Source organism: Rattus norvegicus, chromosome 20 (genome assembly GCF_036323735.1).
Source record: "Rattus norvegicus strain BN/NHsdMcwi chromosome 20, GRCr8, whole genome shotgun sequence".
Taxonomy (NCBI): Eukaryota; Metazoa; Chordata; class Mammalia; order Rodentia; family Muridae; genus Rattus; species Rattus norvegicus.
The window spans coordinates 2,332,038-2,393,541 of NC_086038.1; the positions used below are offsets into that span (position 1 = coordinate 2,332,038).

At 45.3% G+C, this 61,504-nt stretch overlaps 14 pseudogenes; 5 read left to right on the plus strand and 9 right to left on the minus strand.

The window, feature by feature from the left end:
• On the minus strand, positions 5,765–6,549 carry 2722a1a2 (class I gene fragment 2722; annotated as a pseudogene).
• Positions 13,279–13,547, minus strand: 2715a1 (class I gene fragment 2715; annotated as a pseudogene).
• Nerg-ps12 (EST221625 related pseudogene 12) lies at positions 17,339–17,857 on the minus strand (annotated as a pseudogene).
• Positions 20,669–20,977, minus strand: Rcrg1-ps19 (Riken clone 5830469G19 related pseudogene 19; annotated as a pseudogene).
• On the minus strand, positions 23,615–23,812 carry 2705a1 (class I gene fragment 2705; annotated as a pseudogene).
• On the minus strand, positions 25,785–26,024 carry 2702a1 (class I gene fragment 2702; annotated as a pseudogene).
• On the minus strand, positions 38,035–38,818 carry 2747a1a2 (2747a1a2 pseudogene; annotated as a pseudogene).
• 2661a1a2 (class I gene fragment 2661) lies at positions 38,473–38,820 on the plus strand (annotated as a pseudogene).
• Positions 41,774–42,010, plus strand: 2641a1 (class I gene fragment 2641; annotated as a pseudogene).
• Positions 46,193–46,483, minus strand: Rcrg1-ps21 (Riken clone 5830469G19 related pseudogene 21; annotated as a pseudogene).
• On the plus strand, positions 46,194–46,484 carry Rcrg1-ps14 (Riken clone 5830469G19 related pseudogene 14; annotated as a pseudogene).
• 2646a1a2 (class I gene fragment 2646) lies at positions 46,512–46,990 on the plus strand (annotated as a pseudogene).
• On the minus strand, positions 49,731–50,050 carry Rcrg1-ps20 (Riken clone 5830469G19 related pseudogene 20; annotated as a pseudogene).
• Rcrg1-ps15 (Riken clone 5830469G19 related pseudogene 15) lies at positions 49,733–50,052 on the plus strand (annotated as a pseudogene).

The following is a 61,504-nucleotide window of genomic DNA, read 5'->3' on the forward strand; positions in this document are numbered from 1 at the left end:
TTTCCTGAACAAAACACCAATGGCTTACGCTCTAAGATCAAGAATCGACAAATGGGATCTCATAAAACTGCAAAGCTTCTGTAAGGCAAAGGACACTGTGGTTAGGACAAAACGGCAACCAACAGATTGGGAAAAGATCTTTACCAATCCTACAACAGATAGAGGCCTTATATCGAAAATATACAAAGAACTCAAGAAGTTAGACCGCAGGGAAACAAATAACCCTATTAAAAATGGGGTTCAGAGCTAAACAAAGAATTCACAGCTGAGGAATGCCAAATGGCTGAGAAACACCTAAAGAAATGTTCAACATCTTTAGTCATAAGGGAAATGCAAATCAAAACAACCCTGAGATTTCACCTCACACCAGTGAGAATGGCTAAGATCAAAAACTCAGGTGACAGCAGATGCTGGCGAGGATGTGGAGAAAGAGGAACACTCCTCCATTGTTGGTGGGATTGCAGACTGGTAAAACCATTCTGGAAATCAGTCTGGAGGTTCCTCAGAAAATTGGACATTGAACTGCCTGAGGATCCAGCTATACCTCTCTTGGGCATATACCCAAAAGATGCCTCAACATATAAAAGAGACACGTGCTCCACTATGTTCATCGCAGCCTTATTTATAATAGCCAGAAACTGGAAAGAACCCAGATGCCCTTCAACAGAGGAATGGATACAGAAAATGTGGTACATCTACACAATGGAATATTACTCAGCTATCAAAAACAATGAGTTTATGAAATTTGTAGGCAAATGGTTGGAACTGGAAAATATCATCCTGAGTGAGCTAACCCAATCACAGAAAGACATACATGGTATGCACTCATTGATAAGTGGCTATTAGCCCAAATGCTTGAATTACCCTAGATCCCTAGAACAAACGAAACTCAAGACGGATGATCAAAATGTGAATGCTTCACTCCTTCTTTAAATGAGGAAAAAGAATACACTTGGCAGGGAAGGGAGAGGCAAAGATTAAAACAGAGACTGAAGGAACACCCATTCAGAGCCTGCCGCACATGTGGCCCATACATATACAGCCACCCAATTAGACAAGATGGATGAAGCAAAGAAGTGCAGACTGACAGGAGCCGGATGTAGATCGCTCCTGAGAGACATAGCCAGAATACAGCAAATACAGAGGCGAATGCCAGCAGCAAACCACTGAACTGAGAATAGGACCCCCGTTGAAGGAATCAGAGAAAGAACTGGAAGAGCTTGAAGGGGCTCAAGACCCCATATGTACAACAATGCCAAGCAACCAGAGCTTACAGGGACTAAGCCACTACCTAAAGACTATACATGGACTGACCCTGGACTCTGACCTCATAGGTAGCAATGAATATCCTAGTAAGAGCACCAGTGGAAGGGGAAGCCCTGGGTCCTGCTAAGACTGAACCCCCAGTGAACTAGACTGTTGGGGGGAGGGTGGCAGTGGGGGGAGGGCTGGAAGGGGAATACCCATAAGGAAGGGGACGGGGGAGGGGGATGTTTGCCCGGAAACCGGGAAAGGGAATAACACTCGAAATGTATATAAGAAATACTCAAGTTAATATAAAAAAAAAAGTTCTCTAAAAGCTCAAATATATATTCAAATTATACATTGAATAAGAAGCTTAAAACCGAGAATGTTTACATATGTTCTCATTAAGACTAGACATCCTGGAATGATGGCTCTGAGATTAAGACCATTGACTGCCCAATGCCAAAACTACCCATTCCCAAACCCTAGGGAAATAGAGCTGAGCACCCAGAAGTGGGGACAATCCTGAGACTACAGGACAGACTTCCACTTCTGCCTACATTTGCCAACATCCCTGGCCCAAGAGGAAACTGCTAAGTGCCTCTGGATACAGGAATATAGGAGCAGTAAGCTGCCAGTACCTGTGGTTCTAGTGTGCATCAAGAACTGAACTGAAGTGGTCAAACAGCTCCCTGCACTCCAATCCCAGGGGGGTTGGGGGTGGGGAGGGTGGGGAGCTCGACCCTTAGAAGTGCAGGCACTCCTGAAAAACCAGAGGAGACTACTCTCTGCCCATATTACTGATCCAAGAGGAAAACGCCTTGTGTCATCTGTGACCCCTGTGCACAGGGACCTAGGACCAGAGATGGGCATGAGTCTTAAGGTTGCTGCCCTCGCTGAGAGCTGAAAACCAGCTGCCAGGAGTGACTATATGGCTGAAAGAAAACAGGAAAACAGGTCTACAGGAGTGCTGACACACAGGCCTACAGGAGGGTCAAGCGCCACCATCAGAAACAGCAAGACAAGCTAACACCAGAGACAGCCTGATGGTGAGAGGCAAGTGCAGGAACCCAAGCAACAGAAACCAAGACTTCTTGGCATCCTCAGAGCCCAGTTCCCTCACCAAAGAAACACTGGATATCCAAACACACCAGAAAGGCAAGATGTGAAAATCATATTTTATCATGATGATGGAGGACTTTCCGAAGGACACAAATAATACACTTAAGGGATTACAGGACAACACAAGTAAACAAGTACAAGCCCTTAAAGAGGAAACACAAAAAACCCTTAAAGAATTGCAAGAAAACAACCAAACAGGAGAAGAAATTGAACAAAATCACGCAGGAGATAAAAATGGAAATAGAAACAATAAAGAAAGCCCAATGTGAGAGAACCCTGGAGATAGGAAACATGAGAAGTGGTCAGGAGTCATAGATTCGAGCATCATCAACAGGATACAAGAGATAGAAGAGAGAATCTCAGGAGCAAAAGATACCATAGAAAACATAGACACAATCATCAAAGATAATGCAAAATGGAAAGACTCCTAACCCAAAACATACAGGATAAACAGGACACAGTGAGAATATCAAACCTAAGAATAATAGGTATAGAAGAGTGAGAAGACTCCCAACTTAAAGAGCACATAACTATATTCAACCAAATTAAAGAAGAAAACTTCCCAAACCCATAGAACGTGATGCCCATAAACAGAGGAAAAGCCTACAGAACTCCAAACAATTTGGCCCAGAAGAGAAATTCCTCCCATAACAAAATAGTCACAATGCCACATGCACTAAACAAAGAAAGAATATTAAGAGCAGTAAGGGAAAAATGTCAAGTAACATATAAAGGCAGACCTATCAGAATTACACCAGATTTCTCACCAGAGACTATGACAGCCAAAAGTTCCTGGACACATGTCATACTGACCACAAGAGAACACAAATGCCAGCCCAGGCTACTGTATCCAGCAAAACTCTCAATTAACATAGATGGAGAAACCAAGATATTCTATGACAAAACTAAAGTTACCTATATCTTTCTACAAACTCAGCCCTACAAAGGATAATAGATGGAAAAGCCAAACACAAGGAGGGAAATTACACTTGCTTCACTCTTAAGCAAAAGAGAGGTTTAAAGGGATCAGTATAGGACAGGAAGAAGTCATATTAACTATTGTTCCAAACAGGAGGATCCTTTACTTATAGACCCAGGTGAATCACGGGAAAATCCTGGACCTAAGAAAATCCTATTGTTTAAGGCGGCAAAATCAATGTAAAAACACGTAGCCTTCCCTTACACAACAGTGTTTTCTCAGAGGAGGACATGAGGGAAAACATGCCATTGAAAATATCTCTGAAAGAATTAAGAGTTCAGGGATCTATCAAAGCAAGGAAAGGACAGAAGTCTACCTTGCTGACGTTAAGGTACTGTGACAGGAAATCAGTCAGGAGGATGTCTGAAGGTGGAGCTAAAGCCCTTGCTTCAAGACTGGCAGAGTTAGAGGACAACATGGCAGGTCAGGTTAAGATTCCCCGCTGGACCTTCACAGCTTGTTTCAAATGCTTTTAAGGGAGGGAGGTGTATTGGGCTTTATACTGTTAGGTTGTAAATTATATCTGATAAATTGGGCCAAAAAAAAATAACCTGGCAGAGTTAATGTTATGAAAATGGCCATTCTACTAAAGAACCCTGCAGACTTAATGAACTAATTTATGATTCTCATTCATTTGATAGATTTAGAAAATAATACAAAAGACTACACAGAGCCACGTAGTCTAAGGAATCAGACTGGAGGGGTTTCAGTCTCAGCCTCAGAGGGAAGGCAGAGTTGTAGTGATGGGAACAAGGTGGAATTGGCATAAAAACGACAGGAAAATCAAAGCCATGGGTAGAGATTTTGGACATGAACTATCAACGCTATGCATTCTCAATATTCCACAGAGCATACAAGATAAGATATGGGGGGAAATATCCCACACTAGATATAATTTCATGATAGTTGTTCTGAGGAAATGAATTTAGATTTTCACCTCTCACTTTGTTCAACATCAAAGTTGAAATCACTCAAGACCTTAGCTTAAAAATTGAAAAACTTCCCACAGAAAACCTAGGGGACACCATTTAGTAATGGAATGGGGAAGGACTTGAGCTAGAACAGCAGTACACAGGAGCTCATGAGGTCCTGTGTCAGCATGGTCATAAATTCTCCACACAGCAAAGGACAGGACCAGCAGAGGGAACAGAGGCCACAGCAGGAGAAACTCTGCACCAGCTGCACTGCACACAAGGGAATAAAGCCTCCACTTTACAAAGGACTGAAGAAATTGAACACCAAGGAAGTAACATTTCCAAAGAGCAAATGGACCAGGGAACCCCTTACCCCTAGACATCAGGCATACATCTAGTGCATATGCCAACGTGCAGCCAAAACACTCCTACATGTAAAATAATAAAATAAAAGTGGGAAATGAATCCACTGTTGCAGATACCACCCCACCCCAGTCAGAATGTCTGTCATCAACAATCTGACACCAAATGGTGGGGAGGATGTGGAGAGAGAGAACACTATTCACTGTTGGGGTGCTGCCATTTGGCCACAGTGGAAACCACTCTTTATCAGATTAGAAAGACAAAGGTGACATGACCTAGCCAATTTACTCCTGGGCATACACCCACAGAACCCACACTCTACCATAAACATATGACCACCCTCTTGTCATTGCTGCTTCATTTTCTAAAGCAAAGAATTGAGGCCAACCTAGGTGTGCCCCCACCACCGAGTGAATCATGAACCACTTTTTATAGAAATAAAACAGAACACGATTCTGCTCTAAACAATATAATCACAAACAAACTAGGAAAATGGATGAACTTAGCATAGAGAACATTATTGAAGTCATACAAACTCGGGAAGAAACTTATAAAGACTTTCCTCATGTGCGGTCTATAGCCAACAACGATGCTGTGTGTGTGTGTGTGAGTGTGTGTGTGTGTGTGTGTGTGTGTGTGTGTCTGTGTGTGTGATCAAGTGTGCATCTGTGTAGAGTAAAACATGACCAAAAGGCAACAAGAAAGGTCAGTATTGGGAGGGGGAAGAGACTGAGAGCCATAATCACCTTGAGTCATGGAACAGGAAAAGGGGCCAATTGTTTTCTAGTTCTACCTTTGGCATTGATTTTTCTTTCTCTTTTTTCTCAGTTTCTTTCTTTTTCCTTATCCTGGTGGGGCCGGGTTTATAATTGGTAATGAGTGTGTAAAATTCAAAGTGAGTCTGCAGCGGTTCAGAAGGGCTATTCTAACTGGATAGAAATTCACAGAGATGTACAGCCTCTGTTTTGGTTAATTTCAGTGTATGATTTTTAGGGGGAGGGGGCTCACTTCAAAAGAAACAGAAAAATAATGGAAAACAGGAGGAGTCAGCAGCAACACCACAGCTGAGGGCTTCTTGTTCCCCAGGACTGAGCCCCAGCCCAAGGGCAGAGATTGGAGAATCCCGGGTCCCCTTTACCTGTGCACAGCAGCTTCTCCTTCCAGTGCTCCCTGTAAGTGCTCATCCACCCCAGGAGCTAGCCCTCCAGGTAGGCCTTGTAAAGTTCTGCAGCACCAGCCTGCTCCCACTTGTGTCCGGTAATCAGTCCCGCCGTGTTCATCGCGGTCCATACTTTCAGGTTTTCCTTCAGGGCGATGTAAGCTATTACAGTCATAGGGGAGCTGCCATTACCCTCAGAGGAAGCTCTGGTCAGACCTCAAGTCACAGCCATTCAAGCTGTGGAGAGTGTGAGAGCCCTAGGGACTCCTGGGTTAGCCCAGACCTAGGAATCCCTTCACTTAAAGTGAAAGTGGGTCCCAGGTCTTGGGTCCCCTTGTGTCCCTCAGGTTTGGGACAAACCTCAGACAGGGCACATCGGTCCTATTACTCCAGTGCAAAGTGAAAGGGAGCGGCCACCGCCCTTGCTCTGGTTGTAGTACTGCAGGGCTGTCCACAAGTTCTCAGGGTAATTCTAGTCCGCAGCCTTGCCTCACTGCTTCTCTGGTTCCTCTGGTTGTAGTACTGCAGGGCTGTCCTCAAATTCATCAGGTAATTCTGGTCCACAGCCATTGCTCTCTGCTTCTCGGGATCACAATACTCTGACCCTGGCCGCTCCATCAACCACATCCCTGGCTCCATCCTGGGATTCTCCAGGTCGCTATCCAAGCGATTTAACTGTGTGCCATCCATGTACCCCACAGTAATGAATCAGGGCTCCCAGAGACTGGACAGGAACTCTGCTGTAGAGAAATAGGGCAGCAAGTATGAGCCTGGGGGTGGCGCACCGTGAGACCCCACCTCCACCTGGGACCACCTGTGGGTGCCCAGCCTGGAGGGGAGCAGGTCACAAGGCTTGGGTTGCAAGTGGGGAAGAGGCAGAGGGTCTGATGTGTGACACTGTGATCCCTGTTTCCTGGTGAGGACCCAGCCCCCCCCACAGAGGCCATTCCCCTCCCACCCTGCACTCACCTGCCTGGGTCTGCCTTGGGGCCAGGGAGGCAGCCAGCAGCAGGAGCAGCTACCCTGGCCCCTCTCCCCATCTGGGATCTGGGAAGCTGGAAACTAGTTGGAACCAGTGCCTTTAGAGAAGCTGGTTGGTTCCCCAGGCTGTTGTGACCTAATAAGGATGATACTTGTGGGACAATCACCAGTATCCAGGCAGAAGGACATGAAACAGGTTACAATCTGAAGTGAAAGTGGGAACCTGCAGAGTCCCCAGCCCTGGGTTTGCCCAACCCCTCCCTGGTGAATAACACTTTACTTCGAATATTTAAAATTGAAATAAAAAGCTAAGAAGCCTGCCCTATAACAGCTTAGGGGAGATAGAAAGGCCTGATAGGATATTTCCTCATCTTTGAGCATTGTAGCTTCAGCCCACAGTTCTCTGGCTTCACCAGGAAGATTGTTGGAGACCTGTACTTCTCAGGAATCTGCTGCACTGGAGCATAGCAGCCAAGCTCAGCCTCTGGAGACTCCAAGCTGACACTTCCCACAGTGTGTGACAGCAGGAGTGCTTGGTGACCCTGGTTCAGGACCTCTCCCAGGTCACAATTTAGTTTTCATGTTCCTGTGTGTTCTCAAGGCTTCACTAGAGCTGGAGTCACATGACATATGGCTTCCTCATATGGCAGCTGGAAAGGACTCAGGTTCCTGCTGTCTGTACCCAGGAGCCCTCTGTCCCTATTTACCTAGGTCACTTTTTAAACTGCTCTGACAAAGCATCTGAATTTCCCAGAGCCAACCTTCACTGAGGGGGGCGGGGGGGGGAGAGAGAGAGACAGAGAGACAGAGAGACAGAGAGACAGAGAGATAGAGGGAGAGAGAGATTGAGAGAGAATGAGAGGATATTACAGAATGTGTGCAATATGCCCATTAGCTAATCCCAGAACATGACCATTCCCCCAGCTCCTCTCTGTCAAGGAAAAGCAGTGAGCACCTAAGAGGATGGGATTAATCTTATTCCAGGAAAGGGCAGACCTGCAAATCTATGAATACTAAGTCTAAATAAAACGTTACTACAGCATGCTGTGAGTCAGACGGATTTTTAGAGATTTTTATTTATTTATTTATTATGTATACAATGTTCCAAGTGCATGTACACGAGTGCGCCAGGAGGGCACAAGATCTCATTATAGATGGTTGTGAGCCAACATGTGGTTGCTGGGAATTGAACTCATGACCTCTGGAAGAGCAGACAGTGCTCTTAAGCTCTGAGCCTTCTCTCCGGCTGAGATCTTCTTTTTGTAAAGCTTTAGTTCGATAAAGCAACTTTATACCTTCGATAGAAGGAAAGAAGATACAAGTTTCCCAGTTTGTCACTAAATAGACTTTACAATAATACATTTTCTTAAAAGTTCACCCTGTGTCTTAGTTATTGTACTCTTGCTGTTAAGAGACACTGGGACTATTGCAGAAGCAGCAACAACGACAATGACAATGACAACAACAACAGAAACCATTTTACTGGGGCTTGATGACAGTTTCAGAGGTTTAGTTTATTCTACTCGAGGTGGAAGCACTCAGGCAAGTAGAAGAGATCTGGCTCTGCCTTGGCAAGGCAACCAAGTGGAGAATGAGGGCGCTGGGCACCATGTTTCCCATCCTCAGGTTAGGGTGAGCCCAAAGCACTTGTATAAACTCCTAGATTTTGTAACTTGCAATCACAGGGAATTTTATGGCATTCTCTAGGCACCTGCTCTCAACAGGACGGTGAGGGCTTGGAAACCATCTGACAATGAAGAAGACAGCACGAAGTCAACCCACAGGTCTGTACTGCCCAACCCAAGCCCTGCCCTCAGACCTCAGACCTGTCCACTCTTGGATCTGTCCACTAGTGTAATACCAACCATTCAGGAGGGATGAGTCTATTGCTTCAATAGCAGCATGATTGTCTAGTGATCTAGAAATGCATTCCCCAGGCTCAAGCATTTGAACACTTGGCCCCTAGTTGGTAGTACTGGGAGTCAGGACTTTTAGATTTCAGCCTTCCTTAAGAAGTAAGCCACTGTGGGCAAGCTTTGAGGGTTCATAGCCTTGAGCCACTTCCAGTCTGCTCTGTCCTTAGTGTTCCTTGGTGACTGAAGATTTCAGCTCTCAACTTTGCACTCTGGATTCTGGAGGTTATGCCTCCCTCTCGCCTCTAGAGCCATAAGAAAATCTTTCATCCATTAGTCACTTTGGGTGAGGGAGGAAGAGGAAAAGGAGGGAGTGTGGGAAGGGAGGGAAAAAGGAAAGAAGAGCAAAGGGAGGGGGAAGGAAGGGAAAGAGGGAACGGAAGGGAGGGAGGAAGGAAGGAAGGAAGGAAAGAAGGAAAGAAGGAAGAAAGGAAAGAAGGAAGGAAGGAAGAAGGGAGGAAGGAAGGAAGAAAGGACAGAAGGAAGGAAGAATTTTGTAACTGTGAGGACAAGCTGGCTGCAATATCTGTCTACACATTGATCACCAGGGTCGATTGACTCTGCTGATCTGACTAGCTCTAAGGATGTCCCCTTCCTTCCTCACCTCTCCAGAATCGTGCATTTAACCCACGCTGCAGGCTCAGAGGAAAACTATGACTCTCCATGAATATAAGTAAGACAGTCGATGGTCCCCTGCTAGAACTTCCAAACAGGCTCTCAGGAAAGATTCTTGTGTCTACACTATGAGGTGAAGTCTGCCTATAATACACATTTCTGCTTAAATTGTTTTTGTAATGTCTAATTGTGTGTGAACACAAGACTAGGTGACCATAAAAGCTAAAGATCTTGGATTCCAAGGAGCTGGAATTAGCCATGATCCTGGGCTTCCAGCTCTGTATGCAAGAAAGAGAAATGTGTTCTTAACCACTGAGCCATCCCTCCTCTTCTCTCCATGATTTTCTGACTTTCAGTCTCCCCTTCCCAACCTCCTGACATTTCCCCATTTCAACTTCTCTATTTCGTTTTTACTGAAATTTGCAAAAGGTGTTAACTTTCTCTAAACGGATCTAGAAGATTCTCTTCTGTTTTTTGTTTTGTTTTGTTTCTCTTTCTCTTCCTGGATTCCAGAATAGAGTGTCCAGGAGGAATTGAGCTGTTCATCTGCCTCGGGCACTGCTTTGTTCTACAGTGAGGAGAATGGAGGAGGTGCTCGGGACACATGGGTCTGTGTTTGCTGGTCTTTTGTGCATTAGATATTTGTCAGTTAGCACAGAGGGGAGGAATTTCCAGTCTGTAGAAGGAGCCTGTCTGCCCAGTGTCTGCTGATGTATGTGAGGGGACCAACAAGTGGCTGCTTCTTAAAATATTTATCAGAGATAAACCTGCATCTGGAGTGAAATCCCAAGAGCAGGGGGCAAAAGAAATCTGAGGCACTTGTCTGGATTAATTAAACTTGATCCCCAATTGGTTCCTCCCTCAGGGCTGGTCCTCACAGCAAGCAGTCTCCAGGCTCCTTCACTGAGCCTACCTCAGAGACCAGAATCAGAGGTAGTTGGTGGACAGGGCTCTGGCCTGTGGAATGCCAGCCTAGAGGACCTCAACAAAGCCCAAGACCCTTGTCCTGTGGTGGAAGTGAGGGCTTAAGGGTCCAGTCCAGCAGGCACCCAGGCAGCCTGCCTTGGTGAGGGATGTGAGTGGTTCTTTGAGCCTGAGAGGCCACCAACCCAGCAAAGTGGAGGATAAGAGAAAGCCAGATGAGAACCCCGGATGGCCTTATGAAAGAGAAACAGGTGCCTTCCAGAACTGTCAGTTTAAGTATCCAGAACAAACTAAGTGGACAAGGTAGCAACAGGCTCAAGGAAGAAGGAGGCTATGCACTGGGAACCTCTGAGAGCCCCAGCTAAGTCTCTCACACTATGCAAGTTAGCAAGAGTGGGGAGGTTGGCCTGAGCAGTGAGTCAGCCACTCCTGTCCAAAAATCTCCACGTTCCCTGGGGAAGAATCCAGAAGAGGCTCCTCTTGGCAATGTAGCCCTTCATCTTTAATCCCAGCACTTGGGATACCGACAAGTAGATCTCAGTGACTTCTGGCCTAGCTTGGTCTGCACAGCAAGTGCCAGGAAAGTGAGGACTACATAATAGAGAGACCCTGCCTCAAAAGAACTTTTTTATCCTGATACTGATGACTCCTCAATTCAAACATTATACTTTGTAAATCTCAAACGTAATAGGTATAAGTAATGAAATTTTAATCTTATAAAGGTTACTATATTATTGTAAGCTGTAGTTAACACATAACATAATTTATCACCTTATAAGTGATCCAACGTTTTAATGTGCTCAGAGCTACATCTCTACTCACACTAAGTAAAAATGTGGTTGACTTACAGAGACAAAGTTGCAGAGAGACCAGTTACATCTCCCAGATGTGCTCTCTGTTTATGTTGTCAAAACTAAGCCTGAAGAAAGTAACAGAAAACAAACTTCAAGTTTGTTACACATAAAATAATGTTAAAAATTGGGTGTATAAAATACTGATTATGCAGGCTGGAAAGTTGGCTCAGTGGTTAAGAGCACTGACTACTCTTCACGAGGTCCTGAGTTCAATTCCCAGCAACCACATAGTGGATGACAACCATGTGTAGTGCCATCGTCTGGCATGTCTGAAGAGAGAAACAGAGTACTCACATACATTACGTGAATAGGTAAGCAAATAAACAAATGAATTTCAAAAAACATCTACTTATGGCAGACACTGGGGCCACATACTTTTAATCTGAGCAATTGAGAGGCTGAGGCAGGTAGGTTTCTAAGTTTGAGGCCAACCTGGTCTACAGAGCAAATTCCACAAGATCCAGAGCTACACAGAAAAACTCTGTCTCTAAAAACAGAACAAAAAGAAACAAGCAATCACACACACACACACACGAACACATACACGTACACACATACACACATGTACACACAAACACAAACACACACACGTACACATACACATACACACAAACACACACACAAACGCACAAACACACATACACACAAACACACACACACAAACACACACACACACACACACAAACTGGCTATGAGAAATTGAATGCTTGAGTAAACTGGGTTAGATTTGCAATACATTTGCATGACAGGATGTCCCTAGCTCAATTGGTTCACTTGGGTGGAGCACAGTCCCACCAGAGTAAGGTGTGTGCTACCCTCATTAAGGTTACATGGGGAAATAACACCCACCAGAAGCCTGCTGCTTCTGCCTCTGACTGTAGAGATCTAACCAGAAAAACCCTCCTTATCTACAGGGAACATGAGTTACTCCTCCTGCACAGCTGTCAGGGATGGCGATGGATTCCCTTGTACTGTGGAAGAAATCAGAGTCTGCACCCACATCCTAAATGTCTCCAACAACAGAGATGCAGAGAGCAATGATCTGCACTCAGTGCCTCCCAAACTGCCCTATGAGGATGCTGTGAACAGGGGAACCTTGTACAGAGCCGATCACCTGAGTGGGTCTGGGACTTGCATGTTAGTTCAGTTGGCCGCGCCATTGTCTGTGGCATTCAGTTCTTCCACTTAGCAAAAGCTAATTCCAAGTCCAGTACCTCAGCTGTCCTTGTTCCACATCAAAGCAAGCTTCCAGATGCTCTGCCCTCAAACTCACAGCTTTGGAAAGATATTCGGGATGCAATATTATAAAAAGTGACGCAGGGGGACTTTACTTCTCTCTTTCTCTAACTTAATGTATTTATTGATTATTTGGAAATTTCACATTATGCACCCCAATCGCATACTTCCCAGTCCTCCCAGTTGACGTCCCCCAACCTTTATGACCTCCCAGAAAACAAAAAAGAAAAAAAATGCCTAATCTAACTGTGTTGCCCAAATATGCTGCACTGGAGCCCGGTGAAACTCCCAGTGGCCATCCCCCTTAAAGATGGTTCCTTCCTCACCCCACAGCTGACAGAAGACATCCAATGGGTAGAAATATATGTCAGTATCCTTGTCACATTGTTTTTAAACTTTTTTTCAATGGCTTCCCGTCCACATTCTTTTTCCTTTTCTCTCTCTCTCTCTTTTTGAGGGGGTGATAAGGGAGAGGTTGTCACAGAAGCCTTCCATGTCTCTCATTCTCGGCTAAGAGCCTTGCAGTCATCCCTACCTTGGCCTTTATAGTCAGCAGCTGGCACTTTGCACTTCCAGGCAGGTTCTGGCATTCACCACAGGGTCGCCCTCAGCAGCAGGTATTCAGGACTTCCATGAGACCCTGAGGGCACTGGTTGTGAAGTCCACACTGATCTGCAGAAATCAACCTTGCCCTGAATCTGTAGATTTGCATGAGGGTGCCCCCCTGTTCCTCCCTTTGCTGGTTGCCGCCCTGGTTCCCTACACACAAATGCTCTGGTGAGTGCAGGGACAGGAGAGAATCAGACTCTGCAGGGAGTGGCACCTGGGAAGCCTAGTCCCTGCAATGCCCACCAGACCCTCTGCCAGTCTCCAAAGGAATGGCAGGCCCTGCCTCCTGCTCCCCTCCTGGTCGCCAGGGAACCTCTACTGAGTCCTGGGAGGAGGTTGTGATCTCTCAGCTTAAGGTCCCAGGTTCACACTTGCTGTGGTGTTTCCTTGCAGCCATGTGCCTACCAGCCTGTAGGAAAATAGGTTACTGGAAGTTGGCTACTTGGATGAGGAGCAGCTGCACTGCTTCCACATCACCTAGGGAATCTGTAAGTGCAGCCCTGACAACACTCAGTCCTCCATCCTTCCAGGAGCAGGAGGGGCCAGAGGACTGGGAGCTGAAGCTGTGGAGAGCAGAGAATGAGGATCTGACTTTCCAGTGAACCTGAAGACCCTGCTTGGCTACTACAACCAGTCCTTTATGAGTCAGGAGCACGAATTTTGGACTCCACACGGTTTCCAGCTCAACATGGACCAAAGCCTGTCAGTCCACCACTTGCTTTTGCTTTCTCCCCTGGACGCCCAGCTCTGTTCCTTCTCTTTCCTTCCAATTATGAGAGTTGACAGTTTAAAAGCTTCATTCCGTGGACCTGCCCTTCGCGAGGATTTCCAGGAACACTTCGGGCTCTGCAGACTCCTCTGCTCTCACCATGGGTCTCTCAGGTTCCACGGAGCTGCTCCACCGACTGCAGGCAGGAGATGGCTTCAGTCACAGCCATGTTTCAGGATCTGCTCCTGGATCTGGATCTGCAGCCATGGCTCCTCCCCCTGATCTACCAGCTCACAGATGGAGGAGATTTTGGGGTGGACCGAGTTGAGGCACTGGATGTGGGCGCGGATGACACCCCAAATAGTCAGCTCACACTCCCTGTCTGATCTTCCTCTATTTCTCTTTTAATTTGTCAAAGAGACGATGGTTCCTTTACAGACTTCTGTGTACTTCATCCTTATGTATGAGTCTGATGCAGACAAGTTGCTAGTAACAGTTTCCTTACCCCACTACAGCACTCTCGTACAGGATCTGACCAGTTGTACAACTGCATTTAATCTTCTAACGTTATATTTAATTTCATATTGATTTGTGTTAATCTTGATGTAAATTTTTCTTATTAACTTGTCTCTAATGTTTTCCACATGGATCTACAGTTAGTACCCCTGACTTATGTTCCTTATCTTTACCATCTCTTAGGTTCTCTTGTGGCCCCCTGGATGGGCCCCCTTCTGAGGTACAGGAACTTATTCCTCTTCTGCATACTCAGTCTTGTCTGCTTGAAAGAATTACAGTGATCCTCAGCCCCTGACTGGTGATCTCTGCAAGGGAGCCATATACATAAGATAATGAAAACTATGCTGAGGGCCATCAAGAGAGGCACTGCTATTGCACCTGAGAACCTGGGTTTGATCCCAGGGATCCACAGGAAGGAAGAAGTGGGCTTCTTGAAATTCCTTCTGAGGCTGTCACAAGCACTTGGTGGAATGTACACACGCACCCCCAGTATAAACTAGTGTTTTTACACACAAACACATAAACAACAACAAAACAGCACTAGCAAGCAAGCAGACAAAACCCAGCAGGTTTTACTCAAATGTGATTTTATGACTATTATGGGATTAAAGTGGTATGACCACATCCCTATCAGCCCACACCTACCAACCCACCCCACCCCATCCACTGTACTCACAGTACTCAGTAGTGTGGGCACAGGAAGGAATCTGGCTGTAGCTGAGTGAAAAGGGCAAAGGAGTCCTCAGAAGGATGGCTTGTGGCAAGATGCTATCCCCAGGAATGAGCCCACAGCCTCTCCACCCCAGGACAACCTGACAACAGTCTGCCCTGTCTGACCTTCAGTTACCTTCACTGTTGGTTGACAATTGGTGAGGAGAGCTTGGGACTGAGTACACAAAGATGTGCAGGCCCAAAGGGACTTCCCCAACTATACCCTACATGTGTTTCCTCCCCACAATAAGCAGTTTTCTTCAATTGGTAATTCTGTCTGTTTGTCCACTGGAGATTTCTCTGCTGCTCTTGGGTTACCCTTGAGATTTTTCCTCATCAGTTCTTCTCACTGGCAGAGAAAATATTCCTGATAAAGACTTTTTTAGATTCTGTCACTATTAGGTGAGCTTTAAACTCCAGAGTCAATATCCTGATTCTAAAACTATAATGACCTTTTTTTGCTTTGTAAATTCCGTAAAAGCTTTGTGAGGATGGACACACAGCACAGTGGCAGCAGGACAGGGGTTTGTGTAGTGAGTGGATGTGACATGCTGATTTAAGTGACCTCCTACCTATCTGGAACCAGAACAGAAAAAAGGATAAAAAGAGCGGTTAATGGATCCACTCTCCTCTATGTGGATCAACAGAGCCTCTCTCCAATGTATCTGTTAAGCACCTCCACAGCCCAGGACAAGACTCACATCAGAGACTGGGTTTTTGTCAAGAAGAGAAACTGTGTGTCCTTTTGGGGGCTCAGACAACACAACCCACCTCCAGCTTTTGGTCCACCTATTATGTTCTGACAGTAATGACCACAGAGAGAGTGTCCCTGGCTAGGAGGTGGGACCACACCCTGCCCACCCATCACCCATCACCCCCACCCATCTATTCTAACAGGCAAGAGTAGTGTGGGGCATGGAAGTCAGTCTGGTGAGGGGAACTGAGAAATGCCTTGATTCCCTGCTTAAACTCCAGCACTCCACACGTGTTTTTCATGATGTCCCTGTTTAACTGCAATGCAGGTACCTCTTGGTGCTGGGATCCCAGGCAGCTGGGAAGCACAAAGCTTCAGGAGCTCAGCTGCTTTGGAGGATTTCCAGGTTACTGGGAGCAGCTCTGGGAACTTGGTAAATACAGGGGAGTAAGGGGATCACCAGGAAAGATACAGGATGAAAAACCAGGACACTGAATTGTATCCTTATGAGAGGAAGGCAGGAGAAAAAAGTATAGAAAGGACAAAGTGGAAGATTCAGACTAGGAAGGGAACAAAAGGTTTGGGGATGACTCACCCACTCTTCTACTGGTCACTCTGCTCCCGTTCACTCTGTCCCCACACTGTACCCCCTCCACTCTGCCCCACTCAACCTGTTCCCCTCCTCTCTCATTCCCTCCACTCTGCCCCCTCCACTCTGCCCCCTCCACTCTGCCCCACTCAACCTGTTCCCCTCCTCTCTCATTCCCTCCACTCTGCCCCCTCCACTCTCATTCCCTCCACTCTCATTCCCTCCACTCTGCCCCCTCCACTCTGCCCCACTCAACCTGTTCCCCTCCACTCTGCCCCCTCCACTCTGCCCCCTCCACTCTGCCCCCTCCACTCTGCCCCACTCAACCTGTTCCCCTCCTCTCTCATTCCCTCCACTCTGCTCCCTCCACTCTGCCCCACTCAACCTGTTCTCCTCCTCTCTCATTCCCTCCACTCTGCCCCCTCCACTCTGCCCCCTCCACTCTGCCCCACTCAACCTGTTCCCCTCCTCTATCATTCCCTCCACTCTGCCCCCTCCAATCTGCCCCCTCCACTCTCCTCCCTCCACTCGGCCCCACTCAAATCTGTTCCCCTCCACTATCATTCCCTCCACTCTGCCCCCTCCAATCTGCCCCCTCCACTCTGCCCCCTCCACTCAGCCCCCTCCAATCTGCCACCTCCACTCTGCTCCCTCCACTCTGCCCCCTCCAATCTGCCACCTCCACTCTGCTCCCTCCACTCTGCCCCCTCCACTCTGCCCCACTCAATCTGTTCCCCTCCACTCTCATTCCCTCCACTCTGCCCCCTCCACTCTGCCCCCTCCATTCTGCCCCACTCAATCTGTTCCCCTCCACTCTCATTCCCTCCACTCTGCCCCCTCCACTCTGCTCCCTCCACTCTGCCCCCTCCACTCTGCTCCACTCAATCTGATCCCCTCCACTCTCATTCCCTCCACTCTGCCCCCTCCACTCTGCTCCCTCCACTCTGCCCCCTCCACTCTGCCCCACTCAATCTGTTCCCCTCCTCTCTCATTCCCTCCACTCTCATTCCCTCCACTCTGACCCCTCCACTCTGACCCCTCCACTCTCATTCCCTCCACTCTGCTCCCTCCACTCTCCTGCCCACCACTCTGTGTCCTACTCTCTGCCCTCCAGTCCTTCTCTTTGCTTCCCTTCTGTTATTTCTTATTGTCCAACACGCCCCACAACACACACAAAATCAGAACTGCCAGCACATTCAGATGTTTTCAGAATTTATTCTTTATTTTATGGACATGGAGTATAGGGAAAGGACCATGTCTCTGATAAAAATGAGGGTTCCCTTGCCGGGCATCTTGGCACACATGTTTAATCCTGGCACTCAGGATGCACAGGCGGGTGGCTCTGAATTTGAGGCCAGCCTGATTCACCCAGGGAGTTCCAGGACAGCCAATGAGAAAAACCCTGTTTTGAGACCAAACCCTATCCCCCTACCCCCACTGCTTGATCACCCCTGACAGGGATTTGCATTCACTCAGCAGCCATGTACAGCCTCTCATGGTTTTGTCCAGATCTCCAGGGGGAATCTGTGGGGAATATTTAGGCTCTGTTCTCATCAGCAGGGTATGCTGTGCCCTTGGCTTGGACCCTCTTCTTGCAGCCTCAGTGGTTTGAACTCATGGGATGATCCTGGGTTCTATTTCTTCCCTGAAAAATCAGGAAGAAATTTCAGTATTGTAAACCATGAACATTTCCTGTTTCTACCACAATGACCCCAATTATCCTACTGTGTTTTCTGGTCATTGAAGGATTTTTCTACAAAGCCGTGGATAGAAAAAAAAATAAAGATAGGAGATGGATGGAGGTGTTGCCTATAACCATGAGAGCGTCAACAGGCTCACCAAGAAAGCAGGAGGAGGTGACAGAGAAGCTGACACTGAAACATGTTCAGTCAGGGACAAGGAGTCCAGCCACATGGAAAGGCATAAATTGACCTTCAGAAAATCAAGCAGGATTGAAGAAATTATTTATTCAGGTCAACGTTAAATGTACACTGTGCTGGTCAGAATTGATCTTGCACATGACAGTATCCAGAGTAGCCTAGGGAAGTAGCCTGACTGCACACCTGAAGGAATTATCTAGAGTGAGTTACGCAGGCTGGAGAGATGGCTCAGAGGATCACAGCACTGTCTGCTCTTGCAGAGGTACTCAGTTCAATTCCCAGCACTGACATCATGGCTCACGACCATGAGTAATGCGATCCTAGGCCCTCCTCTGGTGCACCGAAACACAGTAAAATAAATATACTCTTATGTGGATTGCTCTCTACATGCTGGTGAGGGTGGGCAAAAGATGAGGCTACAACCTGAGATTGGGCAGTGGGAAAGGAAGGCGGGCTGACAGTTTTAGAGATGAGACAGAGAGACAGAGAAGACACAGGGATGAGAGAAGATGGGGAAGAAGGATCCACTTGACTTGAAGTAGCCACAGGTGACTATGAATATCACAGAAGAATAGAATAATACAGCACATTTGCCCCATCCAGGAGTGCAGCTGGTGTTTCTGTCAAATGAGATTTGTGGTCTTTGAGTGATCATTTTAGGTTGAGTAATTACTGATGTAAATCTGACTGATAAATAGCAAGCCTCTAGAGTTTTGAATTTACTGGGTTCTGGGGATTCTGGACAGCAGCCACAGGGGGCATATGGCTGGAAACACAAAAGACATTCAGAGGCAGGAAAATGGAACGGAGAAAAACCATGGTTTACAAAATCAATGAGGAGGGAGACTGCAGACTGGACTGTAGCCAGCACTAGTTCAGATTTTTATCTTAAAATTTTTATTGGATATTTCATGTATTCACATTTCAAATGTTAACCCATATCCTGCCCCTCTCACTCTCCTCCCTCTCCCCTTGCCTCTATGAGGTGCTCCCAGTCCCACCCACCCACTCCCACATCAACATCCTGGGGTTTTTCTTCACAGGAACAGGGACTTCTCCTCCTAATGATGACAGACAGTGCCATCCTTTGCTACAGAAGAGTCTTGGGCCATGAGACCCTCCATATCTACTTGTAGGTTGGTGGTTTAGTCCCTGAGAGCTCTGGAGGGATCTGTTTGGTTTATATTGTTGTTCCTCCTATGCGGATACAAATCCCTTCACCTCCTTCAATCCTTTCTCTAACTCTTCCATTGGGTTCCCAATGCTCAGTGACATGGTTAGCTGCGAGCATCCTCATCTGTATCAATAAGGCTCTGGCAGAACCTCTCAGGAGAAATCTACTTCAGGCTCCTGTCAGCCAGCACTTTTTGGCATCAGCAATAGTGACTGGTTTATGTGGCTGCTTAAGGGAGGGATGCCCAGGAGCAGCAGATCTGGCTGACTTTTCCTTCAATCCCTGCTCCACTCTTTGTCCCTCTATTTCCTCCCATGAGTATTTTGTTCTCCTTCTGAGCAGCACTGAAGCATCCACATTTCAGTCTTCCTTCTTCTTAGATGACCTTAATTTTTAATCCAATTCTTAGTATCTGTGTACCTGGGACAAGCTACTGAACAAAGTGCCCGCTGCTCTTGGGCCCCTTCATCCGACAGTGAAGTCCAGGGTCACAGCACCACATCCCTAGTGCCTAGCAAACAGAAGCCTCTGATAACCACTGCCAATCAAATGCCACCAAGGACATCCTCCAGCTTGCTGGCTGTGAGAATTAAGTGAATAGTTTAGAAACACCTGTAGGACCTTAGCGCTTATTACTGATTCCTCCCACCTCCCAGTGAAGGACAATACTGCTTCTCAAGCAGAGCCTGCTAATTTATGAGAAAAAAAACACTAAGAATGTACCATTAATTTCTACCCAAGCTTAGTGGGGTCACGCCTGCCCTGCTAGTAGTTAGGAAGCTGCATGAAGAACACCACAAATGCCAGCCAGCATTTAAGTTCCAGGGTACAGAATGAGACCCAGACCCCAAAAGTACTGTTGTGTGAACTTCCTAGCTTCAAGTCTTATATTGAATTTTCTTGTAATTCTATACACTTTATCACAAAGGGTAATCACAAAGGGTATATTGTTTAACTTTCCGTATTCCCAACATTTTTTGGTAGGAGGAGCACTAGAATTAAACTGAGTTCTTCTTTCCAGGAGGCAGTGCTCTACCACTGAGCTGTATTCCCAGACCTGTTTACTATTGTGAGATTAAGGTGTCATAAAGTTTCACACACTGCCTTTGACATCTCCATCCTCTGATGTCTTACAGCAAAGTAGCTGAGGTCACAGCCCTGCGAACCAGACTCTGCTTCCTTCCTCATTTCCACTGACTTTCTATGAGTGCGTCATTAGATATAAAGTCTGTACCAAGTACACTCCATCTTGAACCCCACTTCAGCCCACTCACACACCTATGCTTTTAACACTTGGAAGACTAAGGCAGGAGAATTAGAGTTCAAAGCCAGCCTGTTCAAAAGAGAATGAGACCAAGCCTGAACTACAAGAACCTATCTGGAATTTCTAAAAGTATACAATTAAAGAAATGCAACAGAAGAATTAATTGGACAACTCCCTTATAAAAAGTTCATTAACAATTCCTCCTATTATGAGATCTGAAACTAAAAATGTCAGGATCAGAAAACAAAGCTCTGATACTGTGAGTTCTTCTGTAGTCTTAGTCTCCTCTGGCCAACTAACAAGGGTGAGCTTCTCCCATGTCCTGTCTGAAACTGCTCAGTAACACAGAGCTGGGAAAGAAGTGAATACCACAGACCAATCCAGTGCTAGTGACTGCAAACTGAAGCATTCACTGACTGCCTATGGTGATGCTACATTAGTCACTTTATTCTTTCAGACAAACCCAAGGACAGAAGAAAACTGTGGCACTTCTTTATCGATATTTAAGACCATTTCTTAGGTGCTTTCACTGCAGAGCTGTGGATTGAGCAATGATAGCAGGGAGGGGAAGGACAGAGGAAGTGCCTCTCTCCACAGCCAGGTGGGCAGCACTCCACCCCAGCCCACACTTGGACCCAACATCCTGCCTCACCCAGAGGCACCTCAGGGCAAGCAGTGGTTCTGATGCAGGAGTCCTGGTGGCTATTGAGTCCCCTTCCTTCCACTGCCCAGCTGCCCCATCTAAGATCACTGCAAATTGGTTCTGCCTTGCCCCATAAGTGATGGCTGCTGCTTATACAGCAGCTTCCAGAGGAACAACACTTACCAATTTGGAAGATCACAATTGCTGCTCTGTGCCTGTTTTTGAATTATTACATGCAACACGGACACATAAAATTAATCTTAAAAAAGAAAATATATATTTGAAAATGAAAAGAAGAGTGGCCTGGGCAGCCTCTCTTAGTCTTGGAAGGTATCTTTTCTAAGGCTTACAGTGACAAAATGATGAAAAATCATCTTGAAGTCATCTTTTCCACCCTACATACCCTTCACACACTCTCCACAGTGCGCCCCTCTTCCTTTCTTTTGTCTCCCTTAGATGTTGAAGAAAAGCTAAGAGGGCTACCTACCCAGAAGAAACAGAGGGCTGCAGCTCCCCATGCTCCTGTACAAACACAATGACTGCAGTCTCCCAAGGTCTACGACTGGAAAAAGACCAAAGAAGTCTCAGCCTGAAGGGAGAAATATCCTAAGGGCAGAAAAAAAATCAAGAGTTAGGAAAGCATCCCTTGCTTCATAGAGAAGGAAGTTCTTTAAGAGAAGGCAGAGTCCAGGGAAGGAAGGAAGGAGCAGACGTCTGCTTTGTCAGAGGGACAGTGGAGGCCACCATGATCACTCAGTATCATATCCATTGCCTGGACCTCCCCACAAGGACTTTCATACAGCTCTTTACAATTGAAAACTAAAGACCAGGTTTGTAAAATAGACAGGAGGTATGAGGGACCCTGCAGACTTACATTAGAGAATCACCCATGTTACTAAGGGTGCCCATGGTGTCTTCTGTATAGGAAGTGAGGGTCCTGCAAGGAGGCTCAGGGTTCCAGGACAAGAAAAGGCAAGGGTATGAGATCTGAGACCTGCTAGTCAAGGGAGATTGCAGAAAAGAAATGCTGACCTCCACTAGGAAAACTTCACTTGACAACTGTCCTGCATGGGACTTCGACCTGTCTCCACCCAAAACTGACTTTTATGGGCTGGGCTTTCCCAGCTCATATAGACCCCAGCTCTGCTTACCAAGAAGAAGAGGTTCTGGTTCATGGTGAACACTAGATCCTTCCAACCTGCTCTAGAACAGATTACAGGACCCTGGCTTTCTTGCAGATCACTTCCTTTACATTGGATGAAGTGCAGTGTTCAGCCTATAATATGGTTTGGTGACTAATGTTACCCCTGACAAGTGGTGATATTGGCAACCTTATTAGGAAAGGGAGGCGGGGAGAGAGCAGTCACACAGTCTTTCTCTTTTTGAACCTCCTCTCCACAGAACAATTGGACTTCCTCATATTTTGTCATTACACTAAGAGAGAAATTGCTCGAATCTCAGGGTCTTCTTACATTTTTTCCGTTGCCCACTGAGCCCAGTTGGATCTGAGTTGACCAAGCAGCTACCATTCTCTACGGAAGGCAAATCTTGGAGGGTAAGAACAACCCTGACCTACAGTCATGGGAACCCATTTCACTCTAGATCATCTTAGAATTCCCTCAACCACCAGAATCATTTTTAGTGTGATTAACTAATTAAATTTTATCTCATAAGAGTGTGTCCAAGGGGGGCTGGAAAGATGACTCAGGGTTTAAGAGCACTGACTGCTCTTCCAGAGGTCCTGAGTTCAATTCCCAGCAACCACATGGTGGCTCACAACCATGTGTAATAAGATCTGATGCCCTCTTCTGGTGTGTCTGAAGACAGCTACAGTATACTCATATAAAATAAATAAATAAATTAAAAAAAAAGAATATGTTCTAGATAAACCAAGAACATGGTCTCTGGTACTTGAAGGAGAACTCCTGTTCTAAAGAAAAACACCCTTGGAGCTTGGAGGACAAGTTCAGTAAAGCAGTGGGGACAGCACTTTCCACCACCACTGACCACCCTAGTTCTATTCCTGAGCCCCACACAGTGGAAGGAAAGAACCAGGTTCTGCACTGGATAGTGAGATCCTAAGAAAATAACCAGGATTGCTGGGTGCACTGGTTGAGACGTCTGCACAGAGCTGCCCTAATCAAAGGTGTCTTGAATCTGTGATCTGCCTGATGGAACCCTGAATGCTTCTCCTGCTGCTGAGGGCAGCCGTGGCCTGGAACCTGACCAGAGAGGTCAATGTGGTATCTGGACTGAAGAGGGGAGAGTCTGAGGGGTGTGCTGAGGATGGGGTGGGGTGTGCTGGGGCTGTGGTGTAGGGGTGGTAGAGTAGAACCAGGGTAGCTGCTTCCCCATGTTGCCCATGAGCCCCAGACCCTCTGGTGGAGTCCTGAGCTCTGCACCTACCCCCACTCCCAGAATGCACTCTTGCCTGTTGGTTCTGGAGGAGGTTGGAGTTGCACATTGCATTGCTCTCAGGCTCTCACTTATTTTGGTATTTTGTCACTACCCCATCACCAGTGACACATAGTTCCTGTGCCCACTGTGTCCACAGTGATGACTGTGATGCAGGAAGTCTGAGGATGGAGCCTTTCGCACTGCTGGTGGAGCACAAGACTCCAGAGTTTTGGGAGCAAGAGACACAGAGTGGAAAAGGTGAAGAGCAGACCTTAGGAGTGAACCTGAGGTCCCTTCTGAGTTACTACAACCAGAGCCAGGGCCAGGACCTCTCTGGTTCACTAGGTAAGGGACTGAGAGGCCTCATGACCCATGTCTGAGGTTCTTCCCCACCTTTAAGGACCTGGGGGGACTCTGGGCCTGGGACCATCTTTCACATTCTGTTGAGAGGATTTCTAGGGAAGGATGGCTGGGCAGGCATGTCCTCGGTCTCCTGGGGACTCCCACACAGTGGAAATCTGACTGTGACTTGGGGTCCGAAAGGAGTCTCCTACCCGGGTACCTGCAGTGTGCATACAATGGCCGACTTACAGCACCCTAACTATTAATTCCTACCATCAGATCTGATTCTAAGAATGTCAGGATCCAAAAACAAATCAATCCTGTCTCCTCCCCAAACTGTGCTTTCCTGGTTTTCCCACCTGATATTGATCCCAGATCTGCTTGCCAAGAAGAAGAAGCTGTGGTCATCGTGAACATTAGATCTTTTAACTTGCTCTAGAAAAGCTCTAGAAAATAGGTCCCGGGAATCCCTGCAAATCATTTGCCTTGTGCTGCACCAAGTTCTGTCTATGACTGACTGTTTAATGACTGACATGACTCCAGCAAGCTTGCTTTGTCAGTCTCATTAGAATATGTGAGATGGTGTAGGCCAATCACAGTGACTGCTGAGAAATTAGCATATTCAAGAGCTCATTGGTTGGTCACCAGGTTTCCCACTAAGCTTTTTAACCTCCCCTGCTTCTTCCTTTAACTTTATGGTTTGTTATTCTAAGATAGAAAGTGCTGAAGGCTCTGGAGCTTCTGCAAATGTTCCCTTGGTCAGTGAGTTGAGCTCGGTGTGGGATGCCTGGTGCTGAGTTGGGCAGGCATGCCACCATTCTGCAGGGCTGGACAATTTGGGTGGGCAAGAATGACTCTCACCTCCAATCATGAGAACTCATGTAACCCGAGATCACGTTACAATTGCTTCAACCACCAGTCATTTTTAGTGTGATTGACTAATTAAACCTTACATTAAAAGAAAGTGTCCTTGGTAAACATAGATCTTGCTCTCAGGTGGTTGAAGGAAAACTCCTACAGCTCTAGAGGAAAACATATATGGAGCTGGGAGACAAGTTTAGTGGCTTAGTTTAGAAAGCACTTGTCACCAATGCTATCCCAGAGATCAAAACAGGTGAATGAGAGAACCAGGTTTGGCAATTTCCCTCTGAAATCCACATCTGTGCTGTAGTCAGATGATGGCTGGGAACACATGCAAAAAGACAAACAGACAGACACGCACATACACTCACATACACACGCATACACAAATGCATGTATGTACATGGGCACATGCTCATACAGTAATGTAATTAACTTTAAAATCCAGAGTTTGGGGTCTTATGATAGGAAGGGAAAAAAGAAGAGGAAGGAGGAAGGAGATGAAGAAATAAGATTTTCCTATAGGTCTCTTCTCAATTCCAGATTAGGAAAGGTGTGGGGAGAGGGCGACATGCCAGTGCTCTCTCCAGCATCACAGGGTCTGGACAAGTCTGCTGTTGAGGTCTGGGATGGAGTAGACATAGCAAGCTCTTTCCCATCTCCCTAGTCTCATGCCCCATCCCCACCCTCGGTGAAGTCCTTCTGCACTGGCACTGATGACAAGCTGGCTATAATGACCCGCATTGGATAGGGAGATTCTGACAAAGCAGCCAGCTTGTCTACGGGCATGGGTTATAAAGTCTGCACAGATCCCCAGGAATGAAACCTGCCCTGCATCTCAAGATCTGCCTTCCTGGTGGCTTCCCTGGTCCCTATCCAGTATACCACCTGTGAGTACAAGCAGGAAAGGGGAGGAAAATGGCCTCAGCAGAGCAGAGGGAGAGTGGCCACTGGGGAAGCCATGCCCCTGCATTTCTGACCATAGCACCTGACACTTTTCTACCTGTGTCCCCAGTCATGTGCAGTATACCCCTTCAGACCCTTGCATTCCCTTGGAGGAGGTCTGGGCCTCACCCCTACACTCCACAGGATCACACTCACTGTGGTATGTCCTCACTGCCCTGTCCTGGAGGAGCCCTGGTTCTTGGAAGGCTAGGTGGACAACAACCATTTGGTGAACTTCCACAGGGACAAGAGATTAGGAACCCAGGGCTTCCTGGATATGGCAGGAGGAGCCTGAGTACTGGGAGCTGGAGATAAAGAGGGCCAAGTGTGCAGAGCAGATTTTCCTACTGGACCAGAAGACCCTGCCTGGCTCCTGAGACCAAGGCCTTTGTAGTCAGCAGCACAGCTGCAGGCAAGTTTAGTTTCTGGTTCACCATGGACCAGAGCATCTCAGTCCTTAGTTTTTTCTTTCCACCCTGGACACCCAGCTTTGTTCCTTCATCTCTCCTTCCAATTTTGTGAGTTCGCTGTGCAAAGGCGTCTTTCCCTGGACATTCCCTTCTCTAGTGTTTCCAGAGACACTCGGTCTCTGCAGACTCCTCTCCAGCCCTCACCTCAAGGAGCCTCCATGACTATCTTGGGCTCCAGCACTGCAGGCTGCAGGGGGGAGGCAGCTTCAGTCACAGCCATGCTTCAGGATCTGCTCCTGGATCTGGTTCTGCAGCCATGGCTCCTCCCCCTGACCTGGCAGCTCACAGATGGACTAGATGTTGGGGTGGACTGACTCGACGTGCTGGATCCGAACCTGGATGACAGCAGAATTGGTCAGCCTACATGTGGCAGTGGGTCTTCTTCTATTTCTCTTTTAATTTATCAGAAAGATGGTGGCTTCATTTACAAAGCTTTCAGCTGCTTGTTCCTTACACATTTTCATTTGTGTTAACCTTGATGTTTCTTATTGACTGTCTCTTAATGATTCCCATGCAGTTGCAAAGTTATTGCCACCTGTTAGGTTCTCTTGTGGCCCCATGGATGACGCTCTTCTGAGGTACAGGAGCTTCTCCTTCTGCACATTAAGTCTTGTCACCTAGAAAGGTTGACAGTGATTCTCGGCCCCCGACTGGTGATCTCTAAAGGGGAGCCATACACATAAAATTATAAAAACAATACAGAGGGCCATCAAGAGAGGCATTGCTGCCACACCTGAGGACCTGTGTGTGATCCCAGGGATCCACAGGAAGGAAGAAGCCAGTCTCTTGAAATGTCTTCTGAGGCTGTCACAAGCGCTTGGTGGAATGCATGCACACACCCTCACTCCCCACCACCACAAACTAATTTCACACACAACACACAAACACACAAACAACAACAAAAACACAAACCAAACCAGAAAAAAAAAAACCACCGGGTTTTGTTCCAAATATCTCTTTATGACACTTATGGGATAAAGAGTGGTGTGACCACATCCCCATCAACCCTCACCTGCCCACACACCCCTTCCTATATGCTAATGGTCAGGAGTAGTGTAGGCACAGAAAGGAGTCTGGCTATAGCAGAGTGAAAGGGGAGAAGGAGTCCTCAGAAGGATGGCTTGGGGCAAGACACTATCCCCAGGAATGAACCCAGAGCCTCTCCACCCGAGGCCAACCTGACAAGAGTCTGACCTTTTAGCTATACCCTCCCTGCCCTTCAGTTCCCTTGACTGTAGATTGACTATTGGTGAGGAGGACTTGGGACTGAGGACAGAAAGATCTGCAGACCCAGAGACACTTTCTCCTGTTTCTCCTACATGTGGTTCATGAGCCACAATAAACGGCTTTCTTCAACTGTGAATTCTATGCAATGTTGGAGTTTTCTCTGCAGCTGGCACTTGCTCTTGAGATTTTTCCTGACCTGTTTGCCTGACTGGCAGAGAAAATAAACCAGTCAAGACCATTTTGGACTGTGTCAATATTAGTGGAGGATTAAACTCTACATTCAATATCTTGATGCTAAAACTGTGGGGTTACTTTGATTTTTGCAAATTCATTAAAGGTTTTGCATGGGTGCACACACAGCAGAGTGGCAGCAGGACAGCGGTTTCTCTGGTGAGTGGATCTGACTTCTCAGCACCGATTAGGACCACCTTCCACCTATCTGGAACCAGGACAGAAAGAAGGTGGAAGAGAGAACTATCCCCATCCCCACTCCTCAGTGAGGATCAACAGAACCTCTCTCTGATATGTTATTAAGGACCTGCACTACCTGGGGTGTGTTAACACAGAGCAGACACTGGATTTGTGTCAACAGGAAAAACCATGCATCACTTGGAGGAGCTGAGGCACCAACACCCTCCCCAACTGCCCTAATATCCAGCTTTTGCAGGATTTGATTCCCTGCTGAAACACTAGCCCTCCACAAGGGTTTCTTCCTGGGTCCCTGTTTCACTGTAAAGCAGCTAGCCTTTCTGCTAAGTAAAGTATCCTGTCCTTTTCTCTGCAGTAATTTACTGACTTTGAGTGAAATAGAGAGGAAGAAAAAGGGACACTTTGAAAAGTTATTTTCATCTTTATTTCTACATTCTTCTTCTCTAAAACCTCTTCAAATATCCTCTCTCCAGAAATCCTCCAAAAACAAACAAAAACCCTTAATTTCAAAATTCCCTTTTAATTTCTAAATTATTCTACTTGTCTTTCCTTCTCCTTCTTCCTCCTAATCTTGCTCTCTCCTCCTGCTCTGGAGTCATAATGCCATGCAATGTCATCCTTGCTAGTTTTTTCTACTTTTCTAGGCGAATAGATTCTATGACTTTTCCAAGCATCAGTTTTTTTTTAATTACAAAAGTTCTCGAGAGAGAGTCCCAACCGCCTGGTCAGGTGGGCACTCCTGAGGCTGCAGAGCGGAAGAGACCACCAACACTGCCCACCCCTGCCCACATCCCTGGCCCACGAGGAAACTGAATAAGGCCTCTGGGCTCCCGTGGGGAAGGGCCCAGGAGCAGCAGGACCCCTGCCTGAGAAACCGCTGGAACCTGAAGGAAACAGACCGGATAAACAGTTCTCTGCACCCAAATCCCATGGGAGGGAGAGCTAAACCTTCAGAGAGGCAAACAAGCCTGGGAAACCGGAAGAGACTGCTCTCTGCACACACATCTCGGACGCCAGAGGAAAACACCAAACGCCATCTGGAACCCTGATGCACTGAAGCTCCCAGAAGGGGCGGCGCATATCTTCCTGGTTGCTGCCGCCACAGAGAGCCCGAGGGCAGAACCCCGCGAGCAAACTTGAGCCTCAGGACCACAGGTAAGACCAACTTTTCTGCTGCAAGTGACCTGCCTGGTGAACTCAAGACACAGGCCCACAGGAACAGCTGAAGACCTGTAGAGAGGAAAAACTACACGCCCGAAAGCAGAACACTCTGTCCCCATAACTGACTGAAAGAGAGGAAAACAGGTCTACAGCACTCCTGACACACAGGCTTATAGGACAGTCTAGCCACTGTCAGAAATAGCAGAACAAAGTAACACTAGAGATAATCTGATGGTGAGAGGCAAGCGCAGGAACCCAAGCAACAGAAACCAAGACTACATGGCATCATCGGAGCCCAATTCTCCCACCAAAACAAACATGGACTATCCAAACACACCAGAAAAGCAAGATCTAGATCAAAATCATATTTGATCATGATGCTGGAGGACTTCAAGAAAGACGTGAAGAACTCCCTTAGAGAACAAGTAGAAGCCTACAGAGAGGAATCGCAAAAATCCCTGAAAGAATTCCAGGAAATTATAAATAAACAAGTAGAAGCCCATAGAGAGGAGTCACAAAAATCCCTGACAGAATTCCAGGAAAACACAATCAAACAGTTGAAGGAATTAAAAATGGAAATAGAAGCAATCAAGAAAGAACACATGGAAACAACCCTGGATATAGAAAACCAAAAGAAGAGACAAGGAGCTGTAGATACAAGCTTCACCAACAGAATACAAGAGATGGAAGAGAGAATCTCAGGAGCAGAAGATTCCATAGAAGTCATTGACTCAACTGTCAAAGATAATGTAAAGGGGAAAAAGCTACTGGTCCAAAACATACAGGAAATCCAGGACTCAATGAGAAGATCAAACCTAAGGATAATAGGTATAGAAGAGAGTGAAGACTCCCAGCTCAAAGGACCAGTAAATATCTTCAACAAAATCATAGAAGAAAACTTCCCTAACCTAAAAATAGAGATACCCATAGACATACAAGAAGCCTACAGAACTCCAAATAGATTGGACCAGAAAAGAAACACCTCCCGTCACATAATTGTCAAAACACCAAACGCACAAAATAAAGAAAGAATATTAAAAGCAGTAAGGGAAAAAGGTCAAGTAACATATAAAGGCAGACCTATCAGAATCACACCAGACTTCTCGCCAGAAACTATGAAGGCCAGAAGATCCTGGACTGATGTCATACAGACCCTAAGAGAACACAAATGCCAGCCCAGGTTACTGTATCCTGCAAAACTCTCAATTAACATTGATGGAGAAACCAAGATATTCCATGACAAAACCAAATTTACACAATATCTTTCTACAAATCCAGCACTACAAAAGATAATAAATGGTAAAGCCCAACATAAGGAGGCAAGCTATAACCTAGAAGAAGCAAGAAACCAATCGTCTTGGCAACAAAACAAAGAGAATGAAAGCACACAAACATAACCTCACATCCAAATATGAATATAACGGGAAGCAATAATCACTATTCCTTAATATCTCTCAACATCAATGGCCTCAACTCCCCAATAAAAAGACATAGATTAACAAACTGGATACGCAACGAGGACCCTGCATTCTGCTGCCTACAGGAAACACACCTCAGAGACAAAGACAGACACTACCTCAGAGTGAAAGGCTGGAAAACAACTTTCCAAGCAAATGGTCAGAAGAAGCAAGCTGGAGTAGCCATTCTAATATCAAATAAAATCAATTTCCAACTAAATGTCATCAAAAAAGATAAGGAAGGACACTTCATATTCATCAAAGGAAAAATCCACCAAGATGAACTCTCAATCCTAAATATCTATGCCCCAAATACAAGGGCACCTACATACGTAAAAGAAACCTTACTAAAACTCAAAACACACATTGCACCTCACACAATAATAGTGGGAGATTTCAACACCGCACTCTCATCAATGGACAGATCATGGAAACAGAAATTAAACAGAGATGTAGACAGACTAAGAGAAGTCATGAGCCAAATGGACTTAACGGATATTTATAGAACATTCTATCCTAAAGCAAAAGGATATACCTTCTTCTCAGCTCCTCATGGTACTTTCTCCAAAATTGACCATATAATTGGTCAAAAAACGGGCCTCAACAGGTACAGAATGATAGAAATAATCCCATGCGTGCTATCGGACCACCACGGCCTAAAACTGGTCTTCAATAACAATAAGGGAAGAATGCCCACATATACGTGGAAATTGAACAATGCTCTACTCAATGATAACCTGGTCAAGGAAGAAATAAAGAAAGAAATTAAAAACTTTTTAGAATTTAATGAAAATGAAGGTACAACATACCCAAACTTATGGGACACAATGAAAGCTGTGCTAAGAGGAAAACTCATAGCGCTGAGTGCCTGCAGAAAGAAACAGGAAAGAGCATATGTCAGCAGCTTGACAGCACACCTAAAAGCTCTAGAACAAAAAGAAGCAAATACACCCAGGAGGAGTAGAAGGCAGGAAATAATCAAACTCAGAGCTGAAATCAACCAAGTCGAAACAAAAAGGACCATAGAAAGAATCAACAGAACCAAAAGTTGGTTCTTTGAGAAAATCAACAAGATAGATAAACCCTTAGCCAGACTAACGAGAGGACACAGAGAGTGCGTCCAAATTAACAAAATCAGAAATGAAAAGGGAGACATAACTACAGATTCAGAGGAAATTCAAAAAATCATCAGATCTTACTATAAAAACCTATATTCAACAAAACTTGAAAATCTTCAGGAAATGGACAATTTCCTAGACAGTTACCAGGTATCGAAGTTAAATCAGGAACAGATAAACCAGTTAAACAACCCCATAACTCCTAAGGAAATAGAAACAGTCATTAAAGGTCTCCCAACCAAAAAGAGCCCAGGTCCAGACGGGTTTAGTGCAGAATTCTATCAAACCTTCATAGAAGACCTCATACCAATATTATCCAAACTATTCCACAAAATTGAAACAGATGGATCACTACCGAATACCTTCTAGGAAGCCACAATTACTCTTATACCTAAACCACACAAAGACACAACAAAGAAAGAGAACTTCAGACCAATTTCCCTTATGAATATCGACGCAAAAATACTCAATAAAATTCTGGCAAACCGAATTCAAGAGCACATCAAAACAATCATCCACCATGATCAAGTAGGCTTCATCCCAGGCATGCAGGGATGGTTTAATATACGGAAAACCATCAACGTGATCCATTATATAAACAAACTGAAAGAACAGAACCACATGATCATTTCATTAGATGCTGAGAAAGCATTTGACAAAATTCAACACCCCTTCATGATAAAAGTCCTGGAAAGAATAGGAATTCAAGGCCCATACCTAAACATAGTAAAAGCCATATACAGCAAACCAGTTGCTAACATTAAACTAAATGGAGAGAAACTTGAAGCAATCCCACTAAAATCAGGGACTAGACAAGGCTGCCCACTCTCTCCCTACTTATTCAATATAGTTCTTGAAGTTCTAGCCAGAGCAATCAGACAACAAAAGGAGATCAAGGGGATACAGATCGGAAAAGAAGAGGTCAAAATATCACTATTTGCAGATGATATGATAGTATATTTAAGTGATCCCAAAAGTTCCACCAGAGAACTACTAAAGCTGATAAACAACTTCAGCAAAGTGGCTGGGTATAAAATTAACTCAAATAAATCAGTTGCCTTCCTCTATACAAAAGAGAAACAAGCCGAGAAAGAAATTAGGGAAAGGACACCCTTCATAATAGACCCAAATAATATAAAGTACCTCGGTGTGACTTTAACCAAGCAAGTAAAAGATCTGTCTAATAAGAACTTCAAGACACTGAGGAAAGAAATTGAAGAAGACCTCAGAAGATGGAAAGATCTCCCATGCTCATGGATTGGCAGGATTAATATAGTAAAAATGGCCATTTTACCAAAAGCAATCTACAGATTCAATGCAATCCCCATCAAAATACCAATCCAATTCTTCAAAGAGTTAGACAGAACAATTTGCAAATTCATCTGGAATAACAAAAAACCCAGGATAGCTAAAGCTATCCTCAACAACAAAAGGACTTCAGGGGGAATCACTATCCCTGAACTCAAGCAGTATTACAGAGCAATAGTGATAAAAACTGCATGGTATTGGTACAGAGACAGACAGATAGACCAATGGAATAGAATTGAAGACCCAGAAATGAACCCACACACCTATGGTCACTTGATTTTTGACAAAGGAGCCAAAACCATCCAATGGAAAAAAGATAACATTTTCAGCAAATGGTGCTGGTTCAACTGGACGTCAACATGTAGAAGAATGCAGATCGATCCATGCTTATCACCCTGTACAAAGCTTAAGTCCAAGTGGATCAAGGACCTCCACATCAAACCAGACACACTCAAACTAATAGAAGAAGAACTAGGGAAGCATCTGGAACACATGGGCACTGGAAAAAATTTCCTGAACAAAACACCAATGGCTTATGCTCTAAGATCAAGAATCGACAAATGGGATCTCATAAAACTGCAAAGCTTCTGTAAGGCAAAGGACACTGTGGTTAGGACAAAACGGCAACCAACAGATTGGGAAAAGATCTTTACCAATCCTACAACAGATAGAGGCCTTATATCCAAAATATACAAAGAACTCAAGAAGTTAGACCGCAGGGAAACAAATAACCCTATTAAAAAATGGGGTTCAGAGCTAAACAAAGAATTCACAGCTGAGGAATGCCAAATGGCTGAGAAACACCTAAAGAAATGTTCAAAATCTTTAGTCATACTGGAAATGCAAATCAAAACAACCCTGAGATTTCACCTCACACCAGTGAGAATGGCTAAGATCAAAAACTCAGGTGACAGCAGATGCTGGCGAGGATGTGGAGAAAGAGGAACACTCCTCCATTGTTGGTGGGATTGCAGACTGGTAAAACCATTCTGGAAATCAGTCTGGAGTTTTTCAGAAAATTGGACATTGAACTGCCTGAGGATCCAGCTATACCTCTCTTGGGCATATACCCAAAAGATGCCTCAACATATAAATGAGACACGTGCTCCACTATGTTCATCGCAGCCTTATTTATAATAGCCAGAAACTGGAAAGAACCCAGATGCCCTTCAACAGAGGAATGGATACAGAAAATGTGGTACATCTACACAATGGAATATTACTCAGCTATCAAAAACAATGAGTTTATGAAATTTGTAGGCAAATGGTTGGAACTGGAAAATATCATCCTGAGTGAGCTACCCCAATCACAGTAAGACATACATGGTATGCACTCATTGATAAGTGGCTATTAGCCCAAATGCTTGAATTACCCTAGATCCCTAGAACAAACGAAACTCAAGACGGATGATCAAAATGTGAATGCTTCACTCCTTCTTTAAATGAGGAAAAAGAATACACTTGGCAGGAAGGGAGAGGCAAAGATTAAAACAGAGACTGAAGGAACACCCATTCAGAGCCTGCCGCACATGTGGCCCATACATATACAGCCACCCAATTAGACAAGATGGATGAAGCAAAGAATTGCAGACTTACAGGAGCCAGATGTAGATCGCTCCTGAGAGACATAGCCAGAATACAGCAAATACAGAGGCGAATGCCAGCAGCAAACCACTGAACTGAGAATAGGACCCCCGTTGAAGGAATCAGAGAAAGAACTGGAAGAGCTTGAAGGGGCTCAAGACCCCATATGTACAACAATGCCAAGCAACCAGAGCTTACAGGGACTAAGCCACTACCTAAAGACTATACATGGACTGACCCTGGACTCTGACCTCATAGGTAGCAATGAATATCCTAGTAAGAGCACCAGTGGAAGGGGAAGCCCTGGGTCCTGCTAAGACTGAACCCCCAGTGAACTAGACTGTTGGGGGGAGGGTGGCAATGGGGGGAGGGCTGGGAGGGGAATACCCATAAGGAAGGGGACGGGGGAGGGGGATGTTTGCCCGGAAACCGGGAAAGGGAATAACACTCGAAATGTATATAAGAAATACTCAAGTTAATATAAAAAAAAGTTCTCTAAAAGCTCAAATATATATTCAAATTATACATTGAATAAGAAGCTTAAAACCGAGAATGTTTACATATGTTCTCATTAAGACTAGACATCCTGGAATGATGGCTCTGAGATTAAGACCATTGACTGCCCAATCCCAAAACTACCCATTCCCAAACCCTAGGGAAATAGAGCTGAGCACCCAGAAGTGGGGACAATCCTGAGACTACAGGACAGACTTCCACTTCTGCCTACATTTGCCAACATCCCTGGCCCAAGAGGAAACTGCTAAGTGCCTCTGGATACAGGAATATAGGAGCAGTAAGCTGCCAGTACCTGTGGTTCTAGTGTGCATCAAGAACTGAACTGAACTGGTCAAACAGCTCCCTGCACTCCAATCCCAGGGGGGTTGGGGGTGGGGAGGGTGGGGAGCTGGACCCTTATAAGTGCAGGCACTCCTGAAAAACCAGAGGAGACTACTCTCTGCCCATATTACTGATCCAAGAGGAAAACGCCTTGTGTCATCTGTGACCCCTGTGCACAGGGACCTAGGACCAGAGATGGGCATGAGTCTTAAGGTTGCTGCCCTCGCTGAGAGCTGAAAACCAGCTGCCAGGAGTGACTATATGGCTGAAAGAAAACAGGAAAACAGGTCTACAGGAGTGCTGACACACAGGCCTACAGGAGGGTCAAGCGCCACCATCAGAAACAGCAAGACAAGCTAACACCAGAGACAGCCTGATGGTGAGAGGCAAGTGCAGGAACCCAAGCAACAGAAACCAAGACTTCTTGGCATCCTCAGAGCCCAGTTCCCTCACCAAAGAAACACTGGATATCCAAACACACCAGAAAGGCAAGATGTGAAAATCATATTTTATCATGATGATGGAGGACTTTCCGAAGGACACAAATAATACACTTAAGGGATTACAGGACAACACAAGTAAACAAGTACAAGCCCTTAAAGAGGAAACACAAAAAACCCTTAAAGAATTGCAGGAAAACAACCAAACAGGAGAAGAAATTGAACAAAATCACGCAGGAGTTAAAAATGGAAATAGAAACAATAAAGAAAGCCCAAAGTGAGAGAACCCTGGAGACAGGAAACATGAGAAGTGGTCAGGAGTCATAGATTCGAGCATCATCAACAGGATACAAGAGATAGAAGAGAGAATCTCAGGAGCAAAAGATACCATAGAAAACATAGACACAATCATCAAAGATAATGCAAAATGGAAAGACTCCTAACCCAAAACATACAGGATAAACAGGACACAGTGAGAATATCAAACCTAAGAATAATAGGTATAGAAGAGAGAGAAGACTCCCAACTTAAAGAGCACATAACTATATTCAACCAAATTAAAGAAGAAAACTTCCCAAACCCATAGAACGTGATGCCCATAAACAGAGGAAAAGCCTACAGAACTCCAAACAATTTGGCCCAGAAGAGAAATTCCTCCCATAACAAAATAGTCACAATGCCACATGCACTAAACAAAGAAAGAATATTAAGAGCAGTAAGGGAAAAATGTCAAGTAACATATAAAGGCAGACCTATCAGAATTACACCAGACTTCTCACCAGAGACTATGAAAGCCAAAAGTTCCTGGACACATGTCATACTGACCCTAAGAGAACACAAATGCCAGCCCAGGCTACTGTATCCAGCAAAACTCTCAATTAACATAGATGGAGAAACCAAGATATTCTATGACAAAACTAAAGTTACCTATATCTTTCTACAAACTCAGCCCTACAAAGGATAATAGATGGAAAAGCCAAACACAAGGAGGGAAATTACACTTGCTTCACTCTTAAGCAAAAGAGAGGTTTAAAAGGGATCAGTATAGGACAGGAAGAAGTCATATTAACTATTGTTCCAAACAGGAGGATCCTTTACTTATAGACCCAGGTGAATCACGGGAAAATCCTGGACCTAAGAAAATCCTATTGTTTAAGGACACAAAATCAATGTAAAAACATGTAGCCTTCCCTTACACAACAGTGTTTTCTCAGAGGAGGACATGAGGGAAAACATGTCATTGAAAATATCTCTGAAAGAATTAAGAGGTCAGGGATCTATCAAACCAAGGAAAGGACAGAAGTCTACCTTGCTGACGTTAAGGTACTGTAACAGGAAATCAGTCAGGAGGATGTCTGAAGGTAGAGAAAAGCCCTTGCTTCAAGACTGGCAGAGTTAGAGGACAACATGGCAGGTCAGGTTAAGATTCCCCGCTGGACCTTCACAGCTTGTTTCAAATGCTTTTAAGGGAGGGAGGTGTATTGGGCTTTATACTTTTAGGTTGTAAATTGTATCTGATAAATTGGGCCCCCCCAAAAAAAAACTGGCAGTGTTAATGTTATAAAAATGGCCATTCTACTAAAGAACCCTGCAGACTTAATGAACTAATTTATGATTCTCATTCATTTGATAGATTTAGAAAATACTACAAAAGACTACACAGAGCGACGTAGTCTAAGGAATCAGACTGGAGGGGTTTCAGTCTCAGCCTCAGAGGGAAGGCAGAGTTGTAGTGATGGGAACAAGGTGGAATTGGCATAAAAACGACAGGAAAATCAAAGCCATGGGTAGAGATTTTGGACATGAACTGTCAACGCTATGCATTCTCAATATTCCACAGAGCATACAAGATAAGATATGGGGGGAAATATCCCACACTAGACATAATTTCATGATAGTTGTTCTGAGGAAATGAATTTAGATTTTCACCTCTCACTTTGTTCAACATCAAAGTTGAAATCACTCAAGACCTTAGCTTAAAAATTGAAAAACTTCCCACAGAAAACCTAGGGGACACCATTTAGTAATGGAGTGGGGAAGGACTTTAGCTAGAACAGCAGTGCACAGGAGTTCATGAGGTCCTGTGTCAGCATGGTCATAAATTCTCCACACAGAAAAGGACAGGACCAGCAGAGGGAACAGAGGCCAGAGCAGGAGAAATTCTGCACCAGCTGCACTGCACACAAGGGAATAAAGCCCCCACTTCACAAAGGACTGAAGAAATTAAAGACCAAGGAAGTACCATTTCCAAAGAGCAAAACAGGAGGAGTCAGCAGCAACACCACAGCTGAGGGCTTCTTGTTCCCCAGGACTGAGCCCCAGCCCAAGGGCAGAGATTGGAGAATCCCGGGTCCTCTTTACCTGTGCACAGCAGCTTCTCCTTCCAGTGCTCCCTGTAAGTGAGCATCCACCCCAGGAGCTAGCCCTCCAGGTAGGCCTTGTAAAGTTCTGCAGCACCAGCCTGCTCCCACTTGTGTCGGGTAATCAGTCCAGCCGTGTTCATCGCGGTCCATACTGTCAGGTTTTCCTTCAGGGCGATATAAGCTATTACAGTCATAGGCGAGCTGCCATTACCCTCATTGGAAGCTCTGGTCAAACCTCAAGTCACAGCCATTCAAGCTGTGGAGAGTGTGAGAGCCCTAGGGATTCCTCAGTTAGCCCAGACCTAGGAATCCCTTCACTTAAAGTGAAAGTGGGTCCCAGATCTTGGGTCCCCTTGTGTCCCTCAGGTTTGGGACAAACCTCAGACAGGGCACATGGGTCCTATTACTCCAGTGCAAAGTGAAAGGGAGCGGCCACCGCCCTTGCTCTGGTTGTAGTACTGCAGGGCTGTCCACAAGTTCTCAGGGTAATTCTAGTCCTCAGCCTTGGCTCACTGCTTCTCTGGTTCCTCTGGTTGTAGTAGTGCAGGGCTGTCCTCAAATTCATCAGGTAAGTCTGGTCCACAGCCATTGCTCTCTGCTTCTCGGGATCCCAATACTCTGACCCTGGCCGGCCATCAACCCCGTCCCTGGCTCCATCCTGGGATTCTCCAGGTCGCTATCCAAGCGATTTAACCGTGTGCCATCCATGTACACCACAGTAATCAATCAGGGCTCCCAGAGACTGGACAGGAACTCTGCTGTAGAGAAATAGGGCAGCGAGTGTGAGCCTGGGGGCAGCGCACCGAGAGACCCCACCTCCAACTGGGACACCCCTGTGGGTGCCCAGCCTGTAGGGGAACAGGTCACAAGGCTTGTGCTGCAAGTGGGGAAGAGGCAGGGGGTCTGGGTTGTGGCATTGTGATTGCAGATTCCTGGTGAGGACCCAGAGGGCCACACAGAGGCCATTCCCCTCCCACCCCTCACTCACCTGCCTGGGTCTGCCTGGCGGGGGGCAGGGCATGGTGAGAACCCACCTCCACCTGGGATGCCCTGTGGGTGCCCAGCCTGGAGGGGAGCAGGTCACAAGGCTTGGGATGCAGGTGGGGAAGAGGCAGAGGTCCTGCCGCTCCTGGGCCCTCCCCCACGGGAGCCCAGAGGCCTTATACAGTTTCCTCTTGGGCCAGGGTTGTGGGCAGGGGTGGGCAGTGTTGGTGGTCTCTTCCGCTCTGCAGCCTCAGGAGTGCCCACCTGACCAGGCGGTTGGGTCTCTCTCTCGAGAAATTTTGTAATTAAAAAAAAACGATGCTTGGAAAAGTCATAGAATCTATTCCTCTAGAAAAGTAGAAAAAACTAGCAAGGATGACATTGCATGGCATTATTACTCCAAGCAGGAGGAGAGAGCAAGATTCAGGAGGAGAGAGCAAGATTAGGAGGAAGAAGGAGAAGGAAAGACAAGTAGAATAATTTAGAAATTAAAAGGGAATTTTGAAATTAAGGTTTTTTTTTTGTTTTTGGAGAATTTCTGGAGAGTGGATATTTGAAGAGGTTTTAGAGAAGAAGAATGTAGAAATAAAGATGAATATAACTTTTCAAAGTGTCCCTTTCTCTTCCTCTCAATTTCACTCAAAGTCAGTAAATTACTGCAGAGAAAAGGACAGGATACTTTACTTAGCAGAAAGGGCTAGCTGCTTTACAGTGAAACAGGGACCCAGGAAGAAACCCTTGTGGAGGGCGAGTGTTTCAGCAGGGAATCAAATCCTGCAAAAGCTGGAGATTAGGGCAGATGGGGAGGTTGGTGTTGGTGCCTCAGCTCCTCCAAGTGATGCATGGTTTTTCCTGTTGAGACAAACTCAGTGTCTGCTGTGTGTTCACACCCCAGGTGAGTGCAGGCCCTTAATAACATATCAGAGAGAGGTTCTGTTGATCCTCATTGAGGAGTAGGGATAGGGATAGTTCTCTTTCAACCTTCTTTCTGTCCAGGTTCCAGATAGGTGGAAGGTGAGCCTAATCAGTGCTGAGAAGTCAGATCCACTCACCAGAGAAACCGCTGTCCTGCTGCCACTCTGCTGTGTGTGCACCCATGCAAAACCTTTAATGAATTTGCAAAAATAAAAGTAACCCCACAGTTTTAGCATCAAGATATTGAATGTAGAGTTTAATCCTCCCCTAATATTGACACAGTCCAAAAAAGTCTTGACTGGTTTATTTTCTCTGCCAGTCAGGAAAATAAGTCAGGAAAAATCTCAAGAGCAAGTGCCAGCTGCAGAGAAAACTCCAACATCGCTTCGAATTCGCAGTTGAAGAAAGCCATTTATTGTGGCTCATGAACCACAAGTAGGAGAAACAGGAGAAAGTCTCTCTGGGTCTGCAGATCTTTCTGTCCTCAGTCCCAAGTCCTCCTCACCAATAGTCAATCAACAGTCAAGGGAACTGAAGGGCAGGGAGGGTACAGCTAAAAGGTCAGACTCTTGTCAGGTTGGCCTGGGGTGGAGAGGCTGTGGGTTCATTCCTGGGGATAGTGTCTTGCCACAAGCCATCCTTCTGAGGACTCCTTCTCCCTTTTCACTCTGCTATAGCCAGACTCCTTTCTGTGCCTACACTACTCCTGACCATTAGCATATAGGAAGGGGTAGGTGGGCAGGTGAGGGCTGATGGGGATGTGGTCACACCACTCTTTATCCCATAAGTGTCATAAAGAGATATTTGGAACAAAACCCGGTGGGTTTTTTTTCTGGTTTGCTTTGTTGTTTTTGTTGTTGTTTGTGTGTTTGTGTGTTGTGTGTGAAATTATTTTATGATGGTGGGGAGTGAGGGTGTGTGCATGCATTCCACCAAGCGCTTGTGACAGCCTCAGAAGACATTTCAAGAGACTGGCTTCTTCCTTCCTGTGGATCCCTGGGATCACACCCATGTCCTCAGGTGTGGCACAGAGCCTCTCTTGATGGCCCTCTGTATTGTTTTTACAATTTTATGTGTATGACTCCCCTTCAGAGATCACCAGTCGGGGGCCGAGAAACACTGTCAACCTTCGTAGGTGACAAGACTTAATGTGCAGAAGGAGAAGTTCCTGTACCTCAAAAGAGCGTCCATCCATGGGGCCACAAGAGAACCTAACAGGTGCCAAATACTGTACAAATGCCTCGGAATCATTAAGAGACAGTCAATAAGAAACATCAAGGTTAACACAAATGAAAATGCAGAAGGAACAAGCAGCTGAAAGCTTTGTAAATGAAGCCACCATCTTTCTGATAAATTAAAAGAGATATAGAAGAAGACCCACTGCCGCGTGCAGGCTGACCAATTCTGCTGTCATCCAGGTTCAGATCCAGCAGGTAGAGTCAGTCCACCCCAACATCTCGTCCATCTATGAGCTGCCAGGTCAGGGGGAGGAGCCATGGCTGCAGAACAAGATCCAGGAGCAGATCCTGAAGCATGGCTGTGACTGAAGCTGCCTCCCCACTGCAGCCTGCAGTGCTGGAGCCCAGGATAGTCATGGAGGCTCCCTTGAGGTGAGGGCTGGAGAGGAGTCTGCAGAGACCGAGTGTCTCTGGAAACACTAGAGAAGGGAATGTCCAGGGAAAGACGCCTTTGCACAGTGAACTCACAAAATTGGAAGGAGAGATGGAGGAACAGAGCTAGGTGTCAAGGGTGGAAAGAAGCAACTAAGGACTGAGATGCTCTGGTCCACGCTGAGCCAGAAACTAAACTTGCCTGCAGCTGAGCTGCTGACTACAAAGGGCTGGTCTCAGGAGCCAGGCAGGGTCTTCTGGTCCAGTAGGAAAATCTGCTCTGCACACTTGGCCCTCTTTATCTCCAGCTCCCAGTACTCAGGCTCCTCCTGCCATATCCAGGAAGCCCTAGGTTCGTAATCTCTTGTCCCTGTGGAAGCTCACCAAATGGTTGTTGTCCCCCTAGCCTTCCAAGGACCAGGGCTCCTCCAGGACAGGGCAGTGAGGACATACCACAGTGAGTGTGATCCTCTGGAGTGTAGGGGTGAGGCCCAGACCTCCTCCAGGGACTCCAAGGGAATGCAAGGGTCTGAAGGGGAATACTGCACATGACTGGGGACACAGGTAGAAAAGTGTCAGGTGGTGTGGTCAGAAACGTAGGGGCGTGGCTTCCCCAGTGGCCACTCCCCCTCTGCTCTACAGAGACCATTTTCCTCCCCCTCCCTGCTTGTACTCACAGGTGCTATACTGGATAGGGACCAGGGAAGCCACCAGGTAAGCAGATCTCGATATGTAGGGCAGGTTTGATTCCTGGGGATCTGTGCAGACTTTATAACTCATGCCCGTAGACAAGCTGGCTGCTTTGTCAGAATCTCCCTATCGAATGCGGGTCATTATACCCAACTTGTCATCAGTGCCAGTGCAGAAGGACTTCACCGCGGGTGGGGATGGGGCATGAGACTAGGGAGATGGGAAATAGCTTGCTATGTCTACTCCATCCCAGACCTCAACATCAGACTTGTCCAGACCCTGTGATGCTGGAGAGAGCACTGGCATGTCCCCTTCTCCCCACACCTTTCCTAATCTGGAATTGAGAGGAGACCTACAGGAAAATCTTATTTCTTCATCTCCTTCCTCCTTCCTCTTCTTCTTTCCCTTCCTATCATAAGACCCCAAACTCTGGATTTTAAAGTTAATTACATTACTGTATGAGCATGTGCCCATGTACATACATGTTTTTGTGTATGCGTGTGTGTATGTGAGTGTATGTGCGTGTCTATCTGTCTGTCTTTTTGCATGTGTTCCCAGCCATCATCTGACTGCAGCACAGATGTGGATTTCAGAGGGAAATTGCCGAACCTGGTTCTCTCATTCACCTGGTTTGATCTCTGGGATAGCATTGGTGACAAGTGCTTTCTAAACTAAGCCACTAAACTTGTCTTCCAGCTCCATATATGTTTTCCTCTAGAGCTGTAGGAGTTTTACTTCAAGCACCTGAGAGCAAGATCTATGTTTACCAAGGACACTTTCTTTTAATGTAAGGTTTAATTAGTCAATCACACTAAAAATGACTGGTGGTTGAAGCAATTGTAACGTGATCTCGGGTTACATGAGTTCTCATGATTGGAGGTGAGAGTCATTCTTGCCCACCCAAATTGTCCAGCCCTGCAGAATGGTGGCATGCCTGCCCAACTCAGCACCAGGCATCCCACCCCTAGCTCAACTCACTGACCAAGGGAACATTTGCAGAAGCTCCAGAGCCTTCAGCACTTTCTATCTTAGAATAACAAACCATAAAGTTAAAGGAAGAAGCAGGGGAGGTTAAAAAGCTTAGTGGGAAACCTGGTGACCAACCAATGAGCTCTTGAATATTTGTATGCTAATTTCTCAGCAGTCACTGTGATTGGCCTACACCATCTCACATATTCTAATGAGATTGACAAAGCAAGCTTGCTGGAGTCATGTCAGTCACTAAACAGTCAGTCATAGACAGAACTTGGTGCAGCACAAGGCAAATGATCTGCAGGGATTCCCGGGACCTATTTTCTAGAGCTTTTCTAGAGCAAGTTAAAAGATCTAATGTTCACGATGACCAGAGCTTCTTCTTCTTGGCAAGCAGATCTGGGGTCAATATCAGGTGGGAAAACCAGGAAAGCACAGTTTGGGGAGGAGACAGGTCAAAGTCCCATGCAACCAAGTTTTCAATGACGTTTTCCTAGTGGAGGTCAGCATTTCTTTTCTGAAATCTCCATTGACTAGCAGGACTCAGCCCTCATACCCTTGCCTTTTCTTGTCCTGGAGATCTGAGCCTCATGCAGTACCCTCACTTCCTATACAGAAGACATCATGGGCACCCTGAGTAACATGGGTGGTCCTCTAAGGCCAATCATGCAGGGTACCTCATACCTCCTGTCTATTTTGAAAATGAAGTCTGTAGTTTTCAATTGCAAAGTGCTCTGTGAAAGTCCTTGTGGGGAGGTCTATACAATCGATGTGATACTGAGTGATCATGGTAGACTCCACTGTCCCTCTGGTAAAGCAGACACCTGCCCCTTCCTTCCTTCCTTCCTTCCTTCCTTCCTTCCTTCCTTCCTTCCTCCCTTCCCTGTACTCTGCCTTGGCTTTAAGAACTGCCTTCTCAATGGATGGAACTGGAAAATATCATCCTGAGTGAGGTAACCCAATCACAGAATAACACATATGGTGTGCACTCATTGATAAGTGGATATTACCCCAAATGCTCAAATCACCCTAGATGTACAGAACACATGAAACTGAAGAAGGATGACCAAAATTCAAATGCTTCACTCCTTCTTTAAAAGGGGAACAAGAATACCCTTGGGAGGGAATAGGGAAGCAAAGTGTAGAACAGAGGCTGAAGGAACAGCCATTCAGATCCTGCCCCACATGTGGCCCAAACAAATACAGCCACCAAACTGTATAAGATGGATGAAGCAAGGAAGTGCAGGCTGAGAGGAAGCAGATGTGCATCTCTCCTGAGGGACACAGCCAGAATATGGCAAATACATAGGCGAATGCCAGCAGCAAACCACTGAACTGAGAACAGGACCCCCATTGAAGGATTCAGAGAAAGGACTGAAAGAGCTTGAAGGGGCTTGAGACCCCATATGAACAACAATGCCAACCAACCAGAGCTTCCAGGGACTAAGCCACTACCCAAAGACTATACATGGACTGACCCTGGACTCTGACCTCATAGGTAGTAATGAATATCCTAGTAAGAGCACCAGTGGAAGGGGAAGCCCTGGGTCCTGCTAAGACTGAACCCCCAGTGATCAGGATTGTTGGAGGGGGCAGTAATGGGGGGAGGATGTGGAGGGGAACACCCATGTAGAAGGGAGGTCGAGGGGTTACGGGATGGCATGGAAACCAGAAAAATGAATATCCTTTGAAATGTAAATAAGAAATACCCAATTTAATAAAGCTGGGGATAAAAGAATTAATATGAGCCAGGCATGATGGTACATCATCATAATCCAGCATTCAGGAGCCAAAGGCAAGTAGACCTCTGTGAGTTCCAGGACACCCAGGGCTCTGTATGACAAAGAAATCCTGTCTCACAAAACCAAAGTGGGAAAAGAATTAATTGATTTAGGAACAGTGGTTTGTGCCTGCAATTCCAGGGGTTCGGAGATTGAGGATGGAGGAGTGTAGGAAGTCCAGGGCACAAAGCATGTTCTAGGTGATGTAATGCTATACTTGGATCCTTATGTCATAAGTCTCCAAAGAAACTGTGGTGGTATTATATTTCTTTTCCTTTAAAAAAAATCTGCCTTCTCTGTGAAGCAAGGGATGCTTTTCTAAGTTTTGATTTTTCTTTCTGCCCTTTGGATATTTCTCCCTGCAGGCTGAGACTTCTTCAGTCCTCTTCCAGTCCTAGGCTTCGGGAGACTGCAGCCATTGTGGTTGGCACAGGAGTGTTGGGAACTGCAGCCCTCTGGCTGTGCTGGATAGGTAGCCCTCTTAGCTTGTCTTCTACATCTAAGGGAGATAAAGAATGGAGAGGGCCTTGCGGAGGGCAGTGTGTAATGGTGGTGAAGGGTCTGTGGGGTGGAAAAGTTGAGCTCAAGATGAATTCTCAGGCATTTTGTCACTGCCTTAGAAATGAGTCCTTACAAGAGAAAGAGAGGGCGCCCAGGCTTCTTGTTATTGTTCTTGTTATTTTCAAATATATACTTTGTTTTTTTAAGATTTATTTTATTTGTACGTGTTGCACATAATAATTAACAAACAGGAGCGCAGCAGATTTACCATCTGCCAGGTTGTAAGTGTTGACTGTCCGGGCTGATGTAGCAGCAGCAGCAGCAGCAGCAGCAGTGACCTTTCAAGGGGCAAGGAGCAGTCAGCTTGCAATGCATGTAGCAGTGTCAGGAGCAGCAGCAAGGGCACAGGGACTCAGCAGCAGTGTGGCAGCAGCAGCCAAGTGGACCCTGGTCCCCAAAGAAGCAGCTAGCCAGAGTCTTGGAAATGAGGCATCACCTGCCCCACCCTGCCTCCTGGCCTGCTCTGCTGCCCCGTTTGCTCTGCTGCCCCCCACCCCCACGGGGTGGGTGGGTGGGGCAGCTGTTGTTCCAGCTCAGTCCCCAGGCTGGGGTGGAGTCATGGCCACCACTAAAGTGACTGTGGAAAATGGGTTATCCTAGCTCCTGCCTCTGCATGCTACCAATGCCCAGTCCCCAGCTCCACAGAGAAAGCACCTAAGAAAGTGTCATGAATATCGATAAAGAAGTGCCACAGTTTACTTCTGTCCTTGGGTTTGTCTCGAAGTATAAAGTGACTAATCTACCATCACCTTAGGCATTCAGTGAATGCTTCAGTTTTGTGTCGCTATTACTGGATTAGTAGTCCTTTCTCTGCTCTGTGTAACTGAGCAGTTTCAGACAGGACAGGAGAGTTCAGCCTTGTTAGTACACAAGAGAAACTAAGACTACAGAAGAACTCACATTACCAAGGATTTGTTTTTGGATCCTGACATTCTTAGAATCAGATCTGATGATAGGAACGAATATTTAGGGTGCTGTAAGTGGGGCCATTGTATGCACACTGCAGGTACCTGGGTAGGAGACTCCTTTTGGGCCCCAAGTCACAGTCAGATTTCCACTGTGTGGGAGCCCCCAGGAGCCCAAGGACATGCCTGCCCAGCCATCCTTCCCTAGAAATCCTCTCAACTGAAAGTGAAAGAGGGTCCCGGGTCCTGAGTCCCCCCAGGTCCCTAAAGGTGGGGAAGAACCTCAGACATGGGTCATGAGGCCCCTCAGTCCCTTACCTAGTGAAGCAGAGAGGTCTTGGCCCTGGCTCTGGTTGTAGTAACTCAGCAGGGCCCTCAGGTTCACTCCTAAGGTCTGCTCTTCACCTTTTCCACTGTGTGTCTCTTGCTCCCAAAACTCTGGAGTCTTGTGCTCCACCAGCAGCGTGAGAGGTTCCATCCTGAGACTTCCTGCATCACTGTCATCACTGTGGACACAGTGCGCACAGGAACTATGTGTCACTGGTGATGGGGTAGTGACAAAATACCAAAATAAGTGAGAGCCTGAGAGCAGTACAAGGTGTAACTCCCACCTCTTCCAGAACCCACAGGCAGGAGTGCATTCTGGGAGTGGGGGTAGGTGCAGAGCTCAGGACTCCACCAGAGGGTCTGGGGCTCATGGGCAACATGGGGAAGCAGCTACCCTGGTTCTACTCTACCACCCCTACACCACAGCCCCAGCACACCCCACCCCATCCTCAGCACACCCCCTCAGACTCTCCCCTCTTCAGTCCAGATACCACATTGACCTCTCTGGTCAGGTTCCAGGCCACGGCTGCCCTCAGCAGCAGGAGAAGCATTCAGGGTTCCATCAGGCAGATCACAGATTCAAGACACCTTTGATTAGGGCAGCTCTGTGCAGACGTCTCAACCAGTGCACCCAGCAATCCTGGTTATTTTCTTAGGATCTCACTATCCAGTGCAGAACCTGGTTCTTTCCTTCCACTGTGTGGGGCTCAGGAATAGAACTAGGGTGGTCAGTGGTGGTGGAAAGTGCTGTCCCCACTGCTTTACTGAACTTGTCCTCCAAGCTCCAAGGGTGTTTTTCTTTAGAACAGGAGTTCTCCTTCAAGTACCAGAGACCACGTTCTTGGTTTATCTAGAACATATTCTTTTTTAAAATTTATTTATTTATTTTATATGAGTACACTGTAGCTGTCTTCAGACACACCAGAAGAGGGCATCAGATCTTATTACACATGGTTGTGAGCCACCATGTGGTTGCTGGGAATTAAACTCAGGACCTCTGGAAGCAGTCAGTGCTCTTAAACCCTGAGTCATCTTTCCAGCCCCCCTTGGACACACTCTTATGAGATAAAATTTAATTAGTTAATCACACTAAAAATGATTCTGGTGGTTGAGGGAATTCTAAGATGATCTAGAGTGAAATGGGTTCCCATGACTGTAGGTCAGGGTTGTTCTTACCCTCCAAGATTTGCCTTCCGTAGAGAATGGTGGCTGCTTGGTCAACTCAGATCCAACTGGGCTCAGTGGGCAACGGAAAAAATGTAAGAAGACCCTGAGATTCGAGCAATTTCTCTCTTAGTGTAATGACAAAATATGAGGAAGTCCAATTGTTCTGTGGAGAGGAGGTTCAAAAAGAGAAAGACTGTGTGACTGGTGTCTCCCGCCTCCATTTCCTAATAAGGTTGCCAATATCACCACTTGTCAGGGGTAACATTAGTCACCAAACCATATTATAGGCTGAACACTGCACTTCATCCAATGTAAAGGAAGTGATCTGCAAGAAAGCCAGGGTCCTGTAATCTGTTCTAGAGCAGGTTGGAAGGATCTAGTGTTCACCATGAACCAGAACCTCTTCTTCTTGGTAAGCAGACCTGGGGTCTATATGAGGTGGGAAAGCCCAGCCCATAAAGTCAGTTTTGGGTGGAGACAGGTCAAAGTCCCATGCAGGACAGTTGTCAAATGAAGTTTTCCTAATGGAGGTCAGCATTTCTTTTCTGCAATCTCCCTTGACTAGCAGGTCTCAGCTCTCATACACTTGCCTTTTCTTGTCCTGGAGCTCTGAGCCTCCTTGCAGGACCCTCACTTCCTATACAGAAGACACTATGGGCACCCTTAGTAACATGGGTGTTCCTCTAAGGTCAGTCTGCAGGGTCCCTCATACCTCCTGTCTATTTTACAAACCTGGTCTTTAGTTTTCAATTGTAAAGAGCTGTATGAAAGTCCTTGTGGGGAGGTCCAGGCAATGGATATGATACTGAGTGATCATGGTGGCCTCCACTGTCCCTCTGACAAAGCAGACGCCTGCTCCTTCCTTCCTTCCCTGGACTCTGCCTTGTCTTTAAGAACTTCCTTCTCTATGAAGCAAGGGACGCTTTCCTAACTCTTGATTTTTTTTTTCTGCCCTTAGGATATTTCTCCCTTCAGGCTGAGACTTCTTTGGTCTTTTTCCAGTCGTAGACCTTGGGAGACTGCAGTCATTGTGTTTGTGACAAGAGCGTGGGGATCTGCAGCCCTCTGTTTGTTCTGGGTAGGTAGCCCTCTTAGCTTTTCTTCAACATCTAAGGGAGACAAAAGAAAGGAAGAGGGGCGCACTGTGGACAGTGTGTGAAGGGTATGTAGGGTGGAAAAGATGACTTCAACATGATTTTTCATCATTTTGTCACTGTAAGTCTTACAAAAGATACCTTACAAGACTAAGAGAGGCTGCCCAGGCCATTCTTCTTTTCATTTTCAAATATATATTTTCGTTTTTTAAGATTAATTTTATGTGTCCGTGTTGCATGTAATAATTCAAAAACAGGCACAGAGCAGCAATTGTGATCTTCCAAATTGGTAAGTGTTGTTCCTCTGGAAGCTGCTGTATAAGCAGCAGCCATCACTTATGGGGCAAGGCAGAACCAATTTGCAGTGATCTTAGATGGGGCAGCTGGGCAGTGGCAGGAAGGGGACTCAGTAGCCACCAGGACTCCTGCATCAGAACCACTGCTTGCCCTGAGGTGCCTCTGGGTGAGGCAGGATGTTGGGTCCAAGTGTGGGCTGGGGTGGAGTCCTGCCCACCTGGCTGTGGAGAGAGGCACTTCCTCTGTCCTTCCCCTTCCTGCTATCATTGCTCAATCCCCAGCTCTGCAGCGAAAGCACCTAAGAAATGGTCTTAAACATCGATAAAGAAGTGCCACAGTTTTCTTCTGTCCTTGCGTTTGTCTGAAAGAATAAAGTAACTAATGTAGCATCGCCATAGGCAGTCAGTGAATGCTTCAGTTTGCAGTCACTAGTACTGGATTGGTCTGTGGTATTCACTTCTTTCCCAGCTCTGTGTCACTGAGCAGTTTCAGACAGGACATGGGAGAAGCTCACCCTTGTTAGTTGGCCAGAGGAGACTAAGACTACAGAAGATCTCACAGTATCAGAGCTTTGTTTTCTGATCCTGACATTTTTAGTTTCAGATCTCATAATAGGAGGAATTGTTAATGAACTTTTTATACGGGAGTTGTCGAATTATTTCTTCTGTTGCATTTCTTTAATTGTATACTTTTAGAAATTCCAGATAGGTTCTTGTAGTTCAGGCTTGGTCTCATTCTCTTTGGAACAGGCTGGCTTTGAACTCTGATTCTCCTGCCTTAGTCTTCCAAGTGTTAAAAGCATAGGTGTGTGAGTAGGCTGAAGTGGGGTTCAAGATGGAGTGTACTTGGTACAGACCTTATATCTAATGACGCACTCATAGAAAGTCAGTGGAAATGAGGAAGGAAGCAGAGTCTGGTTCGCAGGGCTGTGACCTCAGCTACTTTGCTGTAAGACGTCAGAGGATGGAGATGTCAAAGGCAGTGTGTGTAACTTTAAGACACCTTAATCTCACAATAGTAAGCAGTTCTGGGAATACAGCTCAGTGGTAGAGCACTGCCTCCTGGAAAGAAGAACTCAGTTTAATTCTAGTGCTCCTCCTACCAAAAAATGTTGGGAATACAGAAAGTTAAACAATATACCCTTTGTGATAAAGGGTATAGAATTACATGAAAATTCAATATAAGACTTGAAGCTAGGAAGTTCACACAACAGTAGTTTTGGGGTCTGGGTCTCTTTCTGTATCCTGGAACTGAAATGCTGGCTGGCATTTGTGGTGTTCTTCATGCAGCTTCCTAACTGCTAGGAGGGCAGGCGTGACCCCACTAAGCGACAGTAGAAATTAATGGTACATTCTTAGTGTTTTTTTTCTCATAAATTAGCAGGCTCTGCTTGAGAAGCAGTATTGTCCTTCCCTGGGAGGCTGGAGTAGATAGCAGTAGATGCCATGGTCCTACAGGTGTTTTTAAACTATTCACTTAATTCTCACAGCCAGCAAGCTGGAGGATGTCCTTGGTGGCATTCGGTTGGCAGTGGTTATCGGAGGCTCCTGTGTGCTAGGCACTAGGGATGTGGTGCTGTGACCCTGGAGTTCACTGTGGGATGAAGGGGCCCAAGAGCAGCGGGCACTTTGTTCAGTAGCTTGTCCCAGGTACACAGATACTAAGAATTGGATTAAAAATTAAGGTCATCTAAGAAGAAGGACGACTGAAATGTGGATGCTTCAGTGCTGCTCAGAAGGAGAACAAATTACTCATGGGAGGAAATAGAGGGACAAAGAGTGGAGCAGGGATTGAAGGAAAAGTCACCCAGATCTGCCGCTCCTGGGCATCCCTCCCTTAAGCAGCCACATAAACCAGTCACTATTGCTGATGCCAAAAAGTGCTGGCTGACAGGAGCCTGAAGTAGATTTCTCCTGAGAGGTTCTGCCAGAGCCTTATTGATACAGATGAGGATGCTCGCAGCTAACCATGTCACTGAGCATAGGGAACCCAATGGAAGAGTTAGAGAAAGGATTGAAGGAGCTGAAGGGATTTGTATCGGCATAGGAGGAACAACAATATCAACCAAACAGATCCCTCCAGAACTCCCAGGGACTAAACCACCAACCTACAAGTAGATATGGAGGGTCTCATGGCCCAAGACTCTTCTGTAGCAAAGGATGGCACTGTCTGTCATCATTAGGAGAAGTCCTGGTTCCTGTGAAGAAAAACCCCAGGATGTTGATGTGGGAGTGGGTGCGTGGGACTGGGAGCACCTCATAGAGGCAGGGGGAGAGGGAGGAGAGTGAGAGGGGCAGGATATGGGTTAACATTTGAAATGTGAATACATGAAATATCCAATAAAAATTTTAAGATAAAAATCTGAACTAGTGCTGGCTACAGTCCAGTCTGCAGTCTCCCTCCTCATTGATTTTGTAAACCATGGTTTTTCTCCCTTCCATTTTCCTGCCTCTGAATGTCTTTTATGTTTCCAGCCATATGCCCCCTGTGGCTGCTGTCCAGAATCCCCAGAACCCAGTAAATTCAAAACTCTAGAGGCTTGCAATTTACCAGTCAGATTTACATCAGTAATTACTCAACCTAAAATGATCACTCAAAGATCACAAAACTCATTTGACAGAAACACCAGCTGCACTCCTGGATGGGGCAAATGTGCTGTATTATTCTATTCTTCTGTGATATTCATAGTCACCTGTGGCTACTTCAAGTCAAGTGGATCCTTCTTCCCCATCTTCTCTCAACCCTGTGTCTTCTCTGTCTCTCTGTCCCATCTCTAAAACTGTCAGCCCGCCTTCCTTTCCCACTGCCCAATCTCAGGTTGTAGCCTCATCTTTTGCCCACCGTCAGCAGCATGTAGAGAGCAATCCACATAAGAGTATATTTATTTTATGTGTATGAGTGTACTGTGTTTCGGTGCACCAGAGGATGGCCTAGGATCGCATTACTCATGGTCGTGAGCCATGATGTCAGTGCTGGGAATTGAAGTGAGAACCTCTGCAAGAGCAGACAGTGCTGTGATCCTCTGAGCCATCTCTCCAGCCTGCGTAACTCACTCTAGATAATTCCTTCAGGTGTGCAGTCAGCCTACGTCCCTAGGTACTCTGGATACTGTCATGAGCAAGATCAATTCTGACCAGAACAGTCTACATTTAACGTTGACCTGAATAAATAATTTCTTCAATCCTGCTGGATTTTCTGAAGGTCAATTTATGCCTTTCCATGTGGCTGGACTCCTTGTCCCTGACTGAACATGTTTCAGTGTCAGCTTCTCTGTCACACCACAGAGAGCCCGAGGGCAGCACCCCGCGAGTGAACTTGAGCCTCAAGACCACAGGTAAGACCAACTTTTCTGCTGCAAGTGACCTGCCTGGTGAACTCAAGACACAGGCCCACTGGAACAGCTGAAGACCTGTAGAGAGGAAAAACTACATGCCCGAAAGCAGAACACTGTGTCCCCATAACTGACTGAAAGAGAGGAAAACAGGTCTACAGCACTCCTGACACACAGGCTTATAGGACAGTCTAGCCACTGTCAGAAATAGCAGAAAAAAGTAACACTAGAGATAATCTGATGGTGAAGCAAGCGCAGGAACCCAAGCAACAGAAACCAAGACTACATGGCATCATCGGAGCCCAATTCTCCCACCAAAACAAACATGGAACATCCAAACACACCAGAAAAGCAAGATCTAGTTTCAAAATCATATTTGATCATGATGCTGGAGGACTTCAAGAAAGACGTGAAGAACTCCCTTAGAGAACAAGTAGAAGCCTACAGAGAGGAATCGCACAAATCCCTGAAAGAATTCCAGGAAATCATAAATAAACAAGTAGAAGCCCATAGAGAGGAGTCACAAAAATCCCTGAAAGAATTCCAGGAAAACACAATCAAACAGTTGAAGGAATTAAAAATGGAAATAGAAGCAATCAAGAAAGAACACATGGAAACAACCCTGGATATAGAAAACCAAAAGAAGAGACAAGGAGCTGTAGATACAAGCTTCACCAACAGAATACAAGAGATGGAAGAGAGAATCTCAGGAGCAGAAGATTCCATAGAAATCATTGACTCAACTGTCAAAGATAATGTAAAGGGGAAAAAGCTACTGGTCCAAAACATACAGGAAATCCAGGACTCAATGAGAAGATCAAACCTAAGGATAATAGGTATAGAAGAGAGTGAAGACTCCCAGCTCAAAGGACCAGTAAATATCTTCAACAAAATCATAGAAGAAAACTTCCCTAACCTAAAAATAGAGATACCCATAGACATACAAGAAGCCTACAGAACTCCAAATAGATTGGACCAGAAAAGAAACACCTACCGTCACATAATTGTCAAAACACCAAACGCACAAAATGAAGAAAGAATATTAAAAGCAGTAAGGGAAAAAGGTCAAGTAACATATAAAGGCAGACCTATCAGAATCACACCAGACTTCTAGCCAGAAACTATGAAGGCCAGAAGATCCTGGACTGATGTCATACAGACCCTAAGAGAACACAAATGCCAGCCCAGGTTACTGTATCCTGCAAAAGTCTCAATTAACATAGATGGAGAAACCAAGATATTCCATGACAAAACCAAATTTACACAATATCTTTCTACAAATCCAGCACTACAAAGGATAATAAATGGTAAAGCCCAACATAAGGAGGCAAGCTATACCCTAGAAGAAGCAAGAAACTAATCATCTTGGCAACAAAACAAAGAGAAGGAAAGCACACAAACATAACCTAACATCCAAATATGAATATAACGGGAAGCAATAATCACTATTCCTTAATATCTCTCAACATCAATGGCCTCAACTCCCCAATAAAAAGAAATAGATTAACAAACTGGATACGCAACGAGGACCCTGCATTCTGCTGCCTACAGGAAACACACCTCAGAGACAAAGACAGACACTACCTCAGAGTGAAAGGCTGGAAAACAACTTTCCAAGCAAATGGTCAGAAGAAGCAAGCTGGAGTAGCCATTCTAATATCAAATAAAATCAATTTTCAACTAAAAGTCATCAAAAAAGATAAGGAAGGACACTTCATATTCATCAAAGGAAAAATCCACCAAGATGAACTCTCAATCCTAAATATCTATGCCCCAAATACAAGGGCACCTACATACGTAAAAGAAACCTTACTAAAGCTCAAAACACACATTGCACCTCACACAATAATAGTGGGAGATTTCAACACCCCACTCTCATCAATGGACAGATCATGGAAACAGAAATTAAACAGTGATGTAGACAGACTAAGAGAAGTCATGAGCCAAATGGACTTAACGGATATTTATAGAACATTCTATCCTAAAGCAAAAGGATATACCTTCTTCTCAGCTCCTCATGGTACTTTCTCCAAAATTGACCATATAATTGGTCAAAAAACAGGCCTCAACAGGTACAGAAAGATAGAAATAATCCCATGCGTGCTATCGGACCACCATGGCCTAAAACTGGTCTTCAATAACAATAAGGGAAGAATGCCCACATATACGTGGAAATTGAACAATGCTCTACTCAATGATAACCTGGTCAAGGAAGAAATAAAGAAAGAAATTAAAAACTTTTTAGAATTTAATGAAAATGAAGGTACAACATACCCAAACTTATGGGACACAATGAAAGCTGTGCTAAGAGGAAAACTCATAGCGCTGAGTGCCTGCAGAAAGAAACAGGAAAGAGCATATGTCAGCAGCTTGACAGCACACCTAAAAGCTCTAGAACAAAAAGAAGCAAATACACCCAGGAGGAGTAGAAGGCAGGAAATAATCAAACTCAGAGCTGAAATCAACCAAGTCGAAACAAAAAGGACCATAGAAAGAATCAACAGAACCAAAAGTTGGTTCTTTGAGAAAATCAACAAGATAGATAAACCCTTAGCCAGACTAACAAGAGGACACAGAGAGTGCGTCCAAATTAACAAAATCAGAAATGAAAAGGGAGACATAACTACAGATTCAGAGGAAATTCAAAAAATCATCAGATCTTACTATAAAAACCTATATTCAACAAAACTTGAAAATCTTCAGGAAATGGACAATTTCCTAGACAGATACCAGGTATCGAAGTTAAATCAGGAACAGATAAACCAGTTAAACAACCCCATAACTCCTAAGGAAATAGAAGCAGTCATTAAAGGTCTCCCAACCAAAAAGAGCCCAGGTCCAGACGGGTTTAGTGCAGAATTCTATCAGACCTTCATAGAAGACCTCATACCAATACTATGCAAACTATTCCACAAAATTGAAACAGATGGAGCAGTACCGAATACCTTCTACGAAGCCACAATTACTCTTATACCTAAACCACACAAAGACACAACAAAGAAAGAGAACTTCAGACCAATTTCCCTTATGAATATCGACGCAAAAATACTCAATAAAATTCTGGCAAACCGAATTCAAGAGCACATCAAAACAATCATCCACCATGATCAAGTAGGCTTCATCCCAGGCATGCAGGGATGGTTTAATATACGGAAAACCATCAACGTGATCCATTATATAAACAAACTGTAAGAACAGAACCACATGATCATTTCATTAGATGCTGAGAAAGCATTTGACAAAATTCAACACCCCTTCATGATAAAAGTCCTGGAAAGAATAGGAATTCAAGGCCCATACCTAAACATAGTAAAAGCCATATACAGCAAACCAGTTGCTAACATTAAACTAAATGGAGAGAAACTTGAAGCAATCCCACTAAAATCAGGGACTAGACAAGGCTGCCCACTCTCTCCCTACTTATTCAATATAGTTCTTGAAGTTCTAGCCAGAGCAATCAGACAACAAAAGGAGATCAAGGGGATACAGATCGGAAAAGAAGAGGTCAAAATATCACTATTTGCAGATGATATGATAGTATATTTAAGTGATCCCAAAAGTTCCACCAGAGAACTACTAAAGCTGATAAACAACTTCAGCAAAGTGGCTGGGTATAAAATTAACTCAAATAAATCAGTTGCCTTCCTCTATACAAAAGAGAAACAAGCCGAGAAAGAAATTAGGGAAACGACACCCTTCATAATAGACCCAAATAATATAAAGTACCTCGGTGTGACTTTAACCAAGCAAGTAAAAGATCTGTCTAATAAGAACTTCAAGACACTGAGGAAAGAAATTGAAGAAGACCTCAGAAGATGGAAAGATCTCCCATGCTCATGGATTGGCAGGATTAATATAGTAAAAATGGCCATTTTACCAAAAGCAATCTACAGATTCAATGCAATCCCCATCAAAATACTAATCCAATTCTTCAAAGAGTTAGACAGAACAATTTGCAAATTCATCTGGAATAACAAAAAACCCAGGATAGCTAAAGCTATCCTCAACAACAAAAGGACTTCAGGGGGAATCACTATCCCTGAACTCAAGCAGTATTACAGAGCAATAGTGATAAAAACTGCATGGTATTGGTACAGAGACAGACAGATAGACCAATGGAATAGAATTGAAGACCCAGAAAAGAACCCACACACCTATGGTCACTTGATTTTTGACAAAGGAGCCAAAACCATCCAATGGAAAAAAGATAACATTTTCAGCAAATGGTGCTGGTTCAACTGGACGTCAACATGTAGAAGAATGCAGATCGATCCATGCTTATCACCCTGTACAAAGCTTAAGTCCAAGTGGATCAAATACCTCCACATCAAACCAGACACACTCAAACTAATAGAAGAAAAACTAGGGAAGCATCTGGAACACATGGGCACTGGAAAAAATTTCCTGAACAAAACACCAATGGCTTATGCTCTAAGATCAAGAATCGACAAATGGGATCTCATAAAACTGCAAAGCTTCTGTAAGGCAAAGGACACTGTGGTTAGGACAAAACGGCAACCAACAGATTGGGAAAAGATCTTTACCAATCCTACAACAGATAGAGGCCTTATATCGAAAATATACAAAGAACTCAAGAAGTTAGACCGCAGGGAAACAAATAACCCTATTAAAAATGGGGTTCAGAGCTAAACAAAGAATTCACAGCTGAGGAATGCCAAATGGCTGAGAAACACCTAAAGAAATGTTCAACATCTTTAGTCATAAGGGAAATGCAAATCAAAACAACCCTGAGATTTCACCTCACACCAGTGAGAATGGCTAAGATCAAAAACTCAGGTGACAGCAGATGCTGGCGAGGATGTGGAGAAAGAGGAACACTCCTCCATTGTTGGTGGGATTGCAGACTGGTAAAACCATTCTGGAAATCAGTCTGGAGGTTCCTCAGAAAATTGGACATTGAACTGCCTGAGGATCCAGCTATACCTCTCTTGGGCATATACCCAAAAGATGCCTCAACATATAAAAGAGACACGTGCTCCACTATGTTCATCGCAGCCTTATTTATAATAGCCAGAAACTGGAAAGAACCCAGATGCCCTTCAACAGAGGAATGGATACAGAAAATGTGGTACATCTACACAATGGAATATTACTCAGCTATCAAAAACAATGAGTTTATGAAATTTGTAGGCAAATGGTTGGAACTGGAAAATATCATCCTGAGTGAGCTAACCCAATCACAGAAAGACATACATGGTATGCACTCATTGATAAGTGGCTGTTAGCCCAAATGCTTGAATTACCCTAGATCCCTAGAACAAACGAAACTCAAGACGGATGATCAAAATGTGAATGCTTCACTCCTTCTTTAAATGAGGAAAAAGAATACACTTGGCAGGGAAGGGAGAGGCAAAGATTAAAACAGAGACTGAAGGAACACCCATTCAGAGCCTGCCGCACATGTGGCCCATACATATACAGCCACCCAATTAGACAAGATGGATGAAGCAAAGAAGTGCAGACTGACAGGAGCCGGATGTAGATCGCTCCTGAGAGACATAGCCAGAATACAGCAAATACAGAGGCGAATGCCAGCAGCAAACCACTGAACTGAGAATAGGACCCCCGTTGAAGGAATCAGAGAAAGAACTGGAAGAGCTTGAAGGGGCTCAAGACCCCATATGTACAACAATGCCAAGCAACCAGAGCTTACAGGGACTAAGCCACTACCTAAAGACTATACATGGACTGACCCTGGACTCTGACCTCATAGGTAGCAATGAATATCCTAGTAAGAGCACCAGTGGAAGGGGAAGCCCTGGGTCCTGCTAAGACTGAACCCCCAGTGAACTAGACTGTTGGGGGGAGGGTGGCAGTGGGGGGAGGGCTGGAAGGGGAATACCCATAAGGAAGGGGACGGGGGAGGGGGATGTTTGCCCGGAAACCGGGAAAGGGAATAACACTCGAAATGTATATAAGAAATACTCAAGTTAATATAAAAAAAAAGTTCTCTAAAAGCTCAAATATATATTCAAATTATACATTGAATAAGAAGCTTAAAACCGAGAATGTTTACATATGTTCTCATTAAGACTAGACATCCTGGAATGATGGCTCTGAGATTAAGACCATTGACTGCCCAATGCCAAAACTACCCATTCCCAAACCCTAGGGAAATAGAGCTGAGCACCCAGAAGTGGGGACAATCCTGAGACTACAGGACAGACTTCCACTTCTGCCTACATTTGCCAACATCCCTGGCCCAAGAGGTAACTGCTAAGTGCCTCTGGATACAGGAATATAGGAGCAGTAAGCTGCCAGTACCTGTGGTTCTAGTGTGCATCAAGAACTGAACTGAAGTGGTCAAACAGCTCCCTGCACTCCAATTCCAGGGGGGTTGGGGGTGGGGAGGGTGGGGAGCTGGACCCTTAGAAGAGCAGGTACTCCTGAAAAACCAGAGGAGACTACTCTCTGCCCATATTACTGATCCAAGAGGAAAACGCCTTGTGTCATCTGTGACCCCTGTGCACAGGGACCTAGGACCAGAGATGGGCATGAGTCTTAAGGTTGCTGCCCTCGCTGAGAGCTGAAAACCAGCTGCCAGGAGTGACTATATGGCTGAAAGAAAACAGGAAAACAGGTCTACAGGAGTGCTGACACACAGGCCTACAGGAGGGTCAAGCGCCACCATCAGAAACAGCAAGACAAGCTAACACCAGAGACAGCCTGATGGTGAGAGGCAAGTGCAGGAACCCAAGCAACAGAAACCAAGACTTCTTGGCATCCTCAGAGCCCAGTTCCCTCACCAAAGAAACACTGGATATCCAAACACACCAGAAAGGCAAGATGTGAAAATCATATTTTATCATGATGATGGAGGACTTTCCGAAGGACACAAATAATACACTTAAGGGATTACAGGACAACACAAGTAAACAAGTACAAGCCCTTAAAGAGGAAACACAAAAAACCCTTAAAGAATTGCAGGAAAACAACCAAACAGGAGAAGAAATTGAACAAAATCACGCAGGAGTTAAAAATGGAAATAGAAACAATAAAGAAAGCCCAAAGTGAGAGAACCCTGGAGATAGGAAACATGAGAGGGGTCAGGAGTCATAGATTCGAGCATCATCAACAGGATACAAGAGATAGAAGAGAGAATCTCAGGAGCAAAAGATACCATAGAAAACATAGACACAATCATCAAAGATAATGCAAAATGGAAAGACTCCTAACCCAAAACATACAGGATAAACAGGACACAGTGAGAATATCAAACCTAAGAATAATAGGTATAGAAGAGTGAGAAGACTCCCAACTTAAAGAGCACATAACTATATTCAACCAAATTAAAGAAGAAAACTTCCCAAACCCATAGAACGTGATGCCCATAAACAGAGGAAAAGCCTACAGAACTCCAATTTGGCCCAGAAGAGAAATTCCTCCCATAACAAAATAGTCACAATGCCACATGCACTAAACAAAGAAAGAATATTAAGAGCAGTAAGGGAAAAATGTCAAGTAACATATAAAGGCAGACCTATCAGAATTACACCAGATTTCTCACCAGAGACTATGACAGCCAAAAGTTCCTGGACACATGTCATACTGACCCTAAGAGAACACAAATGCCAGCCCAGGCTACTGTATCCAGCAAAACTCTCAATTAACATAGATGGAGAAACCAAGATATTCTATGACAAAACTAAAGTTACCTATATCTTTCTACAAACTCAGCCCTACAAAGGATAATAGATGGAAAAGCCAAACACAAGGAGGGAAATTACACTTGTTTCAGTCTTAAGCAAAAGAGAGGTTTAAAAGGGATCAGTATAGGACAGGAAGAAGTCATATTAACTATTGTTCCAAACAGGAGGATCCTTTACTTATAGACCCAGGTGAATCACGGGAAAATCCTGGACCTAAGAAAATCCTATTGTTTAAGGACACAAAATCAATGTAAAAACACGTAGCCTTCCCTTACACAACAGTGTTTTCTCAGAGGAGGACATGAGGGAAAACATGCCATTGAAAATATCTCTGAAAGAATTAAGAGGTCAGGGATCCATCAAACCAAGGAAAGGACAGAAGTCTACCTTGCTGACGTTAAGGTACTGTGACAGGAAATCAGTCAGGAGGATGTCTGAAGGTGGAGCTAAAGCCCTTGCTTCAAGACTGGCAGAGTTAGAGGACAACATGGCAGGTCAGGTTAAGATTCCCCGCTGGACCTTCACAGTTTGTTTCAAATGCTTTTAAGGGAGGGAGGTGTATTGGGCTTTATACTGTTAGGTTGTAAATTGTATCTGATAAATTGGGCCCCCCCCAAAAAAACTGGCAGTTAATGTTATAAAAATGGCCATTCTACTAAAGAACCCTGCAGACTTAATGAACTAATTTATGATTCTCATTCATTTGATAGATTTAGAAAATACTACAAAAGACTACACAGAGCCACGTAGTCTAAGGAATCAGACTGGAGGGGTTTCAGTCTCAGCCTCACAGGGAAGGCAGAGTTGTAGTGATGGGAACAAGGTGGAATTGGCATAAAAACGACAGGAAAATCAAAGCCATGGGTAGAGATTTTGGACAAGAACTATCAACGATATGCATTCTCAATATTCCACAGAGCATACAAGATAAGATATGGGGGGAAATATCCCACACTAGATATAATTTCATGATAGTTGTTCTGAAGAAATGAATTTAGATTTTCACCTCTCACTTTGTTCAAAATTAAAGTTGAAATCACTCAAGACCTTAGCTTAAAAATTGAAAAACTTCCCACAGAAAACCTAGGGGACACCATTTAGTAATGGAGTGGGGAAGGACTTGAGCTAGAATAGCAGTGCACAGGAGTTCATGAGGTCCTGTGTCAG